This window comes from Budorcas taxicolor, chromosome 11 (assembly GCF_023091745.1).
Source record: "Budorcas taxicolor isolate Tak-1 chromosome 11, Takin1.1, whole genome shotgun sequence".
Lineage (NCBI taxonomy): Eukaryota > Metazoa > Chordata > Mammalia > Artiodactyla > Bovidae > Budorcas > Budorcas taxicolor.
The window spans coordinates 156,765,249-156,837,337 of record NC_068920.1 but is presented as its reverse complement, the minus strand read 5'-3'; the positions used below and the strand labels follow the sequence as shown (position 1 = coordinate 156,837,337).

General features: G+C 45.0%; 1 protein-coding gene across 1 annotated transcript; it reads right to left on the bottom strand.

The window, feature by feature from the left end:
* Positions 1-12,586: 12,586 nt before the first annotated feature.
* ZBTB43 (zinc finger and BTB domain containing 43) lies at positions 12,587-43,017 on the bottom strand. Its single transcript, XM_052649033.1, has 2 exons — positions 42,888-43,017; positions 12,587-18,269 (listed from the first exon to the last, which is right to left on the bottom strand). The coding sequence occupies exon 2, from the start codon at positions 18,244-18,246 to the stop codon at positions 16,699-16,701; it is 1,548 nt and encodes a 515-aa protein (XP_052504993.1). The 5' UTR covers positions 18,247-18,269; positions 42,888-43,017; the 3' UTR covers positions 12,587-16,698.
* Between the last annotated feature and the right edge of the window lie 29,072 nt (positions 43,018-72,089).

Sequence of the window (72,089 nt, the reverse complement as noted above, 5' to 3'; positions counted from 1 at the left end):
TCATTGCCCGAAGAACAGTCTCTGTTCAAAGGGGATGATGCCTTCCTTGTCAGTCAAGACTCAAGAAGATGGGGCTTATCTTAGACCTTTCTTTACTTTGAATGCACTCATGGCCAAACTAGTCAGTGGGTTAGTTTGTCCTGGGTCCTCCTCTGGGGAGAGGATCTCTGCCTGATGAGAATCAAAGCCCCTTTGTTATCTCCCAGCTTGGAAGCCTGGTCCAGCTGACAGTTAGTTTACATCGTAACAATGCCTATTTTTTAACCTGCTCCCCATGTTCACAAGACATTCAGATAAGCGAGTAACCTCTACCCATTCTCCTCTTCCTTTAATAAGCTTCTCATTTCTTTTTCCTTGAGCTCCCTGAGTTTGACCAAATTGGACATGCTCATCTGTTTGGATTCCTTGGCAGAAATTTGGGGCCTGAAGTCTTGTTAGGGGTGGCTCAACTTCTGGTCAAGTGATAAATTAAGAACACAGTTTCTATGGTCAAAACTCACTGAACAAAGACTTCCCTGGTGGTCTCGTGGTTAAGGCTCAAGCTGATCTCTAGTTGGGGAACTAAGATTCCACATGCCTCAAGGCCAAAAAAAAAGAGAAAGCTCACTGCAGAAACCAGGGACATAGAAAGTTAAGAATAAAGATAAATTTATTGGGTGATGAGTAGCTCATTAAGAAAAAAAAAGGCTCACTGAACAAAGTTAAGATGCTTAACCTCTCTGAACTTGTTTCCCCATCTGTGAAATGGAGATAAATGTTCTGATCCAAAAGGGTGGTGGGGAGCGGTACAATGAGATAAAGATTGTAATGCACTTTGCAAAGTGCCTCATGTGTGATAAAGCAAGAGTCAGAAGCTCCTATGTCCACGGTGAAGTCTGTAAGGAAAAAGTCTTATTTTCCTGCTGAGGCTTCTCTATCCTGTCTGGCTACCTGAGAGCTCTCACACGCTGAACCCGGGGCATCTGCTGATTTGCCTGTCAGTCATAAGCAGCTTAACGACAAGGACCTTGTCTGGCTCTCACACAGTTCTTAGAAGTTACCAGCATTTCCTGTTGTCAGGGACTTCCTGTGACTTGAGAGCAAGGACACTGTCTTGTTTCCCACTGTGATCCCTGCGCCTAGCACCAAGCTCAATAAATGTTTTAAAACCAGGAACAAAGGAAGGATCAAAAGAGGTCAGGCTCTAGCTGGCTCCCACGAGGATGAGATGGTTCAGGATGAGGAATACAGATTGGCAGCACCCAGCAATCATCCTCTACCATGCCAGCCCTCTTTGGTCCTCACTTCAGCCTCCTCTCAAAAGTGCTGCTCACTCTTCCTGTCCACAGAGCTGAGAGACAGGCAGAGCTTACCTCTAAGAAGTGAGCAACAGCAAGCTCCAGTGCTAACCGAAGTGTGTAGCTGATGCAGTTCCCTCTCCCAGCGGGAGAATCCATAGTCACGTAAAACCTTTTTCCTTCAGTACATCGACAATCTTGTACCAACAATGTGTTCCAGAAACCCACCCATTAGACAGCCATTCCTTTCAATGAATTGTGCAGAGCGCTTCTTCTTTAAGGGTAACTTCAGCCTCTAGATCCCTCTCCCAGTTAAATGCCCTTAGCAGAAAGGCCCTCTTGAATTCTAAAGCACATTCCAAAGACAGCCTGACTTTAGCCCTCTATCAGGAGACCCAGGAACTGAGAACTGGAGGAAAAAATGTAAACATGGCCCTTTCTTTGCTCAGTTAAATTCAAGCTATACTGTTGGCCCAGGAGTCCCACCATATACCCATCATTTGCTTGTTTCTAGGAGGAGAGGATTCTGAATGACAGTCTAGCTCACAGCTGAAATGGTGTGCTGGAGGGTACGGTCCTTTGTGCAGTTTGAGTTGCAGTTTTGGAGACCATCCCATTTACAGAACAGATGAGTAAAAAAGTGAATATGGGGAACTACGATCATACACAAGTGGATAAAGTTCAGAAACGTAACGCTGAGCCAAAGAAGCTAGTCACAAGAGTGTGACTGATATACGGCCCATTCACATAAAGTTCAAAGACGGGCAGAATTAGTCTACAGTGCTACTAGGCAGGAAGTGGGAAGAGGAATGAGGGAGGTGGGTTTTTTTTTAAAAAAAGCCACATTTATTTGTCTATGTATTTATTTTGGCTGTGCCGGGTCTTAGCTGTGGCACGTGGGATCCTCAGTCTTCATTGCAGCATGTGATCTTTAGTTGCAGCATGTGGGATCTAGCTTCCTGACCAGGAATTGAACCCAGACCTCCTGTACTGGGAGCTTGGAGTGACCCACTGGGCCACCAGGGAAGGGAATGAGGGGAGTTTTCAGCCTCATGTTTTTGATGACATGGGTACATTCATTTTGTGAAAACTCACTGAGTTGTATATTTACGATTTGTGCTTTTTTCTATGCTTGATCATACTCTCGAGTGAAGTTGCTCAGTTGTGTCCGACTCTTTGCGACCCCATGGACTGTAGCCTACCAGACTTCTCAGTCCATGGGATTTTCCAGGCAAGAGTACTGGAGTGGGTTGCTATTTCCTTCTCCAGAGGATCTTCCCGACCCAGGGATTGAACCCACGTCTCCTCCATTGTAGACAGACGCTTTACTCTCTGAGCCACCAGGGAAGCCCTGATCATACTTTAGTTACCAATAAAAAATAAAAAGTGCACATGGCCAGCAGGAAATCCTGAGGTTCAGGACTGCACCACACAATGATAATGCAAAGCCTTGGGGTAAATTTAAGTTTAAACTAACTCACAGATCGGTGAAAAGACTAGCACACCCCGACCAGCTTTCTTGTGAACACTAGGCTCGTTAAACTCTACCAAGAGGAAATTCTCCTTTCCCAGTGAACAGGGGAGAACCCCTCACCCAGGCTGTCTTCCTCCATCACTCTCTGTTAAGTTCTGTGTCATCGTGAGTTCTGATGGAGGCCAGGGGTCAGCAGCTGCTAGAAAGTGTAGCTGTTGTCTGGAAAAGATCTTTAAGACATGTAACACTTTCCCCTGGAGCAGATAAGGATCCTTTGTGGGGAGGGGCTTCCAACCACAGAGTCTGAGGCTGCCCTGCCATCTTGAAGAATTTCCCCCAAGTGCCACTCTGATCACAGGACAAGCTGCCTCTCAGGCATTTTGCAGAACAATAAGCTGACTTTCATCTTGCCCAAGGCAGGGTGATTCTTTGGGGTCTGGACTTTTGAAAGGAGCAGTTTGTGACTCATACAACAAGGAAGAGACTGTGCTTAAAGTCAGATAAGCTAGTCATTTACCTAAATTCAAAAAGAGAATACAGCTGAATTATCATCGGCCTCCATTTGTAAAGAGGGTTGAGAGACCCCCCAAGGAGCAGAAGCAGTTCCTGGGCTGCTTAGTTCCTGTCCTGGGCACTAAGCTGTGATAGCTGCTCACGGGTGCTGGAGGTCAGCAGGGTCCCCTCAGTGAATCGGCACATCACAGGCGCCAAGAAGGGAGCAACTTGAATGTGGCCAAGCCAACCTTCAATTGCCAGTGATTTCTGAGTCAGTTCCTGGCTTGGGGTGGCTGATTGTATAATAAAAAATCTGCCTTGTAAGATGACTGAATTTACAAGAGGACATTCAACCAATATTTGCAGTTTCATACATTCTCATTTGGTATTCGGTATCTACCTCAAGTGAATATTCTGGAGTCTCCAGTCTCTCATCTTGCTACTGACACTCAAGACTTGCTAAAGGCTGTAGGAGGCGGCTCTGACTTCAACTGAACGAACTGGTTGGGTGCCAGGCCCTCTGCTGTCAACACAGACATGTAATGAACAACAAGCAGGTCTCTACAACCTTTTGGGCCTCACAGAGCTTAGCAATGTGCATACAAATGATGTCTGCAGGGGTGACACCTTGTAAGATTTTTGGGGGCTCTAAGGAAGAACAGATGATACTGAGATGGGAAAAATGAAAGCTTCTTAGAGGAGGTGGCATTATATTTATATTTACTTTACTTTTTATTTGTTTGTGTCTGGTCTTAGTTAGTTGCAGCCTGTGGGATCTTTAATTGCAGCATGTAAATTCTTAGTCATGTCATGTGGGATCTAGTTCCCTGACCAGGGATCTAACCCAGACCCCCTGCGTTGGGAGCGCAGGGTCTTAGTCACTGGACCACCAGTGAAGTCCAGGGGGTGGCATCAGAAGTGGGCTTTATTTGGGGCAGGAGTAATGGGCAGGATTCTGTCAAAAGGAGAGGACATGATGGACATTGGTGGCAGAGGGAATCTCAGTAATGCTCGTGGTCATAGGGAAGCTGAGAGCAATTTGAAGGGAATGTGGGATTTGGCCTGAGAGTAAATAGGTAGGAGAAACAGTGAAAACAAACCAGAAAGGGAGACAAAGCCTATGGTCTGGAGAGGATGCACCAACTTTGGTAGAAACTGGGGACCCCCGGGGTGTTTCAGAGCAGTGTGGTGACCTGAGGGAACAGTGAGGTTGACAGATGTTTGTAGGGAGTGGAGTGGGGACAGTGGGCTGGCGCAGTCATCGAGGTAAGAGACAAGGAGGACGATGGTGGGGACAGTCACCTTCCAAACTTTAAACAAATGGGACTTTTTTTTTTTTTTTGCTGCTATACTGCTTGGCTTATAGGATCTTCGTTCCCTGACCAGCCATTGAACCTAGGGCCACGGCAATGAAAGCACTGAGTCCCAACCACTGGACTGCCACAGAAGTCCCTTCAAAGAATTGAACTTAATTGAGTATGTGTGTGGATGGAGTTCTTGAGACTCCCTGCCAACTATCCTTCCCCTCGTGACCTTCATGTAAGGAAGAAGGTGTTGCCCATTCTTGAGGATGTTGGTGGAGCAATTCTTGAATTACATTAAAGGAATTGCCAATTGGAATTTCACTGGCACGCAAGGCAGGAGGGTGCATGCTCAGTGCCAGGGGCCAAAATCCCATGGAAGGAAAGCAAGTGTAGAGGGAGCCTCTGCAATTCTTGTTCTCAGATGGCCCTACCTTGATTAACAACAAACCCCCCAGTACGCTGCTAGGAGTCCAGTCTGCCCCATTTTATCACTGACTTTGAACCTGACCTACCTGGGCTCATGTTGGCTCCTCCCACCAGACACCTGCTCCACACCCAGGAGGCCACACTGGCAAACCTATTATTTGTCACTCAACCCACATAGGGAATGCAGCACAAATACCACGTGCTGGGTCATATCATTCCATTGGGTTCATTTTCCTAACAGCTCTGATCATCACCCATGAAATCAGATCCTCAGCCTAGGATCCTTCATGACCTTGAGTACCGATATGGTGTAACTGCTGCAAGCTTGGGTTCCAGAGTCAGATGACCTAGTTCAGAGATCTGGCTCTGCCACTTATTTAACCTCTCTGAGCCTTGGTTTCCCCTTACCTTTGAAGCCGGGTTGTTGTAAAGATCTAAAGAGATATCGCACGTCGAGAATGTAGCGCAGAGCCTGGCATACAGTAAATGCTGGATGGTTGACATCCATCACCACAGTGAAAACTTGGCCCCCCAAACCTACCTTTCCTGCTGTATTGCCACAGCTCCTTTCTCATTGCCCGCCTCTGCCTTTCTTTTTATTTTCACTCTGGGTAGGTTGGCCTCTTCTTCACTTGTATTCATGGATCTGCATGCCAGAATTCCACCCAACCTTTCAGGCCCTGCTCAGATGCTGATGGCACTAGGAAGGCCTCGTGTGTGTCCCTCGGTATCCTGTTCCTGTGTGGAGTTTGTGGTACTTCTCATTAGTGTTGGAGAGGTACTAGTCTTACCTGCCTCTAGAATGTGAACTCCAGGAGGGCTGCAATAATTTTATGTTTTGTTTATTGCTATATCCCCAGCATCCAGGACAACACATAGTGTTGGTTTATTTTTTTAAGCATGACTCTTCTCACTAGAGTGTGCTTTTTGGGAGCCTGTGATATGATTTATTCTATAGTGTCCGTGTCATCCTTGTGAATTCAGTGTGCTGAACGGTGGCAGACAAACTAGGAGAAAAGGATTCTGTTCAAAAGTGGGGAATGGGAAAATCCTGGGAGGCAGAAATAGGAATCACTGATGAGGAAGATTTGCCCTCTTTACCCTCAGGATGAGAGAGATGAGTTAAAACCCAGAAAACCCAGAGAAGCAGCTGATTTTGAGGGTAGCTATTACAGGAAATGGCTGTAACTTGGGTCTTGTCTTACAGATGTATTAAGGTCAGTGGCTTTGACCACATCCACAGCTAGGTTTGTTTGAGAAGTATTCTCTTGAAGTTGATCGTAAAATCTTATTTACAGGCCTGGATTCATTAAGATTTAACCAATTCTAATGACACAGACTGCAAAGGACCTATCCTGAAATGTCCATTTCCTCATCTCCCAGAGTGTTTTTCACAACCTCTGAAGACAGGGAAATCAGTCCTGAACATTCATTGGAAGGACTGATGCTGAAGCTGAAACTCCAATTCTTTGGCCACCTGATGTAAAGAACTGACTCATTTGAAAAGACCCTGATGCTGGGAAAGATTGGAAGGTGAGAGAGGGGACGACAGAGGATAGGATGGTTGGATGGCATTACCGACTCAATGGACATGAGTTTGGATAAATTCTGGGAGTTGGTGATGGACAGGGAGGCCTGGCATGCTGCAGTCGATGGGTTTGCAAAGAGTCGGACATGACTGACTGACTGAACTGAAGGCAGGGAATCACCATCTGGAGGCTCAGTCTAGGGCCAGAGCTGGTGGTTGATAAATACTTGGTAAATAAATGAGCAAATGAATAAACCAAAGAATAGACCCTGGAAGGATATAAAGCTACTTTTGAGATATCCCACATATTTGCATTAATACTTTTCAATTACACACTTTTCAAAGAATAAATGTAAATACATTTATATACAATAAAATTCATAACAGTGTTTTGCAATTTTGAATTTTTCTTGATAAATGATTGTCATGGTGGGAGGGGGCTCTGCAAATCTTTCTAATATTAAAAAAATGACCTTGGGAATTCCCTGGTGGTCCAGTGGTTAGGATTCTGCGCTTCCACTGCAAGGGTCACAGGTTCCATCCCTGGTTGGGGAACTAAGATCCAGCATGCCACATGGCACAGCCAAAAAAAAGAATAAAGTAAAGGTTAAAATAAAAAAAAAATCCTTCTACATGAAAAGATTGAGAAGATTTGCCCTGAGATGCTTCTGAAACAGTTTCTGGCAGAACTGCTTAGCACCTTTCAGACAGAACTCCTGTGTGAGTCACAAGCTCACTGCCGCCCTTTCTACTTTTAGACGGTCAGAAGAGCCTCATGCCATGTTCTCTCAGAGTCGATTCACACAAAACAAACTGTCTTTATTGCCTATAACCTGCCCAGTTGTCTAGTCCAGATCCTGTGTTTCCCAACTGCAACATCCTACTGCTATTATTAAGAATACTTAAAGCTCAGATTGCTACAATCATGTTTTGAGTGTTGTAGAAAAACAACTTTTGGTCCTTAATCAATTGCCACAAGTTTTAGTATTAGATGAAGCACCAAATAACATGTAACCATCTGTTTTAGACCGTGCCAAAATTCACTGAAAATATGCCCTCTTCTAGAACAAGCTTCTTAGCAGAAGTTAACAACAAAAAATATTCATCACTTTCCTTCACTACAGGGCTGGTGTATTTAATAAGCAGTCTGGCAATTCAGTTTATTCTGCTTCCAAAGCAAGTTGTCAACTGTTTTAAGTTACTCTACTGACATTCTGGTGTGAGCCAGACACTGACTTTTCTCTACCAGAAATCATTTTTTTGCTAAATCCCATTGCCCCCTTCTGCCTGTCTTTACTTAAATAAACAGCATCAAATATTACAGCTCAGTACTTGCTAAGATACAAAACCTTTCACTTAGGAAAGAGGATCTATACTTACCTTAAAATTCTTAGCTAACAGGCAATTTCAGCATCACTTAGATGACATTCAGTTGGAAGAGGGCCTTTGTAAGATCGTTGGGTATGCATACTTCCTAAGAAAGGTGTCTGACAAAGCAAAAAGTTCATGGCCATATCTGGTGGATAAAGATTCAACAGTAGATCGGCAATTATTATAAAATTTTTAAAATTCAGCAGTATTTACTGACTGTGGATCAGGACTGTGCCAGAGGTTAAAGCGTCTGTCCGCCTGCAATGCGGGAGACCTGGGTTCGATACCCTGGAGAAGGAAATGGCAACCCACTCCAGTATTCTTGCCTGGAGAATCCCATGGATGGAGGAGCCTGGAGGGCTACAGTCCATGGGGTCGCAAAGAGTCGGACACGACTGAGCGACTTCACTTTCACTTTCTGTTTCTGAGGACCTCACTGTCTAGCCGGGGACATGGGTTTATGTGAAGAATGGCTGGTATACGTAAAATTCCGAGATAGTAACAAAGGCTACAGCAGCTACCTTTAAAATGAAAACGGAATCACTAAGAGTTGGTGTGAATAATTTTCAGGGGTGCTCAGGGAAGGCATCACAGGAGTTATTTTCACAGAGCCTGGAATGATACAAAGTGTTCCAGGAGGAGGAAAGTCAGGAAGTGGGGTCGGAAAAGAGTGTTCAAGGCAGGGAAAAGCGTCGTCGAAGGACAGAAAAGTCCGAAGAGGAGAGCCAGGGCCCAAGTGGAGATGGGCAGTTAAGACCAGACCAGCAGCCAGCTACTGTGATAGCGGGACCCTGGATGGCAAGCTAAGGGGTTAAGATCCTCTGCGGGGGATTGGGGAGGTGACAGGACTAGATCTGCTTGGGAGGGGGCAGGGCTTGGAGCAGTCAAGTGAGGAGCTGGGGATGCTGGAAGGGAGTGCCTTGCCCCAGAGGCTGATGGAACAGGGTGAGCCTGCTTGGGGCCCACCAACCCAGAGATAAGCAGGTGCTGCTGGTGCCAAGACCTGGTCTCCTGGAGATAAGACACTAGAGCAGTGGTCAGGGGGCTGAGATAAGCCTGTGGCCTTTGGAACCCCTCTCTAGACGATTTACATTCAAAATTTAATATCCAGGGCACCAGCAGGCAGGGCGGGGTTTACTCTGGACACGCTGAGCCCGACAGAACACGGGTAGCTTAGCAGAGCCCAGGACTCGGGCTTTGGAATGCTGGCTCTGTTGGCAGTGTCCTCCTGCTAGACGGTGACGGCATGAGCACCTGCCTTGCACAGTGGGTGTGAGGTGAAGGGTCAGTCCAAGAAAAGTGCTTAGAATGGTGCAGAACACAGTAAGCCCACGTAAATGTCAACTCTATCAAGGAGCAAGCAATTGGGTGATTGTACTATGTGAAAATAAAGCTGCTCTGATGGCAAGAGGGTGGTGGTGGGTGGGTCATGCTCCTTTTCCCTGCCCTTTTCTTGGAGTAGGCCCTGATGCGCCTTTTCTACCAGTTTGAAAATCACTGGACTTTCCACCCCTGGGATTAATTTCTTCATATATTTCCTGAACCTAAGGCATTCAAGCAGGGAGCTACTGGTGCCAGGCCTGGAATTGTCCCTAGATGGAGTCTCTATTTCTCCAAAGAGAGCAGTGTGTGAACCCAGGGGACACCCAGTGAGTCACCCAGCCCCTAAAGGCACTGGAAGGTTAATCTGTCCCAGGTCCTTGCCATCCCGCATTAGAACCCTTGGTCAGTGCCCTACAGGTGGTGAGGGTAACTGCAAATCTCAGAAGCAGACATCCTTCCTAGCTCATGAATAAGGGCCCAGGGAGGGGTTTCCCTGAGGAAGAAAAAAAAAAAAAATCTCCCCTGCAGACTAGGAAGCTGTCATCCTTTCTTGCTACCTAAGGTAGCCTGGGAGAAAATTCTGCCTCACCAGATTCTTCTGAGGAATAAGTGAGCTAATGCAAGTTAGACACTTAGCACATGGTTAAGCGATGAACCTTCTCCTAGGGCTGTTATTTATAGTCTGCAATCCCAATTCTTCTTACACCTATTAAAGTAGGTATGGTGTTCAGTGGATTGAGTTGGTGCTCAGAGTCCCAAAGATATAGAACTGCATTAAAAAAAAAACTTTCCAAGAAAGATTCTCTGTATCTTCATATTGGGAGTAGACAAAAGATACCTCACAGATTATGACACACTCTATAAATGAGGTTAAAAATTAATCCTTTCCAGTCTGGTTCAAAGTCACTGCTGTCATTTTAAAGCCTACAATCTCTACTCGGCCAGACCCTGCAGGAATTCCAGCAGCCGGTACAGATTTGGCGTCCGTCCACCACGAGTGGAGCCCTGTGCAGCTCAGGAGCTTTCCGAGAACCCTAACAAGTGAGATTTTACTGCAGTGTGGCTGACCCCAAGTTAACAAGACAGGGGCAGTTCTAGAGGCAGCCTTCCGCTTCTATCCATAAAAGTTAGCTATTACATCAGACAGACCATTATACTCTGGGGAGTAACAAGTACCTTATTAAGTTATAAATACATTTAATGGCTTTAGTCCTGTTTTCTTATTTTGGAATATGAGGAAGAAAAAAAATAGAACTCACAATTTCTAGACTATAAAAGCCACTTTTTTTTTTTTTAAACATCTACTTACCTACAATATTGCTTATTTTTATAGTGCCCACATACACCCCTGAAGGACAGCTGTGCCTCTCCTGTGATGGCATCAAGCTATTTGCAGCGGGACAAGAAAGTGACAGAAGATTATAAAATCAAATGGTTTGGTTTTGATTCAAACTAGTCAAACCAGTTCAGAAAGACCATGAGACTCTTCTCTCTACCTCTGCTCCTGTTCTGGCTTCTCATTTAAGTGGGGAAAAAAAAATACCATTTGTGCCTATCTTCATTTACCATTCATTCATTCTTTTCTTAAAGAGAACACAAGACAGAGACGGAAGGGAATAGAGCTCTTATCTTTCACGTTCTGTGCAGAGAAAGAACAAATTTAAGATTACTTGCCAAACAGTAAATGACTGTTAAATCGAGTTCAACAAGCTTACCTCATTTCCTGTTGCTGACCTGCGAACTGGTCCATTGACTGTGGGCAAATCCTAGAGCTGAACACCCTCCAGGGCGCCTAGGCGTGGAGACTGTTCTCAAGAAGTGCTCTGGTGGTTTGGTGGGAAGCAGTCCCTGAACTGACTATGAGGAAATCTAAATACACTGCACAGGTGTTACACCCTCCGTCTGGATAACACCCCTCACATCCCACCCCACTTCTGTTCCCAAATACAAATGAGCCACTTCATCCTTTTCCCCTGATAAGAAACGGGGCCTGCCTCTTTACCCTACAGAGGTCTCTGCCCCCGTGGGAGCCGTGTGGGAAAATCTACTTTCTGGGTGGGCTGGACTGGGGGTAACCAGGGTCCTTGGCAGGGTACCCAGGAAGGGCAAGAGTAGAGGTCGGCGGGGTCACCATGCTGCAGGGCCTGAACTGTTTGCCCTTGGTCAGAATAGACAGCCTCACCTCAAAAAAAAAAAGGCTAGAAATGGTTCTTTTGGACTTCTTCCCATATAGAGAATGGCTAAGCTAGCTGAGGCAATCTGTAGCTGGCTTCAAAATCAGCAGTGGGGAGGGCGGGGGAAACCTCACAACAAACAGTGGTAACAGAAGGTTTGTGTGGGAAGATGGTTAAGTTTGGTCTAAAACAAGCAGTGTCTCTGGTAATGAGCTGTTGTTAGGAAATACGTGTGGCCCTCAGTGCCTGCGGCACTTTTAAAGAGCACTGTTGCTGCTGCTTGCGGGTTTTCTTGGGGGTGGGGGTTGGGGAGCAGCGGAGGGGAAAGTGAGGTGAAGCAGAGACCCGACTGAAGGGCAAGGCGGCATCACAGAGACTGGAAAAAACCACCTTTGGAGCGCTGTAGCCACAGGCCACGCTTCTGAATCTCAGCTCTGCCCGGGAAGCTGCGGTGCCACCTCTGGTAACAGACCCCCCTCCTGTGACTCACAGCTGCTCACATGTTGAGGCGAGGCATCACCTGGGTGCGGGCACGGAACGCAGGCGTAACTCAGCTGGGAGACTGAGCGGCGTTTCATAAGGGATTATTTACAAAGGGTGTGGGCAGGCTCCAGGGACTCCTACGGGGATACTCCAGTCTCTGAGGGCCGGCGAAACTGGGAGTCAGGGCCGAGCCTCGGCTTGAGAGCCCAAGAGGAGGGTGTAGTCCCAGATGCTGGAGTTGCCTGATGGGAGCTGCGCAGAGGGGGCCGGCCTGTCCAGCCACGCCTGGCGGAAAGGAGCCGCGGGCAGTGAAGGCCCGGACTTCTCTCCTCCCACCCGCCACGCTCCTCCCAGAGTGTCTCCTGTGGACCGTGACCAGAAGCCGGGACAGGTCCGCAGGGGTGAGCCTCCAAAAAGAAGCCCAGGGTGGGGAGGGGATCTGGAGGAGCCAAGGGAGAATAACCAGGAGACCCAAACACCTGACAGGGCTAGCGGGGCGGGGCGCTAAACGAGATCATAAATGCCCGAAGCGGCAAATGATCAACTCACTACCCATCTGAGCAGGCTAGTTGGCATTTACTTATCAAAAGGCCACAATATAACTTTTATTCTCAGGTGGCAAAGGTCAGAGTGAAAACAAAGACTTGTGGTCAAATATCCAGAGTGAAAAACAAAACTTTTACAAAGTTGACAGATAACATTTATTAAAACATGTCATACAAAAGGGCATGGTCTCTTCTATAAGAAGAAAATATTAAACAGTAACATTCAATTAAGTAAAACCATGCTGTACACTTAAGACAGCAGTATATAAAGACAAAACTATTCAACTTTTGCAACACAGGCATAACATTTCACAAAATATCAATAAGATATGCACCTAATGATACTCTGCTTATTGTCAAATGGTTTTGTGGTCTAAGAGTCACCTGACTTGCATAAATAATTTTCTAGAAGAAACACTGGGAACCTCATAAAAGGAAAGAAGGCAGCAGCAATTGACATTATGACACAGGCTTCAAGCAAAACTAAAAAAAAAAAGTCACATTTGCAAAATGTGTTCCAGCATCTTCCCAGAGGGCACTATCAGTAGAAATTTGAAATAAGAAACATGTACCTTCGAACACATAAGTTAGCAAAGACAAAAATCCAAACAAACACCCTGGTTTCACTGAACAAAGTGAGTCACAGAAAAGCAACCTAAACCACAAAATTAGTGTGGCACAGAAGGGCTGGAGGGGTGGGGGTCTATGTTGCTTGGTTTTCAGCATTCCTAAATTATCCAGAGACCTTATGAAAGCAAACCCCTGAAGTTGGTGTGATGGCATCCTCTCCACCTTCCCCTACCCACCCGGGGTCGGGGGGCGCAGCAAATCCCCCCTCCCCAGGGAAAGCCAGCATTGCTGCTTCTGCTCAGCCCCAACTTCATGTCCACAGCAGCCTCAGGAGGAGGTGTGTGCCTCCGTAGGAAGATGCTACTGAGACTAAGCAGCTTTCCCAGTCAGTCAGCTCAGAGTCAGTTCAGTTCAGCAAATGCCCACTCGAGCCGAGGAGACCCTTTCAGGCAGACTCTTTGAGACCAGCAGCCAAAAGAAGGGACTGGGGGGTAACCTTCAACAGCTGAGGAAAGTTATGGCAGTCTGTTCTCAGCCGGTCAGACCTACTTTATCAGGTGGATTATTGTAATGTGTGGATCTAAAATGAAAGACATAGCATCAGTACGAATATTAAAGACCACTGGTGGTGCCTTCAAGCCCTTTCCCATTGGGACTGGAGAGAAACCACAGTTAAGACTCAAAGTAAGGGACAAACACCTTGGCTGTGGGCCACTGACAAGATCCCTGAAAGACTGTTTGGAAACGTTACCCACTGCTCTCCAAACTCAACGGGAAGGAGAAAGATTTTCTAAAGCTGTACTGAGGGTAAGGACAGAGACTATCTGTCCAACCCAGGGTGGGCAGGAGGAAAAAAAAAAAAAAGTAGTAACACAGTATGATCTCTTAAGCCTAAAAGCAAAGTTTATAAAGATTCACTTTCAATATCCAAACTAAGGCAACCCCCTTGCCCCGCCTCTCTGGACATGGCCAGCATTTCAGATGCCCAATCATCTCACGGGGTCTGGTGGACTGATCAGCAACTCTAACTTTTATAAAAAGCCCACCACCACAGAAAGCTTCAAACGGCAGGTGTGAGGAGCTTACATTTTATATTCTACATTTAGTAGCAGATGCACACGTAAGGATTTCAACAGAAGATCTGCTTCTCTTCATAACACGTGAAGTCCCAGCACAACTGAGAGCTTCTAAAACTACCACCAGAGAGCTGCCCCCAGTCCTGTCCTCCTCCTCCTCATTACGCACGACGGCTGCCGTGCTGATCTCAACATAACTGAAGGACCATGAGATTGTTCCAGAATATTTTTATTTTACCTCTCAAGACTCTTCTTCCCAAGTGTTCCAACACTCATTTGAGTACAATCTTTAATAGAAACCAGCACATCAAACCTTCCAAACAGGCAGAAATGGTCTGCTGATACTATGAGGGTGACTGGCTTTTGGCCGAACAAAATGGCTGCACTGCCTTAGTACTGAAATTAGTAGAAGTGATACAACAATTATTCCTCACATACAATGGCTGGGATCATACCTAAAACCCAATGCTTCTAACATGAGAAAAAGAGAAGCAGCAACTGAGCTTGGCTATAAGTCACCTCTACATTCTCTGTCAGGTACACAGAGAAATGACTGTTAACTGGTGAAGTTTCAACACTAACAGAAGAGGGTATTAACATGGCAAACAACCAAGAGGTAATATCTAGTTTCTAGGTTAAAAAAATCAATATATATTTATAATAAAGTTTTAAATACAAAGTGCTTTTTATATATCGAGAATGATACAGTGTTAATGAATAGATCCCTGTTTTGTAACCTTGATTACAAGCGTTAACTGGTAAGTAAATCTTTCCCCTTTCCATACAACTAAATGCCTTGATGGTAGGAGTTTGAGGACCAGAGGCCATTGCCAGCAAAGTTGCTCATTTCAGAGCAAAGCCCAACTTTTAAAACAAAAACTTCATTCCAAATCCAAGAAAAGTTATTTTTGTTTTCAGGAAAAAAAAAGTTTCCACTAAGAAATAATAAACCATTAAGTTTACGGAAAAGTTGACCTAACAGTAGCACCCTGACCCAACCCTGGTGACAGCTTCAGGTATGTTACAGTTTAAAACATCCTGAACAAGCTTCTTTTTTAATCCCAAACTTCTGACTAATCCTCAGAAAAGGTGTCAGAATAGCTACTTTTCTTGGTTTTTCTTTTTTTTTTTTTTTGGTAGGTATAGCTATACAGAGCTTCTGAGAGCTTCTTGTGGCTCAGAGGGTAAAGCGTCTGCCTGCAATGCAGGAGACCTGGGTTCGATCCCTGGGTCAGGAAGATCTCCTGGAGAAGGAAATGGCAACCCACTCCAGTACTCTTGCCTGGAAAATCCCATGGACAGAGAAGCCTGGTAGACTACAGTCCATGGGATTGCAAAGAGTCAGACACGACTGAGCGACTTTACTATACTTCACTATAGCTATACGGACTTGTAAATGTATGCAGCTTTATCTATTAAATGAGACCAGGAATTTGCAGACAACTTCCTAAAATTAGGAATCTTTCTTTCCCTCTTTTAAAACACATTCCAGCACTCCTAAAGAGCTGGGAGGACCAGCTCAACGTACCCCTCTGTGAGTATCTCTACCAGTGTATTTTCAAAACTCCCCTTTTCTTGAGCAATTGGTTCCCCTCGTCCCCCTAAGTATAACCTGACACTCAAAATTCTGCTACTTGGTGGCTCTCGTTCTGACAGCTGGAGTCTCGCTGTAGCACTCTATAGGCTCCTGAAGTTCACAGGTAACTCTCAGCCGTGGCTTCCAGCTCCTTCCCAGTAACTGGTCATTGACTGACCACTTCAGGAAGCACCATAATCTAAGACAGAGTGAATGGGCTGGAGCAGCCAATGGTACCGTGGTCAGAGTCAAAGCAGGCTAGAAGTCTACTAGCCAGAGCAGATCCCACCGTGTGGATGCTACAATTAAACAAACAGGATTTGGGACAGCAAACCAGTTAGAAATACCTATCTCTGGCACCCTAGAGAATTACAATTAGAAACAACTGTTCAAACTAAATGTTAGTACTAAAATATAAAACTCTGACTTATTAAGAGTCTGAAACACGTTGTGATGGTGGCATCTTACAGAAATTGGAGCTGGTACCATGAGTTACTTTTTTTTCTTACTTAGAATGTCACCCTCTTAATAATCTCCAAAGTTTTGGTTAGAATACTCTTTAGAAAGAACAAAACCAGATAAGAGAGCTCTGTTAATCAACTTAGTATCCTAGGAATCACATTATTTGTAGCTATTACATAAGTAGCATTTCATTCAGTGAAGCAGCTACCAAAACAAACCCACATTACCTAAGTATCTATAGTAAGAGCAAAATAAAATTCCAATATGACCTTGTAATAATGACTGATCAAACACCGCTGCCACCTGAAACGGAACTGGGGGGTTGGAGTCCAATTCCAAGTGCAGGTGTCTCTACCCTCTAGTTCACCAGCTTCATTCCCAAGAGGCCTGAAGGTTCACCTTACCAGGTGTGAGGTGGGCGCACTTATCCCCTTTAGCCACTCCAGGCCGGGAACAGACACATTTGAAGAATTAGATTTTTTAATTGGCCTACTTAGAACTGGTCTTGCAGAAATATCTTCCTTTTTTTTAAGCTTCTCTCATAATAGCAAGTAGCACGCATCATCTGTGCCCAGATTTGCATAATTACCACAGTTTATTTTTGTGCCTGCCACTCAAGTTGTATTCTGCTCAGCCTTTGCAGCTTCGTAGGACTTGGTACAAGCCTCAGTCATATTCTGCTCAGCTTTTGCAGCTTCGTAGGACTTGGTACAAGCCTCAGTCATATTCTGCTCAGCCTTTGCAGCTTCGTAGGACTTGGTACAAGCCTCAGTCATATTCTGCTCAGCCTTTGCAGCTTCGTAGGACTTGGTACAAGAAGTCACATGCCTGTGGAAACTGTCCCTCCACATGAATCTCTTTGCACAGATATTACACTCATATGGCTTTATGCCTGTGTGAATTTTCATGTGACCCACGAGATGATGCTTCATTTTGAATTTCTTACCACAGACCCCACAGCCATAAGGCCGGAGCCCGAGGTGCATGCTCATGTGTCGATCTCTCTGACTCTTGTGAGTGAAACTCTTGCCGCACTGACAAAGATACAGCTTGTCAGTGGCTGAGAATCCTAGGTGGGAAGCTTCCTCTTTAATCCCTGTTACCATCTCAATATTCTCACTGTAGCCCGATGCTAGAGCAGCCTCCTGTTTGTGCCAAATGAGATTCCCATCTGACCGCTCTCCAGAAAACTCTTCCATGGAGGAGCCATAGAAATCCACCTGCTCATCATAATTGCTTTCATCAGCCTGTTCGTCAAACTCTGCCTCCACTTTCTTTTCCCCGATGTGAAAGTCTTCCTCTACCCCCGAGGGCTGGACTGAGTACTCCGTCTGCACCGTGTTGACGGACTCTGTGACCTGGTGCTCATCGTAGGGTGCGTGCACATCCATGCCCTCACACGCCTGCTCAAAGCGCTCGGGCTTCACGTGGATCCAGCGTTTGTGAGCCATTATGCTGGGCTTGCTGTACATGGGCCGGGTGTAGTGGAATTCGGCGCTGTCACTGGCCCCCTCCTCCCCGTCCTGGCTTGCCATCTCCGTGCTCAGCCGGTCATGCTCTGTGGACGAGTTACTGGGAAGGTATTCGTGCTCAGTGAGCTGAGATGACAGCTCGTCTTTGGTGCTCTCCTCTTCGTTCTCTCCATCCCTCAGTTCCTGGGCTTTGGGGAAATCAGTGTGGCCCCCGGAGCCCAGCTCAAAGCTCTCTACCAGGCCATTGTAATTGCTGCTGCTTGGAGACTGATGGTCACTGCCATGATTTAGCTTCTGACAAAGGACTGTAGGGTTTCCTTCTAAAACCTCAGTGCATTTGTCGACCACATGCCACATCTGGAGGAAGCTCGCTGCTGTTAAGTAACTGACAATTTCTGGAGCAGGCATTACTAGACGCCCCGTATAACTTGACAGGAGAATGTTCTCAAACACTCTGGGATTCATCACATCAGGCAAAACAATCCTCCTGCTGTTTTTCAGGAGTACCTGGTCACAAAAGTAGGGGGAACTGGCAGCAAGAACAGCTTTGTGTGCTCGGAAAATGTGGCCTTGGACAACAATGGACACATCACATAACTGTCCCTGCTGGCGCTGCTGGTTCAGTTTCTGCAGAATGGTGCTGGAAAAATCAGGAAATTCTACTCGAAAAGAGTTTGTTCCAGGCTCCATTTCATCACAAATCTTGTTTGGTGCTAAAAGAGAAAGAAAAATTAGTACTAATTCCAGCCCAAAGAGAAATTTACAGATCACTAAGAAAACCAAGGTTGCATAGTTTCAAAAAAACCCCTGGCCTGTGGGGACAACGGGGAGCCCTTCATCCCCCAGAGCAAGGCTTGCAGGTGTTGAGCAAGAACCTCCCACCATTATTTATGGTATTAACTCTTGACAATGCCTGTGTCTGTGAGAAAACAGAATCCAGAGATATTTGTAAACTATATAAATCCCAAGTAAAACAAAATAAATATTTCTAGTCAGAACAAATACAATACCTTTTCCTGACAGAATTTTTAAGAGGCCTCAAATTCAATCCACACGAGGAAGAACTGTGGAAAGAAGGGGAGCTAGTTGCTTAGTCGTCTCCGACTCTACAATCCCATGGACTGTAGCCCACCAGGCTCCTCTGTCCATGGGACTTCCCAGGCAAGAATACTGGAGTGGGTTGCCATTTCCTTCTCCAGGGGATCTTCCCGACCCAGGGATCAGAACCCAGGTCTCCCACACTGCAGGCAGACTCTTGAAGCAGAGGTAAAGTCCCTTAGGCAGAAATGATCTCGGTAACTGCAAGGAACTGAAAGAAGACCACTGTGCTAGAATCCAGGGAGGGGACAAGGGGCCGAAGAGCTGTGATCAGTTCAGTCAGGCCTTTGGTTCCTTAGCACCACAGGGGCTAACTCACTGAGCTCCCAAACAACATGGGTTGCTCTAGCTGCTGTCAGAATTCTAGCCCTTTAAGAGCTTCTGATAATGCGAAACAGAACAAAATGGCAAGGCAAGGTACTCTTTCTCTCTGGTAATCTCCAAATTGTTTTAAAAGCTATAGAACAAAGAGTACAGTAAACACTGTCCCTGTCACTGAGTGAACTCAATCTGAAAACAGTTATAACAAAGAAGAAGGGATTGCTTGTCACATTATCGTAAATATATTTTGTGGGGTGAGTCAAGCATTACAGACAATTCACAAGAGTGATCAATGAGATGAACTCTGCTAGAGATGCTGCTCAGGCTCTGCAATTCCAGAGAAAATTAAAACAAACCAGAAAACCCAACAGATTTATCGGTTTAATTTGTATTTATTTAGCTGCACCAGGTCTCAGTTGCAGTAGGCAGGCTATCCAGATGCAGGCTGCACACTCTCAGCTGCAGCATGTGGGATCTAGTTCCCTCACCAGGGATCAAATTCAGGCCCTCCTCACTGGGAGCCTGGAATCTTAGCCACTGGACCACCAGGGAAGTCTCTCAACAGATTTATTGGTGCTATTTGTCACTTGGGTCTGATACCATATCTAAACACTGCTAAATAGCAGATTTTCTAAGTACCAGAAAAAAGAAGCAGATAACCCAACAAAGGTTGAAAGTTACCTTTCAGAGACAGGGAGAGATACCAAGAGAAGAAACTACCAAAGTTTTTTGAGTAATTACTATATACCAAGGACTATACAGCTGCAACTCCAATACTTTGGCTACCTGATGAGAAGAACTGACTCATTGGAAAAGGCCCTGATGCTGTGAAAGATTGAAGGTGAGAGGAAAAGGGGACGACAGAAGATGAGATGGTTGGATGGCATCACCGACTCGATGGACATGAGTTTGAGCATGTCTGGGAGTTGGTGATGGACAGGGAGGCCTGGCATTCTGCAGTCCATGGGGTTGCAAAGAGCTGGACACGACTGAGCGACTGAACTGAGCTGAGGAACTATACACCTTCTCACCTAATTTACAAATGTAGAGGGCTGTTATCTTAAGTTCACTATTTCCTAAGGCTAAAATTAAAGCTAGTTTTTATTATGTAGGGATTTGAAATCTAGGTTTCTACGACTCCAAAGCCTATGCTATTTTTCCTATCACATCACTGCATCTGCTAAGGAGATGTGAAAATACCAGATTAGTCATTACTAATTTTAAGAGGTAAGGCAGTGTTTCTAGAATTAAGTATTAGTTTATTATTTAGAGCTCTCAGAACATTTCACAGTGGCTTCCCAGGTGGCACAGCGGTAAAAAAATCCGCCTGCCAATGCAGGAGACATGTGTTTGATCCCTGGGTCGGGAAGACCCCCTGGAAAGGGAAATGGCAATCCACTCCACTATTTTTGCCTGGGAAGTCCCACGGACAGAGGACCCTGGTGTGCTGCCGTCTGTGGGGTCGTGAAGAGCCATGACTGAGCAACTGAGCACACACAGAACATTTCATAATGATTAAAAACAACAGCAGAAAGACCAGAAAATAAACTATTTAGCTATTTATAATTTCAAAAGGAAAAGTTAACTACATAAATGCATACAGACTACAGGTGTGTAAACTCTCATCACCACAGAATTTTGGTTTTAGCTATTTGGAAAAAAATCGGGAGGGCATAAAACACAAAAAGCTGTTAAAAAAAAAAATCTCTCCACCATTTATTCCTAGTTCTCCTCCCCCACAAAAGAAACCACGATTTACAAACTCCTGTATATATTTCTAGAAACTTCTCTCTGCAGGCATCAGAATAAGTGATCTATATTCTTTAAAAACTCCAACCCAAATGGGCTCATTACCTACATTCTACTCTGTCCTAGTTCTGTCACTCAATGTATCTGGCAGAATATCTGACATCCTATGAACTGATTATGTCCCCCAAATGCATGCTGAAGCCCTTCCCCAGTGTGATTTTGTTTGCTTTGGGGGATGATTAGGCCACAAGGGCAGAGCCCTCCTGAATGGGATTAGTGCCCTTATGAAGAGACAACAGAGTATTCCCTTGTCCCTTTCAGCTACATGAAGAGACAGTGAAAAGGGAGCTGGCTACGAATTAGTGAGTAGGCCCTCACCAGAAGCCAAACCTGCTGGCACCTTGACCCTGGTCTTCAGCCTCCAGAACTCGGAGAAACAAATTTCTGTTGTTTGTAAGTCACCCAGTCTATGGCACTTTGTTATAGTAGGCTGAATGGACTAAGACGCCAAAATAGCATAAGAGGAGGAAATTCATTATGTCTGGGTTTCCCTGATGGCTCAGACGGTAAATAATCTGCCTGTAATGCAGGAGACCCAGTTCAATCCCTGAGATGGGAAGATCCCTTGGAGAAGGGAATGACTACCCACTCCAATATTCTTGCCTGGAGAATTCCATGGACAGAGGAGCCTGGCTGGCTACAGTCTGTGGGGTCACAGAGAGTGGGACATAGCTAAGCGACTAACACTTTCATTCGATTTAATGGCTATATAGTTTTCTCCTATATGAACTCAATGATAATTTAATCAGCTCTCTTCTTATGGAATTTCAATTGTTTGGGTTTTTGAAATTATGACTGTCTTGGTTTATCTTCGTAAATATCTATAGGGTAATCTCTACCAGTAGAATTCCTGGGTCAATAAAACTAATTTCCAGAAAGGGTGCACCAAGTCACATTCTTACCAACTGTAAATGACAGTGTCTATTCCTCAACTTGATCAAACAACACAAAAAAAGTTTGCAAATTTCTCAAGTGAATAATCCATGATTCACTGTTCTGATCAACATTCAATTAATTATGAACGAGACCGATATTCTACTTACATTTACTGGTCATTTGTTTTTCCTATATATTATCAGTCATACTCTGTGTTCAAATAAATTAAGCAATTCATCTCATTGATTTGTAATTTTTGTAAATTCAGGACACTAACTTTTGAAATTTGTGCAAATTATCCAATCTTTGCTTTTATAGCTCCAGGGTTTTGTGTTAGACACACAAAGGCATTCCTGACTGCAAGATTATAAAGTAAAAAGAATTATTTAGACTTTATTCCTGGCACCATTTTTCTTTCAAAGGCATTTAAGTCTTTAATACATAAAGAATTTATTTTGGCATAAGGAGGTTAGGATCCAGTTTTTCCTTTTCCCTCCAAAATGGTAAGCCTGTTTTTCCTACACTACTTACTGAATAACTCATCTTTTCCTCAAGATTTAAATTATTTGCTGTGAAATTTTATGTGACTGAGATAAGACTTAAAAACAGTTCTACAAAAAAGACACCGTAAGTGATGTTAGAGAAAATGGAGTAGGAAGCTCTAGGTGTCAGTCCCTCTACCAAAACAATCAGTAAACTGTTAAGATGATCAAAATCAACCATTTCAGAACTCTGGAATCCGATCAGACACTCAACAGCAACCACAGTAATGCCTGATCAAAGAAGAGGCTGTTAAACCTTGTTAAGAGAGCGAGTGTCCATGCTTTGTTGCTTCAGCCGTGTCCAACTTTGTGGTCCCATGTATATAGTCCACCAGGCCCCTCTGTCCATGGAACTTTCCAGGCAAGAATTCTGGAGCGAGTTGCCATTTCCTCCTGCTACAATCTGCAACAGTGGCCCAGTTTCCAAGAGTACCTAGCTAAAGCCAGGGTGGAGGAACAGTGCTCTCCCAAGACTGGGGCTTTTGCATCTTGGCCAGTCTGGTTGATCCATGCAGCTTTGTCTTGGGCTGCGTGGTTTCCCCAGTAACGTCCATCATAAGATTTTAAAATACACACACCTCTCCCACTGTTTCCTGGGCCCAAACACTTAAGGAAATCTCTGTCAGGACGCAGCCACCACAGAGCTAAAGCAACAGAAACTTCAGGGACTACATGCAACAAGGAATACAGACTTTGCAAAACAGTTTGGAAAAAATCGCCATATAGACAACAGCAGCCATCAACAAGAAACAAACAAAAAAAATCCCCTAGGAAGGGAAGAATCTGATTTTAAGAGCTATCCCATTTGAATACTAAAAATATCCAGTTCTGAACCAAAAACTACACAGAAATACACAAAATACACAAAGAAAAAGGAAAATAAGGTACATTCACAGGGGAAAAAATATTAGAAACTATCCTTGAGGAATACCAGACATTGTTAAGTGCTAGTTGGATCTGTTAAAGTCAACTGCTGTGGACTTGCTCAAACTGTTAAAGAAAACTATGGACAAAGAGTTCAAGAAAATCAGGAGAACAATGTCAATAAAGAGATCGAAATTATAAAAAGTAATCAAATAGAAATTCTGGAGCAGGAAATTTTAACAGCTGCATTATGGGCTGAATTGCATCCTTCCAATTTCCCTATGTTAAAGCCCTAGCCCTCAGTACTCCAGAATGTGACTATATTTGGATTTAGGGCCTTTAAAAAGGTAAAGTTAAAAGGAGGCTGTTTGGGTGGGACCTAATCCAAGATGACTAGTGTTCTTAAAGAAATGAAATTTGGACAGAGACATCAGGCATGTGTGCAATGTGAACACACAACGAAAAGGGGGCACTTGCAGGCCAAAGAGAAGGGCCTCAGGAGAAACCAAATCTGCCAGCATTTTGCTCTCAGACTTCAAGCCTCTGACACTGTGAAAAAAATAACTTCTCATTGCTTAAGCCACCTGGCCTGTGGTATTTTATTATGGCAGACCAAGGAAACAGATACAAGTTAAAAATTCATAAGAGGAGTTCAAAGGCAGATTTAAGCAGGCAAAAGGAAAAAACTTCATCAAACTCAAATGTAAATCAATTGAAATATCCAGTCTGAGGAGTATTAGGAACAAAGAAAAAGAAACACAATCTGCAGTACTATGGAAAACGAAATATACCAACATGCAAATCAGCCTCAGAAGCAGAAAAAATAGAAATGATATAATTTCCTGAATTTGATAAGACATAAACGGTACACATCCAAGAAGTTTAACAAACTCCAAGTAGATAAAGAGAGCCACATAAGATACATTTTAAGTCAAATAGTGGTGTTGGAAAAAAAACTTTGTGCACAATGTGAGAGCTGCAAGTTAAGTTTTATTTGGGGCAAAATGAGGACTGCAGCCCTGGAGACAGTGTTTCAGATAGCTCTGAGAAACTGCTCTGAGGAGGCAAGAGAGGGAGCTAGGATATATAGGAGGTTTCTAACAAACGACAGGTATTTGGGAAAGTCAAAAGCGTATTGATAATTAAAGAAAACCAAATATGTCAGGCTAAGGAATTTCGCATTTTTCTATGTATGGGAAGACGAAAGAGTCTGGGCTCACTGAAATCATTCCTCTGATATGCGTGCCATCTATCTGGGGCCAGTATCCTGCATTTTCACATCCTGAGTTTCCTCACTGCTCACCAGTTCACCATCCTGGTGGCTGAAACTGCTATTCACTATGACGTCCTTGTTTACTGATATGGCGGGAAATATTCCATTTCTCAGTGGAAAGTAAGCGACAATGGAGAATCGTGAAAGCAGCAAGAAAGAAGCCACTCATCACCTCAAAGGGATCCTCAGGAAGACCTGGACTTCCCTGGTGGCTCAGACAGTAAAGAGTCTGCCTGCAATGCAGGAGACCCGGGTTCCAACCCCGGGGTCAGGAAGATCCCCTGAGAAGGGAATGGCAACCCACTCCAGTGTTCTTGCCTTGCAGAAATGAATGGGCAGAGGAGCCTGGCAGGCTACACCCTATGGGGTCACAGAGTCAGACACACAACTGAGTGACTAACATTTTCACTTTCAGTAAGACTAACAGCTAACTGCTAATCAAACACCATGGTGTTCAGAAGGCAGCACATGACATATTTAAAGTGCTATAAGAAAGATCTGTCAACCAGGAATTTGATGTCTGCAAAACTATCCTTTCAAGAATGAAGGAACCCAACGGCTAAAACCGCACTCTCAACACAAGATCAACACAGAGTTTGATCCTTGGTCAGGAAACTAGATTTTATAGGCTACAACTAAGAGTTCACATACTGCAACTAAGAGTTTGCACACCACTCCTAAGACCCGACATAGCCAAATAAGTAAATATTTTTTTAAAAAGAGAGAAATTAAGACATTCCCAGATAAACAAAAGTGAAGGGTGTTTGCTACTAGTAGGTTTCCTCTATAAATGATAAAGGTGTCCTTCAGGCTGAGATAAAAGAACACTTGATAGTAATTCAAAGCATATGAACGAGTAGGCTACCAGTAAAAGTAATAGCACAGGTAAATATAAGAGCCGATATTATTATGCTTTTGGTTTACAACTTCTCTGTTTTCCTGAATGATTTAAAAGGCAAATGAATAAAACAATAAGTCTACGTTATTGGGCATACAATGTATTAAGACAGGGGTCCCTAACCTCCAGGCAGATCAGAGGTGGCACTGGATTAGAAATAAAGTGTACAATAAATGTAATGCACTTGAATCATCCTGAAACCATCCCCTCCAGCACTGCTCGGTGGAAAAACCATCTTCCATGAAAAAGGTCCCTGGTGCCAAAAAGGTTGGGGACTGCTGTATTAAGATGTAATCAGTGGCAATTACAATATGAAGAGGGAGGGATGAAGATGTATAGGAGTTGAGTTTTCACATATTACCGATCAGTCAGTCAGTTCAGCTGCTCAGTCGTGTCCGACTCTTTGCAAACCCATGGACTGCAGCACGCCAAGCCTCCCTGTCCATCACCAACTCCCGGAGTTTGCTCAAACTCATGTCCATCGAGTTGGTGATGCCATCCAACCAACTTATTCTCTGTCGTCCCCTTCTGTCTTCAATCTTTTCCAGCATCAAGGTCTTTTCCAATGAGTCAGTTCTTCGCATCAGGTGGCCCAAGTACTGGCACTTCAGCATCAGTCCTTCCAATGAATATTCAGGACAGATTTCCTTTAGGATTGACTGGTTTGCAGTCCAAGCCCCTTGCAGTCCAAGGGACTCTTAAGAGTCTTCTGCAATACCACAGTCCAAAAGGATCAATTCTTCAGTGCTCAGCTTTCTTTATGGTCCAACTCTCACATCCATAAATGACTACTGGAAAAACCATAGCTTTAACAAGACGGACCTTTGTCGACAAAGTAATATCTCTGCTTTTTAATATACTACTGATAATAGCTTGTTGTAAGTTTTAAGATGTTAATTGTAAACCTCAAGATAACTACTAATAACTAAAAATATACATAAAAAGAAAAGGGAGTGAAAACAATATATAAAACAAAAATCTCAATTAAAAGGCAATAAGGGGGACTTCAGCAATACGTGAACCGTGAACTCCCTGATGTTCAAGCTGGTTTTAGAAAAGGCAGAGGAACCAGAGATCAAATTGCCAACATCCGCTGGATCATGGAAAAAGCAAGAGAGTTTCAGAAAAATATCTATTTCTGCTTTCTTGACTATGCCAAAGCCTTTGACTGTGTGGATCACAATCAACTGTGGAAAATTCTGAAAGAGATGGGAATACCAGACCACCTGACCTGCCTCTTGAGAAATCTGTATGCAGGTCAGGAAGCAACAGTTAGAACTGGACATGGAACAACAGACTGGTTCCAAATAGGAAAAGGAGTACGTCAAGGCTGTATACTGTCACCCTGCTTATTTAACTTATATGCAGAGTACATCATGAGAAACGCTGGACTGGAAGAAGCACAAGCTGGAATCAAGATTGCTGGGAGAAATATCAATAACCTCAGATATGCAGATGATACCACCCTTATGGCAGAAAGTGAAGAGGAACTAAAAAGCCTCTTGATGAAAGTGAAAGAGGAGAGTGAAAAAGTTGGCTTAAAGCTCAACATTCAGAAAATGAAGATCATGGCATCTGGTCCCATCACTTCATGGGAAATAGATGGGGAAACAGTAGAAACAGCGTCAGACTTTATTTTTCTGGGCTCCAAAATCACTGCAAATGGTGATTGCAGCCATGAAATTAAAAGATGCTTACTCCTTGGAAGAAAAGTTATGACCAACCTAGATAGCATATTCAAAAGCAGAGACATTACTTTGCCGACTAAGGTCCGTCTAGTCAAGGCTATGGTTTTTCCAGTAGTCATGTATGGATGTGAGAGTTGGACTGTGAAGAAGGCTGAGCGCCAAAGAATTGATGCTTTTGAACTGTGGTGTTGGAGAAGACTCTTGAGGGTCCCTTGGACTGCAAGGAGATCCAACCAGTCCATTCTGAAGGAGGTCGACCCTGGGATTTCTTTGGAAGGAATGATGCTAAAGCTGAAGCTCCAGTACTTTGGATGCCTCATGCGAAGAGCTGACTCATTGGAAAAGACTCTGATGCTGGGAGAGATTGGGGGCAGGAGGAGAAGGGGACGACCCAGGATGAGATGGCTGGATGGCATCACAGACTCGATGGACATGAGTCTGAGTGAACTCCGGGAGTTGGTGATGGAGAGGGAGGCCTGGCGTGCTGCGATTCATGGGGTCGCAAAGAGTCGGACACGACTGAGCGACTGAACTGAACTGAACTGAACTGAGGTGGGGTTCAAGATGGTGGAGTAGAAGGACATGCACTCAACTCCTCCTCCGAGAGCACCAAAATCACAACTAGTGTTGAACAACCACTGAACCACTGACAGGAGGATGCTGGAACCTACCAAAAAGATTTACTCCACGTCCAAAGAGAAAGAAGAAGCCGCTGCGAAACCGTAGGAGGGGCATAATCACAATAAAATCTAACTCCATACCTGCTGGGTGGGTGATCCACAAACTGGAGAACAATAATACCAAAGAAGTTCTCCCACTCTCATGAAGGTTCTGAACCCCACTGTCAGGCTTCCCAGCCTGGGGACTCGACAAAGGGACTGGGAATCCCCAGGGAATCTGACCTTGAAGGCCAGCAGGATTTGATTACAAGACTTCCATGGGACTGGGGGAAACAGAGACTCCAGTCTTGAGGGCACAAACAAAACCTTGCGTACACCAAGCCTCAGAGGAAACGAACAGTGACTCCACGAAACTGATCTACAACGATCTGCCAGTGTTGGAGGTCTCCAGTGGAGGTGTGGGTCAGCAGGGGTTCACCACAGGGATGGGGGACTGGCAGCAGCTGTCTGGGAAGGTCTTTGGCGTAAACTCTTTTGCAGGTTGCCATTACCCTGACCACAGAGCCCAGAGCCCAGAGGGCTGGGTCGCCTTAGGCCCAAAAACTACCAGGGAGGGCGCGCAACCCCACCCATCAGCAGATAACTGGATTAAAGCTTTACTGAGCAAGGCCCTGCCCACTGGAGCGAGACCCAGTTTTTCCCACCACCAGTCCCTCCAATTAGGAAGCCTACAAGAACCTCTTACCCTGCTCCATCAGAGGGCAGACAGAAGTAGCAAGAACCACAATCCCACAACTAAAACAAAACCACTTTACAGAAAGTTAATCAGTATGAAAAAGCAGAAAGTTATGTCCCAGATGAAGGGACAAGATAAAATCCCAGAAAAACAAGTAAAAGAAGTGGAGATAGGCAACCTTCCAGAAAAAGAATGCAGAATAATGACAGTGAATATGATTTAGGATCTCGGAAAAAGAAAGGAGGCAAAGGTTGAGAAGATGCAAGAAATGCTTACCAAAAACCTAGAAGGCAATAAGGGGAACAAAAAACACCTAAGATGCACAGAAAATAGCTGGAAATAAACAGTAGAAATAAATCCTTCTTTATTAGTGATTTTTTCAAATTAAGTAGATTAAGCTCTCCAGTTAAAAGGCTTGGAGAATGGGTTAAAAAACACGGTCTATACATTGTTTATAAGAGACTCACTTCAGTTACAAAGGCACAAGGATGTTCAAAGTAAAATAATGGAAAAGGTGATTCATGCAAAGAGAAACCAAAAGAGAGCTAGGGTGACTATATTATTATCAGACAAAATAGATTTTAAGTCAAAAAGGTTACAAAAACAAAGATGGATATTATACACTGACGAAAGTTTCACTTTCAAGAGTGTATGACAAAAACATATACGCACCTAACAAAAGAAATACATATGAAGCAGAAACGAGCAGAATTGAAGAGAGAAGCATGCAGATGCACACTAACAGGTGGAGACTTCCACACATCTAGAAAAACAGGACAAAAGCTCTGTAAGGAAAGAGAGGCCTTCAACAACATTATAAGCCAATTACACTGAGAAGACACACAGAGAACACAAACAGAAAGGAATGCAGTGGATATGCGCTACAACATGGGAGAATACTGAAAACATTGCACTGAAACATGCTGAACGTTAAGGTAAGGCAGAAACAAAGTACAGATGTTGTATAATTCTGCTTTTGTGAAATATCTAGAAGAGACAAATACAGAGAAAGTAGATTGGAGGTTGTCACGGGTTTGGGTGAATAAGGAATGGGGAGTTATTGCTTAATGGACAGAGTTTCTATTTGGGGTGATGAAAATATTTCGGAACTAGAAAGTGGTGCTGACTGTACAATACTGGAATGTAAGTCATGTCATACACAATACTGGAATATAAGTAACCTGAAAATGGTTACAGTAGCAAACTGAATGACATGTATTTTTTACCACATACTAAAAAACAGCTGGAAAAAGGTCATGTAACTTTATTTCTAACTCTGTCAAGATGGTGATAATCTTTGTAATTTAGTAAGTATTTGACCTCTACCCTTAAATCTGAATGATTCTGGCACTTCTACATATTCTCTTTTCTTGTAACATGCAAAGTCTAAATCTCTCCTACAGGTTTCCCTGTTATATAAGCAATATTGGGCTTTCCAGGTAATGCAGTGGTAAAGAACCCACCTACTAATGAAGGATACGCCAAAGACATGGGTTTGATCCCCAGGTAAGGAAGATCCCTTGGAGTACAAAACAGCAACCTGCTCCAGGATTCTTGCTAGACAATTTCATGGAGAGGAGCCTGGAAGGCTACAGTCCATGAGGTCGCAAAGAGTTGGACACGACAGCACAGAAGGAAATAATATTTACAAACTCACAGGCAATTGAGGTCTATATAATAGTAGTTGCCATTTCAATTGTTAAAAGAGTTTCACAGAAGTAATTAACTCACCACAAAAGAACATTTTAAAAAGCCCCACAACATAAAACACTATGTGCAAAGTACTAGGGGGATTTCTAAGACAATGAAGGAATGTCACTGTCCAGAGTTTATCATCTGGTAGGGGGATTAAAAAAAAGCACACACAAAACCCCATGCGTATAATCCTGTTATTCAATGCAAAGCCTGATATAAGCACCATAAGAGGATTACAAATCTTGAGGAATTCAGAGGAGGGAACTGTGGTGTATTCTAAAGTTATACATGGTCACTATAAATTTTGGTGGTCACCAGGCTAAAAGGAAGACTTGCAAGCAGCATATAATTCTTTCCATCTACTACATCCAAACTAAAAAATATAAGAAACAAAAAGATTAGCATGAAAAGCAGGGATCAGAGTTGTCTTTATGCAACAAATTTTAATTAAGGATCTAGTGGAGATGGGGCCAGGCTAAAAGGAGACCCTACCCTGGCAACTCCCCCTGCTACACCAGACAATTCTGGCAGCAGTAATCCTGACAGAGGACCAGCAGGTACCTGTTCATCAGGAAAGGCCACAGTTACAGAGGGCAGACCACAGGAAAGGTCCTGCATTCTGGCAACATTCAGAGATGGCTGCACTGGGTACCAAAGGTTGCACACTGCCTCAGCAGAAAATTTTTAAAGACTTGATATGAAAAGGTGGGGCTCATTAGTAGCCCCAGGAAGGAAGCAAAGACATAGCCCATCCTTTGTCAGCTAGACCAAAGAAACACAAGTTGGCCCCTGGTAAAACAATTTCACCAACACAGAACAAATTGCATGGAGCTCAAGTTTGCCTAACAATGTCTCAACCTAGCCTCCAGCCCCAGTTTTTTTTTTTCACTCAAGTTATAACACTGATGTCAATATCATCAGCCCATCCTCCAGCAAAAGAGCTAACAGTTGATTATAACAGCATTCAGGTATAAAGAACCCCAAAATGATCTATCCAAAAAGGGGGAAACTTTCAGACCTGAACAAAATGTTTCCCAACACTTAATCTGTAAATAGATTCTACAATAACCAAAAAGAAGAAAATAGTAAAGGGTAACAAAGAGTACAGTTTAGATAGCCTTTTTAAACTGATGTTTTCCACAAGCATGAAAACATGATTTCTGTGAATGGAAATTTAAGGAAGATAAAATAGTAGAATGATGCAAAAAGAACAAGATATAAGGAAACTAAAAGAGAGCAGAAATTTAAACAGGCGGTAAGGAGTAGAAAATGGAATCAATAACGTGGAAGCACTCTGAGGAATGTTTATGCAGGAGGATAAAAACAGGATAACAGCAAGGTAGAAGATAACAGGACAGGAGAACAGAGAATATAGTTCCAACATATGGCTAGTTGAGAGTCCTTGAAAGAAAGAACAAAATGAATGGAGCAGGAGGAATAATCAAAGTATCTAAGAGAAGAAAACTTCCAAGTGTGAAACCTTGAGTATTTAGGAGAATCTTGCCTCAACAGTGGGAACAAATTAGCTTTAGACAAAATGCAATTCTGGTTCCATTAAATAAAGTTTAAAAACAAGCCTCAAAAGGATCAAAATATTTCCTAGTAACTTAAATGTGTTCCAGAACAAAGCTTAAGGATATTTATACAACACAAAAAATCCAGAACCCACTAAGGTAAAATTAGTGTATGGCATCCAATTAAAAAAAAAAAAAATCACCTGGCATGCAAAGAAGGAAAATATAATTCATAATAAGGAGAGAGAGAAAAAAAATTGATCAACAGAAACAGACCCAGAAATGACAGACTTCTACAACTGGTAGAAAATTCTACATTTCATATGTCCACAAAAATTAAGCATGGCAGGTACACAGGAAAACTAACAAACACACAGGAACTCCAAAACTGAACTATAAATTAAAAAAGACAAACACTGGCTGGGAATAACAACAGAATTAACAATGAAGAAGAAAAGCTTAGCGACTGAGCAATAACAACAAATAATGTAAAACTAGCAATGCCAAATTCAGAAAATTAGGAATAAGAAATGAAACAAAATGCAATCACACGACAGAAACTTTTTAAAACAGAAGACAATTTTCCCCTAATAAATTTCAATGTCACATTGATTTAAAAAAAAAAAAAAAAGTAACTGTGGAGAAATGACAAAGCACATTCAAATGACTGCCCAAAGCTCCCAGGCCCAGGATATTTTATGGGAAAATTCTTCAAAACTAATTCCTATGTTATATAAACTGTTTCAGAGGAGGAAGAAAGGAGAAAGGGAACAAAGATATAAGAAAACTTGCTATTTTTATAAAACCACAGTATCAAAAATGGACAAAGAAAAAACCTAACTCTCACTTATTAACACAGAAAAGAAAAATTATAAACTACACAGCATTTTGCTTTAATTTCTTGCAGGCTGAGTGTATTATGAGTGTGACACACTGAAGAAACTGAGTTATTGGTACCACCACACCGAGGGCAAGAACTTATTTTCTGGTAAAATTACCACCAGAAGACCCTCTTAAAAGCTTTCTTCCATTCCATAACACCTCTGGCAGCATGGGCATCACTGCCTGTGCCTCCTTCTACAAGTGACAGGGGTAGCGAGAGGTAAATCTGAAAAGAATGACTGGTACTACCCTGCTGAAGGCTGAGTCTGAGCTTTAAATGGGGCACTGGGGGCAGCACTGAAAACTTCGGTGTGACATGCTGTGAAAAATGTTTAGAAAGGATAATTTATGGATGGACTTAAAGCAGGAGAAGCCTAAAGCAAAGGCCAATGATAAGATTTCAGTGAATATGGTCTAGGTTTGAGGCAATGAAAGTAACAGTGAATATGGAAAACAGAACCAATGGGACCTACTGAATCGGTAGGCAGGAAGATAACAAGAGTAGGTCAAAGTACACATAATACTATCAAGAAAGCGAAACATAACTTACAACACGGGAGAAAATATACTCAAATCAGGTAACTTATAAGTAACTTGTATACAGAATACATACGGTGGTGGTAGTGGTATGGTATCTGACTCTTCGCAACCCCCTGGACTGTAGCCCACCAGGCTTCTCTGTCCACAAAAATTTCCAGGCAAGAATACTGGAGTGGGTTGCCACTTCCTACTCCAGAATACATAAAGAACTCTAAAAATTCAATAATAAAAAGACTACCCACTGAAAAATGGGTCAAGGATTTGAACAGACATTTCTCCAAGTAGGACACACAAAAGATGTCCAGTATCATTATTCATTAGGGAAATGCAAATTGAAACTATAATGAGCTATCACTTCTCACCCACTTGGGTGGCTGTGATAAGACAGACACTAACGAGTGTTAGAGAGGATGTGGAAGGATCAGGACCCTTATACACTGCAGTACAGCTGTCTGTTGTCACCCTGTTTGTTTAACCTACATGCTGAGTCCATCATGAGAAATGCCCGGCTGGACGAGTTACAACCCAGAATCAAGACAGGCGGGAGAAACATCAACAACCTCAGATATGTGGATGGCACCACTCTAATGGCAGAAAGCAAAGAGGAACTAAAGAGCCTCTTGATGAGGGTGAAGGAGGAGAGTGAAAGAGGCAAATTAAGACTAAACATTAAAAAAACTAAGGCCATGGCATTCAGCCCCATTACTGCATGGCAAATAGAAGGGGAAAAAGCGAAAGTAGTGACAGATTTCCTCTTCTTGGGCTCCAAGATCACTGCAGACAGTGCTGCAGCCATGAAATCAGATGATTGCTTCTTGGCAGGAAAGCAATGACAAACCTAGACAGTGTATTGAAAAGCAGAGACATTACTCTGTCGACAAAGGTCTGTATAGTCAAGGCCATGGTCTTCCCAGTGGTCACGTATGGTTGTAAGAGCTGGACCGTAAAGGCAGAACACCAAAGAATTGATGCCTTCAAACTGTGGTGCTGGAGAAAACTCCTGAAAGTCCCTTGGAAAGCAAGGAGATCAAACGAGTCAATCTTAAGGGAGATCAACCCTGAATATTCACCAGAAGGACTGATGCTGAAGCTGAAGCTACAGTATTTTGGTCATCTGATGCAAACAGATGACTCATTGGAAAAGTCCCTAATGCTGGGAAAGATTGAGGGCAGAAGTAAAAGAGGGTGTCAGAGGATGAGATGGCTGGACGGCATTACCAATGCAATGAACACGAACTTGAGCAAACTCTGGGAGATGGTGAGGGACAGGGAGGACTGATGTGCTGCAGGCCATGGGGTCGCCAAGAGTCAGACACGACTGGGCGGCTGAACAACAATACTGCTAGTGGGAATGTAAAATGGCTCATCCGCTTTAGAAAACAGTTTTGTAGCTCCTCAAAAAGTTCAACAGGGTTATCATATAACTCAACAACTCTACTCTTTTTATCTACCCAAAATGAAAACATGATGCCCAAAGAAAACATAATGAATGTCTCTAACAGCATTATTCATAATGGCCAAAAACGGGAAATAACCCAAATGTCCTCAACTGATGACTGAATAGAACATGGTACATCTATACAGGAATATTATTCCATTTTATTATATACTACATGTATCATAACATCCTTTTGGCAATAAAAATGAAGTATTGATATATACCAGAAGTCCAAACCTTGAAACATCATGCCAAGTGAAAGAAGTCAGACACAAAAGGCTAAATCTTGTATGATCCCACTGACATGAAATGTCCAGAATAGCGAATTTCAGAGGCAAAAAGTAAGTCAGCAGTTGCAAGAAACTACAGGGCAAGGAAATGAGGAGTGACTGCTAATTGGTTTGTTTAAAAGGGAAGACAAAAATTCTAAAATTAAATTGTGGTGGTGGTGTTCAGTCACTAAGTTGTAACTGACTTTTTGAGACCCCATGGACTATAGCAAGCCAGGCTTTCCTGTCCTTCACTGTCTCCCTGAGTTTGCTCAAACTCATGTCCATTGAGTCGGTGATGCCATCCAACCCTCTCATCCTTTGTTGCCCTCTTCTCCTACTGCCCTCAATCTTTGATGGGTATTTGACTCATTGAATATACTAAAAAAACCTCTTAACTGCATATGAATTATGTCATGATAAAGCAGTTTTTAAAAACAGAGTAATGCAAGATAAACTAGTTGGGCTTCCCAGGTGGTGCTAGTGGTAAAGAACCCACCTGCCAGTGCAGGAGACATAGAGATATGGGTTCAGTTCCTTTGTTGGGAACATCCCCTGGAGGAGGGCATGGCAACCCACTCCAGTATTCTTGCCTGGAGAATCCCATGGACAGAGGGGCCTGGTGGGCTACAGTTCATAGGGTTGAAAAGAGTCTGACACGACTGAAGTGACTTAGCATGCATGCAAGGTAAACTAGTTACCAATTCCACTGGGTAAGCAGGACAATGTCATAAGCAGCAGGAGAGGTAATCGCATGGACCATTTATTTAATGAATGTATTGTAACAGATTCTATGTAAAGCACTTTATGTATTCTCATAAATTAATCCTCATAAAAAATCACTTGATATTTTTTACTCCTATTATAAAGAATAAAAGATAGACAAGAGAGGCTAAACTATGTACCTAAGGTCATATAACCAGTAAGTGATGAAGCTGGAACTTAAATTCAAAACACCAGCTCAGACCCAATAGTCTGAGAGATGAGGCAGTATGGAAGGTAAAGATGAATATTTTCACAAATAACCGAAACAGTCTACAATGTGTAATGCAATCAGAGCAAATTATTCGCCATCTTCAGACTTAATGAAGTACTAGCAATTTTGTGTCATCTTGTATAGATTTTTTTTAAAAAATCCAACAGTTCTAAAACAAACACGCCAATCCTAGCTAACTCCCTCCATCATTCCCTAAGATAATCTGGCTTTAAAAAAAATTTTTTTTGACCATACCCCATGGCATGCGAGGTTTGACCAGGGATCAAACCTGAGGCTCTGCAGTGGAGGCTCAGAGTCTTAACCACTAGACCACTAGGGAAGTTCTAATCTGGCTTTTTAAGAGCAAAGGACAAAGGGTAAATATGAACTAGATGACCTCCAAGACCCTTTCCAACTCTGATGAGTTTAATTGTACATTTATTATTTAGCTGAGGAATTGTATGTCAAGCTTTATATACTGTTTAAATACCAATTCCATATTCTAAAAACACACATGACAACAGTATAATAGGGGAGGTGACCCACCAGTGACTTTTCTTGAAGCCCTCCAGAGATTTCTTAGTCAGAGTGCATGGTAATTTGCATGCTTACTGTAGAGAGCACATTTAAACACTGTAAATGTTACTTTAGTGAATCTCTAGTCTGGCACAAATGTACAAAAATACCAACACCCCATGCCTACTCAAATACTTTAGCCAAATGCTTTACAGTTCACTAAGCAGACTATATAAACTCAGGGCTGGCAACAGCCTTTATACCATGAGCTAAACTGAAGCTCAGAAAGGTTAAAAGATCTGTCCAAGGTCACATATCTCAGAAGTGGTATGTTAGGATTCAAACAGAAATGTAATGCCAAATCTAATATTTTTCTAAGTGAAAAAAAAGTGTCACTTAGGAAAGTTTCTTGGAAGTTAAATTCTCTAACAATACAAAGAATGGCAATGATTGGCCTTAAAATGTGCAATCTCTACTCCTCAGAAGTAAGAGAACCTTCTGGTCTAATGTAAATACAACTACATTATTATTTCAGTAAAAAAGTTTTCAGTAAAAAATTACTGAAAAAGAAACCACTTTAGTAAATAATTTAAAAAATTGTATTTTTAGCAAGTTTATAGCTTACCTAAAGAAAAGTTGTATTCCTGGGATAAAGTTCTTTGTGCCATGACCATCAAAAGACAGTATGAATAAATGACAAAGAGGAACCCATTTCTTAGTTTTGTTTCAAACTAAAATCACAGCGCTTTCTGAAAAGAAAAATCACATTAAAAATGTGGGAGATGCTAGTGCCATTCACTGTGTACCAGTGTCTTGCTAATAAATATTGTATCTGTGGGTGAACGGCAAAGAAAAGTAATCATGACTGATATTTTCTGTTATATCAGCTTTTCTACCTTCTGAGCTACTACCTTTGTACTTTTTAAATAAAGTTTTAATTTTGGAATAAGTTTAGATTTACAGAAAAGTTACAAAAAGTGTTGAGTTTCTGCATGACTGTCACTAGGCTTTCTTTAAACGTTAACACCTTCTATCACCATGGTTCAGTTCAGTTACTCGGTCGTGTCCTACTTTTTGCAACCCCATGGACTGCAGCACGCCAGGCCTCCCTCTCCATCACCAACTCCCGAAGTCTACCCAAACCCATGTCCATTGACTCGGTGATGACATCCAACCATCTCACCCTCTTTCATCTCCTTCTCCTCCCGCCTTCGACCTTTCCCAGCATCAGGGTCTTTTCAAATGAGTCAGTTTTGGACATCAGGTGGCCAAAGTACTGGAGTTTCAGTTTCAGCATCTGATGAATATTCAGGACTGATTTCCTTTAGGACAGACTGGTTTGAGCTCCTTGCAGTCCAATGGACCCTCAAGAATCTTCTCCAACACCACAGTTCAAAAGCATCAATTCTTCAGCACTCAGCTTTATAGTCCAAATCTCACATCCATACACGACTACTGGAAAAACCATAGCTTTGACTAGACAGACTTCTGTTGGCAAAGTAATATCTCTACTTTTTAATAAGCTGTCTAGGTTGGTCATGGAGCAAGGAGCAAGTGTCTTTTAATTTCATGGCTGCAGTCACCATCTGCAGTGATTTTAGAGCCCCCTCAAAATAAAGTCTGTCACTGTTTCTACTGTTTCCCCATCTATTTCCCACGAAGTAATGGGACCAGATGCCATGATCTTCGTTTTCTGAATGTCGAGCTTTAAGTCAACTTTTTCACTCTCCTCTTTTACTTTCATCAAGAGGCTCTTCAGTTCTTCACTTTCTGCCATAAGAGTGGTGTCATCTGTACATCTGAGGTTACTGATATTTCTTCTGGCAATCTTGATTCCAGCTCGTGCTTCCTCCAGCCCAGCATTTCGTATGATGTACTCTGCGTATAAGTTAAATAAGCAGGGTGACAATATACAGCCTTGACATACTCTTTTCCCAATTTGGAACCAGTCTATTGTTCCACGTCCAGTTCTAACTGTTGCTTCTTAACCTGCACACAGATTTCTCAGGCGGCAGCTCAGGTGATTTGGTATTCCCATCTCTCGAAGAATTTTCCAGTTTGCTGTGATCCACACAAAGGATTTGGCATTGTCAATAAAGCAGAAGTAGGTGTTTTTCTGGTATTCTCACTATTCAATACCTATGTAATTTTGCAGAATTAAACTACCCTGTACAAAAGTATTTTTTGGCCTCTAGACCATTATCAATCAAATATACCTATATTTTCTAACTGGAACACATTCCTCATCCGCCCCCCATCCCCACCCCTCTGCAACCCGATAGCTCAGTAGGTAAAGAATCTGCCTGCAATGCAGGAGACCCAGGTTCAGTCCTGGTCAGGAAAATCCCCCGGAGAAGGAAATGGCCACCCATTCCAGTATTCTTGCCTGAGAAATCCCACAGACAGAGGAACCTGGCAGGCTCCAGTCCAAAGGGTCACAGAGTCAGAAACAACTGAGCAACTGAGCACACTCAGCCAGAGCACTTGGTAAAACCTATTCTAGGATTTTTAAAGAACAAGCTACCTGCTTTATGAAGTTTGATTCTTGCCACAGCTGAATGTTTTAATTAAAACTCCAGGGCAAATGATCCAGTGTGGAAAATTCTTTGCCTTTCAAAAGAGAAGTTATTGTTCTAACCACTAACTCTCCACTTATCAGTCACCCTGCTATCGTTGTTGTTGTTCAGTCGTTCAGCTCAGTTGTGTCTCTTTTTGAACCCTTGGACTGCAGCACACTAGGATTCCCGGTCCTTCACCATCTCCTGGAGTTTGCTCAAACTCATGTCCATTGAGTTGATGATGCCATCCACCATCTCACCCTGCCATTAACATTACAATAAAGCCAAGGAAATGTTTTTTAACTGCACTCTCATATTCACTAGAATTCAGGATAAGAAGCTGAACCAAGAAAGCAGAAGAAATAGCACTTGCTGTTTTGTATGTTCTACAACATACACAACAAAAGGTTTTTTTCCCCTCATATGTTACAAATGAGACAAAAATCTCTTTGTATTTTAATTGCAAACATGAATAAGGTAAAATGGAAAAGTTCCTGAAAATAATATAGAGCTACAATTGATTATAAGAGGCACATTTTCAAATTTCTGAAATCAAGATGTGATGGCCAGGTGGAAGTTCTAACAGTTGTCTCTGCCTTAAACAGTACTAGAGCTTTCCTGAGAGCCTCACCCAATGTTTCTGACGACACACAGGACAAACTGTGGAAAAGCACAGGTGTAACTCTGAACTGAAAGTATTCAGAAGAGTAGGAATAGTAAGGAGGTTAATGAACATTTTAATCAGTTTGTTTCACTTTTCTTCTTTTTACAAATGTACTAGAATATAACTTTAAAATTAAGTTTAAACATGTAAAAAAGCATATGTAATAGCTTAATTGGACTTCCCAGGTGGTGTAGTTGGTAAAGAATCTGCCTGCCAACGCAGGAGACTCAGGAATCAGAGGTTTGATCCCTGGGTGAGGAAGATCCCCTGGAGGAGGAAAAGGCTACCCACTCCAGTATTCTTGCCTGGGAAATCCCAAGGACTGAAGAGCCTGGCAGGTTACAGTCCATGGAGTCAGTGAGACACTACTGAAGTGACTTAGCATGCACACAGCAGCAGCTTAATTGCCAGAGCTTTCTCTTCCTTTGGCGGTACATAAAATACCCGATGATATCAACGGATTCAATATGGCAGTAATTCGGCGACTGCATCTTATAAGAAAGCTTGATAAACTAGCTTAGAAACTGACAACCTAGATAAAAAAACATAAAACAAAGGCCTCTCCCACCAGAAAACACATAATAACACATAATTTCTCATTATTATAATAAAAGGACTATTTTTCTTCAAGTGAAGAGTAAAACCATCCTCTAGTTTCCTGCTTATGCAGCAGATTCCTGCACTGAGTCCAGTGAATACAGAGGGAGAGTCAGGGTGCTAAAAGTAGAAATTTTTAACTAAATTCTTTTAACCAAACTCCTTTTCTAAGGACCTTGGCTGTGGAGAGCAGGCATTAAGAAACGTCAGTTCAACTAAATGTTTCTAAAAGCTACAGAATGGAATTTTAAAAATCACATTTTCAAAGAGCTTGTTAGTTTCAGGAATCTGCATTCAACAACTTTTTTGGTACTGTGGTAAAATATACTTAACATAAAATTTACCACTGTAACCATTTAAAGTTTACAATTAGTGGCATTAAGTACATTCATGCAGTTGTGCAACCATCACCATTATCTGTTTGCAGAACTTTTTCTTCATCCCAAACTAAAACCCTGTATCCAGTAAATAATTTTCCATCCTCTCCTCCCCCTTGATGTTGAGCAGGGCCCTGTGGGGCTCCAGGACACTGAGGTCTTTTTGTCCTCCATTTCTCATAGGCAAGACTCCAGCCTCCACAACTTCTTAGTTCCAAAGGGCAGAACAGTTGCTAATTAAGGGAGGAGCAGCCAAGAAATCACCTGAGGTAAGATTAAAGGGACCAGAGAGGCTCATCAAGATTAGGAGAATGAACCCAAGACCCTGCTTGTGTGTTTGTGCTCAGTGACCCTGCAGAATAGATCCCACTAGGCTCCTCTGTCCATTGGATTTTCCAGGCAAGAATACTTGAGAGAGTTGCTATTTATACCCCAAGGGAATCTTCCCAACCCAGGGACTGAACCCAAGTCTCTTGAGTCTCCTGCATTGGCAGGTGGATTTTTTACCACTGTGCCACCTGGGAAGCCCACCTAAGACCCTGCACACACCCTAATCTTGTCAGCAACCCCGCCCTTTTGAAACTTTGCATAAGAATGCAAGACTGTTACTGCCTTAATCCTATCACACATCCCAGTTCAGTTCAGTCGCTCAGTCGTGTCCGACTCTTTGCGACCCCATGAATCGCAGCATGCCAGGCCTCCCTGTCCATCACCAACTCCCGGAGTTCACTCAGACTCATGTCCATCGAGTCAGTGATGCCATCCAGCCATCTCATCCTCTGTCGTCCCCTTCTCCTCCTGCCCCCAATCCCTCCCAGCATCAAAGCCAACTCTTCGCATGAGGCGGCCGAAGTACTGCAGTTTCAGCTTTAGCACCATTCCTTCCAAAGAAATCCCAGGGTTGATCTTCAGAATGGACTGGTTGGATCTCCTTGCAGTCCAAGGGACTCTCAAGAGTCTTCTCCAACACCACAGTTCAAAAGCATCAATTCTTCGGTGCTCAGCCTTCTTCACAGTCCAACTCTCACATCCATACATGACTACTGGAAAAATCACACACCCCAGTCTGACTATATAACCTCTCTCTATTCACCTGGGAGTGGGGCACAGCTCTTGAGGCGCTAGCCTACTCTGTTCCCCGTTTGCCTGGCAAAGCAGTAAAGCCACTCTTTCCTTCTGTTCCATGACTCTGTATTTCTGTTGGGCACTGGTGCACAGAGAGCCAAGATTTTGCCAACACCCTCAGCCCCTGGCAAAACTATACTCCACTTTCTGTCTCCATGATTTTGCCTATTCTAGATACCTCATTTAAGTGGACTCATTCAATATTTGTTCTTTTGGGTCCAGCTTACTTCTCCACTGAATACTTTTGTAGAGCAAAGAATGAACCCCAAGCGACTAGGTTTCTCACAATTTAACTGTACATAGTGACATAATCTTCAAACTAAGCACACAGCTCTCCCAGAAATCCTGCTACTGCCCCACGAGCCCCAACGGGCAGAGGATCTCTGACAAACCCTTCCTCAGCCTGTACACAGGCTTGGTTAAGCAGTGGTAATTCAGAGAGCAGGCTCCTTAGAACCCTGGAAGGCACGTGAATGGAGCAAAGGGAAGTAAGACTCGGCAGTTCTGAAAAACCATGGGTAAGAAAAAGTAAGGATTCATCAAGCTAATTTAGCTTGCAGATGGCCTTCTCCCTGTCCTCCAGAAGCTCCTACACCCTGACCGTTTCGGCGACACCTGTCAGAGCTGAGGTCAGACTGCAGTCTAGCCTCTGATCATGTCACCAGTGTAGGAAGCTTCACAGGGTCATGAGTCACCTGCCATGGCTGAGAGGTCCGGGCAGGCCGCCCCGCCCAGGGAAACCCTCTGAGGAGAGGCAGAAACAAGAGAGAAAGACACACGACTGGCAGAGAAACACAGAATGAGTAAAGAGCTGGACCGACAGGCAGGCCGTGAATCAGAGTAAAGACTAAGAAGGAAACACAGGGTCAAGGGACACAGAAGGTGGAAACAGAAATGAAGACAGGACCCAGATACTCGGAGATGGGCTCGAGAGAAACACAAAGCTGACAGAGGCCGAGTTAATAGGCATAAAGTGCAGGCGATGACAGGTGACAGACAGCAAGAGAGGTGAAACGCAGAGGTAAAGAGACCAAGATCAGCGAAGTCCCAAGCGCAGTCTTTCTCCTGGCTTTGACTCAAACGAGAGGTCGCCAAGCCGCGCCCACTCCGCGCCCCTGAAAGGCCGGAGGGGCGGTCTGACGGGGGAAGAGGGGGTGGCGGGATCTCTAAGCGCTCTGGCCCGCCGAGGTCCGTCACCGGAGGGTGACCTTGGACGAGACTCTGCCTCGGGGGCCTCGGTGTCGCTGCACGAGCTCCGGGCTGGCCAGAGACCGCAGAAGTCGGACCCGGAGCGCCGGGACTCCAAAGGTCCCGCGTGCGGCTTCGGCATCCCGGTCGGCGTAATGGGCCTGACGGTGTCAGCGGTGAGCGCGCCGGAACCTGGAGAGAACCCCTCAAACCTCTCCGGTTTCCATTCCTGCCCCCTTGCTACGCGTTGTCCTGACTCTGCCATACCTGCCAAGGGCTCGGCGCTCACATAGCCCGCCGGTGGGATACTTTCCGCCGCAGCCGGCGCCGGGCCCGCTCAAGCCGTAGCTGCCGCGACCGCCTCAGCCTGCGCCTCCCGCCTCCGGAAACGCTTACCGGTTCCCCCCCCTTAAACTGCCAGTGCTTCCGGGGGTGGGTCTGAGAGAAAGCGATGTGCGCATGCGGAACTCGCATTCGGGGCGGGGCGTCAGGAGCGTGCTCCGAGAGAACCCGCGGCTGCGCAGTACAACCCGGAGCAGGTCAGTCTCCTGTAGGTACTCTAGGGTCAAAGCTGACCTTTGCGGAGAGGAGTGCTAAATAATCCAAGTCTATGCCCCAACCAGTAACGCTGAATAAGCTGAAGTTGAACCGTTCTATGAAGACCTACAAGATCTTTTAGAACTAACACCCAAAAAAGATGTCCTTTTCATTATAGGAGACTGGAATGCAAAAGTAGGAAGTCAAGAAACACCTGGAGTAACAGGCAAATTTGGCCTTGGAATGCGGAATGAAGCAGGGCAGAGACTAATAAGAGTTTTGCCAAGAAAATGCACTGGTCATAGCAAACACCCTTTTCCAACAACACAAGAGAAGACTCTACACATGGACATCACCAGATGGTCAACACCAAAATCAGATTGATTATATTCTTTGCAGCCAAAGATGGAGAAGCTCTATACAGTCAACAAAAACAAGACCAGGAGCTGACTGTGGCTCAGATCATGAACTCCTTACTGCCAAATTCAGACTTAAATTGAAGAAAGTAGGGAAATCCGCTAGACCATTCAGGTATGACCTAAATCAAATCCCTTATGATTATACAGTGGAAGTGAGAAATAGACTTAAGGGCCTAGATCTGTTAGATAGAGTGCCTGATGAACTATGGACAGAGGTTCGTGACATTGTACAGGAGACAGGGATCGAGACGATCCCCATGGAAAAGAAATGCAAAAAAGCAAAATGGCTGTCTGGGGAGGCCTTACAAATAGCTGTGAAAAGAAGAGAGGCGAAAAGCAAAGGAGAAAAGGAAAGATATAAGCATCTGAATGCAGAGTTCCAGAGAATAGCAAGAAGAGATAAGAAAGCCTTCTTCAGCGATCAATGCAAAGAAATAGAGGAAAACAACAGACTGGGAAAGACTAGAGATCTCTTCAAGGAAATTAGAGACACCAAGGGAACATTTCATGCAAAGATGGGCTCAATAAAGGGCAAAAATGGTATGGACCTAACAGAAGCAGAAGATATTAAGAAGAGGTGGCAAGAATACACAGGAGAGCTATACAAAAAAGATCTTCACAACCAAGATAATCACGATGGTGTGATCATTCACCTAGAGCCAGACATCCTGGAATGTGAAGTCAAGTGGGCCTTAGAAAGCATCACTACGAACAAAGCTAGTGGAGGTGATGGAGTTCCAGTTGAGCTATTTCAAATCCTGAAAGATGATGCTGTGAAAGTGCTGCACTCAATATGCCAGCAAATTTGGAAAACTCAGCAGCGGCCACAGGACTGGAAAAGGTCAGTTCTCATTCCAATCCCAAAGAAAGGCAATGCCAAAGAATGCTCAAACTACTGCACAATTGCACTCATCTCACATGCTAGTAAAGTAATGCTCAAAGTTCTCCAAGCCAGGCTTCAGCAATACGTGAACTGTGAACTTCCAGGTGTTCAAGCTGGTTTTAGAAAAGGCAGAGGAACCAGAGATCAAATTGCCAACATCCGCTAGATCATGGAAAAAGCAAGAGAGTTCCAGAAAAACATCTATTTCTGCTTTCTTGACTATGCCAAAGCCTTTGACTGTGTGGATCACAATCAACTGTGGAAAATTCTGAAAGAGATGGGAATACCAGACCACCTGACCTGCCTCTTGAGAAATCTGTATGCAGGTCAGGAAGCAACAGTTAGAACTGGACATGGAACAACAGACTAGTTCCAAATAGGAAAAGGAGTATGTCAAGGCTGTGTATTGTCTCCCTGCTTATTTAACTTCTATGCAGAGCACATCATGAGAAACGCTGGGCTGGAAGAATCACAAGCTGGAATCAAGCTTGCCAGGAGAAATATCAATCACCTCAGATATGCAGATGACACCACCCTTATGGCAGAAAGTGAAGAGGAACTAAAAAGCCTCTTGATGAAAGTGAAAGAGGAGAGTGAAAAAGTTGGCTTAAAGCTCAACATTCAGAAAATGAAGGTCATGGCATCTGGTCTTATCACTTCATGGGAAATAGATGGGGAAACAGTGGAAACAGTGTCAGACTTTATTTTTTTGGGCTCCAAAATCACTGCAGATGGTGATTGCAGCCATGAGATTAAAAGACGCTTACTCCTTGGAAGAAAAGTTATGACCAACCTAGATAGCATATTCAAAAGCAGAGACATTACTTTGCCAACAATGGTCCATCTAGTCAAGGCTATGGTTTTTCCTGTGGTCATGTATGGATGTGAGAGTTGGACTGTGAAGAAAGCTGAGCATTGAAGAATTGATGCTTTTGAACTGTGGTGTTGGAGAAGACTCTTGAGAGTCCCTTGGACTGCAAGGAGATCCAACCAGTCCATTCTGAAGGAGATCAGCCCTGGGATTTCTTTGGAGGGAATGATGCTGAAGCTGAAACCGCAGTACTTTGGCCACCTCATGTGAAGAGTTAACTCATTGGAAAAGACTCTGATGCTGGAAGGGATTGGGGGCAGGAGGAAAAGGAGATGACAGAGGATGAGATGGCTGGATGGCATCACTGACTTGATGGATGTGAGTCTGAGTGAACTCCGGCAGTTGGTGATGGACAGGGAGGCCTGGCATGCTGCGATTCATGGGGTCGCAAAGAGTTGGACACAACTGAGAGACTGAACTGAACTGAAAGTGAAAGTGAAAGTGAAGTTGCTCAGTTATGTTCGACTCTTTGCGACCCCATGGACTGTAGCCTACCAGGCTCCTCTCTCCATGGGATTTTCCAAGCAATAGTACTGGAATGGATTGCCATTTCCTTTTCCAGGGGATCTTCCCGACCCAGGGATTGAACCCAGGTCTCCCGCATTGTAGACAGACTCTTTACTGTCTAAGCCACCAGCGAACTGAACTGAACTGAGTGCTAAATAAACATTTTGACCTATCTCAGCTTGTCTAATAGAGATTATGTCAAATCCTTTACTGGCTACACAGGGCCTTTAGCTTGTAGTGGATGCTCAGTAAGAGTTCAGTGAAGGGACCAATGCCCTCTCAAGCATTGTGCTGGGTTCCTCTAGGAAAAGCCTCACCCCAATTGAATGACTCATAACTGGTCCAGACTATTCGTGATAAACTCATTCTTATTAGCCAATAGTTGGACTAGGCATAGGCATGTAACCAATTTCTGGCCCATAATACTTTTAGAAGCCATTGACTGGGGCTTCTGAAAAAGTTTCTGTTTATTCTGTCCTTGTTTTCAAAGTCCACCAAGACATCTAGTTGAATATGCTCAAGTGTTTTGCAGGTTTTATTTTCTTCCTGTCTCTAAGTTTGAAAATTCAGTTACTGGCATGTGCCTGTGATATGACAAACGCTAACGAAGCAGAAAGATTGAGAGAGCCTAGTTCTCAGATGAGGTTAAGCTAAGTCTCAGGTTTGGACTGTGTATCCTTGGATGTTTGTTGTGTGAGCTTTACGACTAGTAAGTGGCACAACTTCAGTTAAGCCCTGCAGTCTGGCTCCAGACCCAAGCTCTCGGCTCTGCAGGACTGCTTTGTCTTGGGGTTTATTTCTGGCAGTGTTATAGACTGCTCAGTTGCTCAGGCGTGTCCAGCGCTCCAACCCCATGGACTGTAGCCTCCCAGGCTCCTGGGTCCATGGAATTTTCCAGGCAAGAATACTGGAGTGGGTTGCCATTTCCTACTCCAGGTGATCTTCCTGACCAAGGGATCAAACCCAAGTCTCTTGCATCTCCTGCATTGGCAGGCAGATTCTTTACCACTGCGCCACCTGGGAACTCTGTTAATAGACTACATATCTCCAAGTATAACAGCAACAAAACAGATAGAATTGCTAGGAGAAATATCAAAAATATGAATTCACAATCAAAAAAACAAAACCCATGGGCAGAGAAGACAATCAGCAGCGTCAGATACATTTCAAGTGTCTAGCTCTTTGGAAGGGTTAAATTACTAATGAGGTACAGCTGGAGAGAAATTCATGAGCTGAAAAATAGATTTGAAGAAAATAATCCAAAAGCCATCCCAGAGAGATAAGGAAATGAAAAAGAGTGAGGTCTGCTGGTGCTGCTAAGTCGCATCAGTTGTGTCTGACTCTCTTTTATGTTAGAAGATAATAAAGTGAATATGAACAAAGTAGTTGTCAAATATTGATGGCTGAGAATTTTCCAGAATTGATGAAAGAGAAGCAGCCCCAGGAAATACAAGGAATCCCAACTAGGATTGGGGAAAAGAAAACCTAGATCTGGTTAAACTGCAGAACACCAAAGCATGAGATGATTTTAAAACCAGATAAAGAAAGTCAGATTATCTACCATAGAATGATAGTGATACCAACTCCTGGCTACTCAACAGCAATAATGGGAGGAATGATAATAATAATAGCATGAAATAATATCATTAATGGAATAATAGCCTTAACAAGATGAGAGAAAATAATCTTATACCTAGAATTGTATACTTAGCAAATAATCTTTCAACAAATGAAAACATAATACTTTTCAGATCAACAAAAACTAAGAGTTACTACCAATAGAACTTAACTGAAGCATCTCTTAGAAGAAATAAGAAGAAGCATCTCTAAGAAGAAATCTCTTATTTCAGGAAGAAATAAAATGATCCCAAGAGGAAAAACTGAGGAACAGTAAGGATTAGTAAACAGATAAAATGGCAAACATAGGTAAATATAAACAAACATTAGGGATAAACAAACAAAGAACAGCTTATAATTTGTAGGATCAAAAAATGTAAAACCAAAATAATGGAATGATAGTATAAAAGGATTACTGAACTGAATGCATTATAAAATTGTGCATTAGTTAACTGTTGCATAACATAGAGCCTCAAAACCTCAGAGGGATACAGCTTTATTTGTTTCTGGTTCATATGTCTAGTGTCTGCTTGGGGTTGTTTAGAAAGCTTTGCTCAGCTTGGCTGGGCTTGCCAACATGTCTAGAGTCAGCTGATCTAGGGTAGTTTTGGCTGGGAGCCCTGACTCTGTTCCATGTGTCTCTTACTCACCAGCCAGACAATGGGGATAAATTCTCATGGCAATGGTAGGTATACAAAAGAGAGCAATGGAAATGTATGAGCACATTTTCTAAGACTTTAAAAAATATTTTATTGGCTAAAGCAGGTCACATGACTGAGTCCAAGGCTATAGCTATAGTAGTAGTAGTAGCGAAAGTTGCTTAGTCATGTCCAACTCTTTGGGACCCCATGGACTATACAGTCCATGGAATTCTCCAGGCCAGAATACTGGAGTGGCTAGCTTTTCCCTTCTCCAGGGGATCTTCCCAACCCAGGGATTGAAGCCAAGTCTCCAGCATTGCAGGCAGATTTTTTTACCAGCTGAGCCACCAGGGAAGCCCAAGAATACTGGAGTGGGTAGCCTATCCCTTCTCCAGTGGATCTGCCCAACCCAGGAATAGAACTGAGGTCTTCTGCATTGCAGGTGGATTCTTTACCAACTGAGCTATTCAGTTCAGTTGCTCAGTCGTGTCCAACTCTTTGCGACCCCATGAACCACAGCACGCCAGGCCTCCCTGTCCATCACCAATTCCCAGAGTCTACCCAAGTCTACTCCCATTGAGTCGGTGATGCCATCCAACTGTCTCATCCTCTGTCATCCTCTTCTCCTCCTGCCCTCAATCTTTCCCAGCATCAGGGTCTTTTCCAATAAGTCAGCTCTTTGCATCAGGTAGCCAAAGTATTGGAGTTTCAGCTTCAACATCAGTCCTTCCAATAAACACCCAGGACTGATCTCCTTTAGGATGAACTGGTTGGATCTCCTTGCAGTCCAAGGGACTCTCAAGAGTCTTCTCCAACACTACAGTTCAAAAGCATCAGTTCTTTGGCACTCAGCTTTCTTTATACTCCAACTCCCGCATCCATACATGACCACCCGAAAAACCATAGCCTTGACTAGACAGACCTTTGTTGGCAAAGTAATGTCTCTGCTTTTTAATATGCTATCTATGTTGGTCATAACTTTCCTTCCAAGGAGTAAGCATCTTTTAATTTCATGGCTGCAGTCACCATCTCCAGTGATTTTGGAGGCCCCCCAAATAAAGTCAGCCACTGTTTCCACTGTTTCCCCATCTATTTGCCATGAAATGATGGGACTGGATGCCATGATCTTAGTTTTCTGAATACTGAGCTATTAGGGAAGCCCAAGGCTATAGTAGAAGGGAGCTATAAAGGATTATGGCAAAGAGTATGCATAAGAAAGCAAAGAATTGGAGCCATTAATTGTATCAACCAGTTAGAGTGAACCGATTCCACTGTCTATAAAAGTATTGGTTAGCGTTAGACTTCTAATGAAATACGAATGTTAAAATTTCAAGGCTTACTATTTAAAGAATAAAAACCAGAGGAAGAAGAAGAATATTTTTAAAAAGAAGGAAAGTACTTTCCTGGTGGTCCAGTGGTTAAGAATCCACAGGCCCACGCAGGAGACACAGGTGCAACCCCTGATATGGGGAAGATTCCACGTGCAACTAAATCCGTGCACCGCAACTACTGAAACCCATGGGCTCTAGAGCCTGTACTCTGCAACAGGAGAAGCCACTGCAATGGGAAGCCCTGGCTCACTGCAACTGGAGAAAGTCAGCACACAGCAATGAAGACTCAGTGCAGCCAAAAGTAAATAAACAAAATTTTAAAAGGAGAAAGGGCCTTCCCTAGTGGCCCAGTGGCTCTCAATGCAGGGGGTTTGGGTTTGATCCCTGAGCAGGTAACTAGATCCCACATGCCCTGTGTGCTGCAATGGAAGACCCTGCATGCCTCAACGGAGACCTGGCACAGCCAAATAAAAAATACTTAAAAAAATTATGTTGAAAAAAGATTAAAAAAAAAGAAGGAAAGGGGGAGAAAGGAAGGAAACAAAGGCAGGAATGAAAGAACATAAACAGTGGAAAAATACAAAGCACAAAATAAGGTGGAAAAATAAATTTAAATAGTTCAGTAATCACAATAAGGCTCCACTGGTGGCTTAGTGGGTAAAGAATCCACTTGTAATGCAGGAGACACAGGAGATGCTAGTTTGATCCCTGAGCTGGGAAGATCCCCTGGAGGAGGAAAGACAACCCACTCCAGTATTGCCTAGAAAATTCCGTGGACAGAGGAGTCTAGCAGGCAACAGTCCAAAGAATCGGATGTAACTAAGTGACTAAGCACAGCACAGCATATATATTTTAAAACCTAAACCATCTAGTTAAAAGATAGATTGTAACACCAACTTTTGAAAAAATTTAGCTATAAGAATTGATGCGTTTGAACTGTGGTGTTGGAGAAGACTCTTGAGAGTCCCTTGGACTGCAAGGAGATCCAACCAGTCCATTCTGAAGGAGATCAACCCTGGGATTTCTTTGGAAGGAATGATGCTAAAACTGAAACTCCAGTACTTTGGCCACCTCATGAGAAGAGTTGACTCACTGGAAAACACTCTGATGCTGGGAGAGATTGGGGGCAGGAGGAGAAGGGGACGACCCAGGATCAGATGGCTGGATGGCATCACGGACTCGATGGACGTGAGTCTGAGTGAACTCCGGAAGATGGTGATGAACAGGGGGGCCTGGCGTGCGGCGATTCATGGGGTCACAAAAGAGTCGGACATGACTGAGCAACTGAACTGAACTGAATGCACAAAGACAAATTCTAAAGTCAAAGAATGGTAAGAGATTCCATGCTGGGTCTCTTTTAGCTGTATCAACATTGGGCAAGGTAGACTTTGAGGCAAAAGCATTGCTAGAAGTAGTGTGGTGAATTTTATCATCGTCCTTAATAATTTGCAACTCCTGTAAAAGGCCTGTACTTCCCAACCTGTGGACTTCAGGCTTGGTCACTGACACATGAATAGAAGTGATGAACCATCTATTCTTTCCCTCTGCCACAGGCAGGTCACATCCAAGGTGGGGCTGCTCCTTCCACTGGGTCCTTGAATGAAAATAAGTTAGAATGAAGAGTGGGTAGTGCCACAATGACCCCTGTGTGCATGCTCAGTCATGTCCGACTTTTGCCACCCCATGGATTGCATGCAGCCCACCAGGCTCCTCTGTCTGTGGAATTTTCCAGGCAGGAATACTGGAGTGGATTGCCATTTCCTTCTCCAGGGGATCTTCCTGACCCAGGGATTGAACCCACGTCTCTTGCACCTCCTGCATTGGCAGGCAGATTCTTTACCATGGTACCACCTGGGAAACCCCACAAATGACCCAAAGGATGTATAACATGAGTGAGAAATTAATCATCATCTTTATAAGCCACCAAGATTTTGAAGTTAGGTGTGGTCATGTGGCTTACTTTGACTAATGTAATATGAAATATGTCAGTTCCAAGTGGATACTTTATGAATGAGTACATGATTCATGCCTAACTTAGCAAAAGATGACTAATAAATATAGGCTACTTTATAATGAGAAAGGTTCAACTCACCAGAAGTACATGATAATTCTAAATTGTAACCATATGATATCGTGGCCTCAAATAATGATATAGAGTAAAAATTGGTAGAAATCCATAGATTCACCATCAGAGTGGAGATTGTGGAATTCATGAGTGTTGCCACAAAATATTTTCTTTCTTTCTCCTGGAGAGGATAGGCCTGCCCCTGAACGTGGATGTGGCCTTGTGGCTTTCTTTGGCCCATGAAAAAGGAATTGAAATGACCTGTGTCACGTTCAGGTGAAAGCTTGGAGAGTCAGTGTGTAGTTCGCCTCCTCACTTTCTCTCTGCCATGGAGACCAGCAATGTTCCAGAAAGTGCCTGCTCCATCAACAAGAGTCCTAGAGTGAAAATGGCAGGTGGGAGATCCCTAAGCTGACCAGAGATAAAAACCCAGGGTTGGGACTGCATGTTTTGGTTTTTTGGTGGCCAGGGCATGTGGAATCTTAGCTCCCTGACCAGGGATGGAACCTGCACCCCTTGCAGTGAAAGGCAAAGTCTTAACTACTGGGCTTCCAGGGAAGTCCCTCAGTCCGCCATGACTACAAAACAATTCACCCCAAAATTCAGTGGCTTAAAACAACACTGATTTATTTTTTCACTTATGTGTCTACAGGTCAGTGAAGTTGGACTCAGCTGAGCAGCTGTGCTTCAGGCTGTGGGTCCACGTGAGCCTGGCTCCTCACGGCAGGTTGGGCTCAGGTCTGCCCATGTGTTTCCATTTTGGGATCCAGCTGAAGGGATGGTAACTACCCAGGGGAAACTCTTCTCATGGAATGCAGAGATGTTAAGAGATGAAGCCTCACTGTGCAAGCGTTTTTTGTCATTTCTGTTAACATCACACTGGCCATAACAAGTCATACGGCTGAGCCCACAGGCAAGGGGTAAGAAAGTGGACTCCACTTCTAGTGAGGGGGATATGCAAAGTCCCATGGGAAAAGGACACAGGGGACGGTGAGGAATTCGGGCCAATATCTCAGTATATCATCATGACTCTGATATTGGAATGAGAAGAATTCAGGGGGGGCCATCTATTAATAGGAAAGCGTAGATAAAGGGGAAGGATGAAAAGAACAGAGAGGTATGCAAGTTGGTGAGAGTCCAGGGATCTTTATGGTGTGGCCAGTGAGAAATCTCTGGCGCAGAAAGCAAGAATGTTCATTTATGATAAAAGATATTTCATATGTGAATTTAAGCTGGTTTTTTTTTTCTTTTGGCTTGAGTGCTTGTGATGTTAACCTCCCCTCTGTCATCCTAGACTTTCAGTAAAGGCTGTTAGACCCACAAAAAGCCCTGCAATAGTGGTGTGTGTGTTTGTGTGTGTGTGTGTGTGTGTGTGTGTGTGTGTGTGTGTACATCAAAGGAAGGGTCAAGTTCCTTTGGAGACAATGACAGAAATAGAACAAATTCAACATAAGCTGGCACTTAGATCCAGGAGTAACAAGGACAGGTGCTCCCAGGGTACCTGCAGACATCTTGGAAACACACTGAAGTCTCCAAAGGAGAAGATGTGGTGGTTTTAGCTGATCATCTTTTTTTTTTTTTGGCCGCACTGCATGTAATGCAGGATCTTAGTTCCCTGACCAGGGATTGAACCCGTGTCTCCTGCAGTGGAAGCACAGAGTCTTAACCCCTGGACCACCAGGGAAGTCCCATGATCATCTTTTTCTTTTAGACCCAGGAGTCTTGCTGAAATCTGGGTTATCACTGGGGGAGGATCAGTATCCGGTTCAAGGGAAGTTGAAGGGCACCTGCAGTGCTCTTCACACCCATCCTTCAGGCACATACTCTGTAGGAGGTGCTGTGCTGAGCGCTTCACATTCATGACCCTGTTTAACCTCTGCAACGCCGTGCAGCCGGCGATGCTATTGTCTCCACTCTACACACGAGGGATCGGGAGCGCTGGCAGACGAGCAAGCCAGGTGTTCTCATCTGGGAGTGGGAGCCCCCAAAAGTTCTGCCCTTAGATGCTGAAGCAAGGGCCTAGAGGTGGGAATGTGGGGGCTGAGAGGGGATCCCTGGCACTGGTCGGTTGGGGGCACATTCTCCTTTGATGACTCCTCGTGAGGCTCAGGCTCTGATCACTGATGCTTCAGTTGCCTGATGAACAGACTGGCCCCAGCCCTCCCTCCGCTCCCTCTAATATCTTTTCATCATGTTCTTAACAGTTACCATGTCTGTGGGTGTCCAATAGAAACACTGAAATAGTAGGCACTTTTGGAGAATGTGCGCCCCCAGCTAAGCTGCTAGGCTCGGAGAAGTGAAGTGCCTTGCCCAGGTATACAGCTGGTGTGAGACGGGATAGGGTATGGAAACTTGGCCGGACGTACCTCCCCTTTCAAATTCATGAGCTCTGAATTAGTCAGCTTGGGCTGTCATAACAAAGTGCCACAGACTGGTGACTGAAACAACAAAGACTGATCTTCCCACAGTTCTGGAGGCTGGAAGTCCAAGGTCAAGGTGTCACCAGGTTTGGTTTTACCTGAGGCCGCTCTGCTCACCTTTGCCAAGGGCCACCTTCTGGCTGTGTTCTCATGGGCAAGAGAACTGGTGTTTCTGTATAGCCTAATATCTTCTTCATATAAGGATGTTATATGAAAAGCCTACTCTCAGGGTCTCAATTAGCCTTATCACCCCTCTAAAGCCCTGTTCTGCAAATATAGTCACATCCTGAGGTCCTGAGGGCTATGGCTTCAACATGTGAATTTGTCAGGGACACAATTCAGGTCATCTAGCCACTGACTCAAGGTAGTGCTACCTTGCCTCCAAAACCGATAGACTTGCAGAATGTACACCCACTCTCCACCGTGGTATAAACCTGACCACTGAGACATGAAGAGGAAAAGGGGCTGGCCAGGTTCACACTGGTAGGCTGGAGCAGAGCTGAGACTTGACCCAGATATCTGAGTCCCCCAGAGGTCCCAGTATCCATGCCCCCACTTCCCACCAACAGGAAGCTGACTTTTCTTGGGGACTTCACCACCCTGCCCCATTCTCATCCAATGGTTAGAGAGAATTCAGTTTCAGATGAGCCTTGATTTGATTAAGCCAATCAGCTTATCTCATTTTCCTGCCACCATGATGTGTGCAAGGACAAGCCTGTGACCTTATTTGGACATCCCTGGACTTGTGGGAGAGCTCCCAGAAGAGACTCTCTTTTGTGGGGTGGTGTGGGAGGAGATGAGGTCGAGAACTATTGTAGCTGTTTTATTGCAAGGAGAGGAAGACTTGCAATTGCAGGGGCCCCTGTGTGGGGGCTGAAGATGAACTTGACAGCCAGAAGGACTTACAAGAGAGTCAGAGATGGATCAGTTTCTCAATGAGAGTCTGCTTCTAGCCTTAACCCACCAGGCTCCTGTGAACTTAGACTTTCTCTTTATTCTTTGTCAGCTGGAGGCTTTACTTTTATTTTGATTTGCATTTTTTAAATAACTGAGATAGTCTTAATGGACACATAATCTGGAGGGAGTTCCTGGGGGTGTAGCTAGGGGTGCCATTCATCTTTTCTTCCCTCCAGGATTCTGTGTCCACATGTATCAGTAGGAGTTCCAAGTCACAAAGAGCAGGGACTTCTCTGGTCCAGTGGCTGGGACTCCGAGCTCCCAATGCAGGGGGCTCAGGTTTGATCCCTGGTCAGTGAACTAGATCCCACATGCTGCAACTAAGAGCCTAGATGTTGCAACTAAAGATCCTGCGTGCCACAACGAAGCCCTGGCACAGCCAAATTAAAAACAAAAAAGACTCAAGGAACAGAAATGGAGCCGGGCTGATTTTGGCAGTAAAGGAATTCACCAGAAAGGTATGGGTGGCTTACACAGTCCCTAGGAGGCTGGAAAAGCAGGCTTGGTGACTACACAGCTGTGCCCACAATCAGGTCACAGAACTAGAGTGGCCAGGACGCTGCTGCCACCCCCAGGGCCACCACCATGACCACTGCTGACCGATGCCCCAGGCTGCGCTGTTGCTGCCCTCACGGCCTTGGAAGCTGGTCTTACTGCAACAGCTGCTGCCACCTCCCTGAGCCATGAGACCAACTCAGAGCCTGGTCCTGTGGCTGCTTCCTAGCTGCAAAGGAGGCCGGGAAAATGACACCCAGCCTTAAAGCCTTCTGGAGTGCGGGTAAAGAATCTGCCGGCAACGCAGGACCCACAGGAGATACAGCTTCAACCCCCGGGTCAGGAAGATCCCCTGGAGGAGGGAATGGCAACCCACCCCAGTATTCTTGCCTGGAAAATCCCCTGGACAGAAGAGCCTGTCCGAAGTGTCCAAAGGGCGTCAAAGAGTTAGATATGACCGAGTGACCGAGCACACAGGGTGGAAAATGAATTCTGCTTCCTTCCAAGCCTCGTAAAATGGGAAATTCCTCAAAAACAGGATGGGAGTCCTTGCTGGGCAGTCAGAAAAATAGGGCAAATGTTCACGAGATCAAATGGGGACAATAGCTTCAGCAATGTTAGTGGAAATCTGAGTTAGAGAATGTAGCTGGAACCTGGGGCTTCTGACTTCTCCCTCCCCAAAGGGATTGAGTTTCTCTCCTAGTTGTGGGGGAGCCTTTAGACCAGGCAGCCCTTTCCCGAGGGCAGTGATGCTTCGTCTTGCTGAGTTACTGCCTGCAACAGGAGAAGAAACAAGGATGAGCTGTTCTTGAGGGCAGGTCCAGAGGGAGGGCTGTGTCTGAACTTGACCTGAGCCCCACCTCACCGCATGCAGAGGAGGATGGGAAGGGTCTTGTTTCTACTGCTGTTTCCTCTTTGGGGAATGGATGGGAATCTCCTTCCCCAAGAGGAGACAAAGTCGAAAGAGGGTGTGGTGGGATGGGTGTAGGGGGCAGGGGTGGAGATAACTTTCCCAGGGCCGGCGATGCACAGGCAGACGCTTAGGGGACTACGAAGACGATGCAGACAAGAGAAGTGGACCAAGCATTGGCACGTTAAATATATACGAATATATGTTCTTTTTTAAAAAAGTTACTTCATCTGTGGCTGTGCTGGGTCTTAGCCGCTTTACACGGGCTTTCGCTGGTTGCGGTGAGCGGGGCTACTCTTCATTGTGGTGTGCCTGCTTCTCATTGTAGTGGCTTCTCAGGTTGTGGAGCACAGGCTCTAGGTGTGCGGGCTTTAGAAGTTGTGGTGCTCAGGCTTCTCTGCTCCAAGCCATGTGGAATCTTCCTGGCCGAGACTGAACCCTTGTCCCTTGCATTGGCAGGCAGGTTCTTTTTTTTTTTGGCAGGCAGGTTCTTATCCACTGCACCACCAGGGAAGTACTTAACTTCTACACAGATATCTACACCCTCTTTCTGTTTTGCCACTTTTGATGGACACATGGCATGCTGGCTCTCTTCTATCTGGTCCTTCTCCAGGTCCTCTCTTTGGCCACCATGCTCCCCAATTCTGTGTCCTGGAATCTGAGCGATATGGGGAGCCTGGGAGGATCCCTCTGTCTTCTGGCTTCCAGTTGGTGTGGCCCATGGGGGTCACCAGAGGAGACTGGAGGCATGAGGAGAGGAACTTGGAAAAGTCTTTTCCAGGCTCTGTCCACATGGAGTCACCCTGGGCTGACTGCCTCCCTTGACCCAGACTCAGCTTCATCAGCAGCGCTTTCTCTCCAGGCCCCCTCCCTGCATCCCTTCAGACTCAGGATGGTAACACTCCCCAGTGTTTATGGCATTGGGGGTTGTATCATTCTTTGTTGCTTTTCCTAAACTCTATCCATACCTTTGTAAATAATCCCACTACTAAACTCTCCTCACCTCCCCAGCTTTGAGCATGTTGTCTATTTCCTGCTGGTACCTCAAAAGATGGAATCAAGGAATGTTTCTCTACCGAAGAACAAAGCAAAAGAGCACCTCACATGCAACAGCAAACTGGATTTGAGTTAACTCTCAAACTCCTGACTGAGGGAGACGGTAAGGAATGGTAGGGATTGTGACGAACTGGAAAGCACATGACCTCCCCCACTCCAGCCTGTCGTTGCCATGACAGAGACAGTTCAGCGTTGTCAATTCTTCCCACTTTTTAAAAGTAGCAAAACTTCCAGGTGTAAAGTGAGATCTCTTGATTTTTCCAATGTTTGCTTGACTATTTAGAAATCATGCTGTGAGGCAGATGGTCAATAGGCCGAACTTGGCCCTTGAAGCACCAGTTTGCAGTCTGTACTCTCAGCATATAGCATCCTGCAGAGTCCCAAACCTTACTTGATCAGAAGAGCCTGCGGGGAGGAGCGTTGTGCCGACCATCAGGAAACCCTCAGGGCCCTGGAGGTGGGAGGGAAGCCTGGCTGTGCTATGTCCTCCAAAAAGGCCTAGCGGTGGCACCCATGAGCGTCTAAGTTCTGCAGCTTACAGCCTTGAGTGTCTCCCTGGCTCATCGCGTCTAATATGGGTGTCAGTGGAAAGTAAATTAAATCTGCTAGGCTGTAATCTGCAAATGAAACATTTTGTGGCAGTAACTAAACAGGGCATTATGTTTTAATCGGGTTTTTAAAATGTTGTTTTAAAAATCATTTTATTGTGCAGAAGCTGGTACCCTAAGAGCTATAATTCCTTAACTAACCATATGATAATGTAATACCCTCTAGTCTAGACGTTCTTACCAGCCAGGGTGTCTGTCTCAACGCTCTTAAACCTATATATTTTCAGAGTAGAAGCATTCCACCACCTTCCAGTCACTCAAATGGAGAGCCCTGGCAGCAGCTTCTCCATCGGGATTGCCTTTCAACCTGGCTTTGAGAGAGAAACAGAATGATTCATCCTTCCCTCATTTTATCTATCATCTATCTATTTTTTTTAAACAGCAAACGGTTATATATTGCTGTCTTAGCGCTTTGCAAACATCAGTCTGATGCATTCTCCTACCAACTCCTTGAAGAAAGTGCTGTTCTTATCTTGATTTTTACAGATGAGCAAGTTGAGGCACAGACAGGTGGAGTAACTGAGAGAGGTCACCCAGCTGGTGAGTGATGAAGGCGGAGCCTGGCTCCTGAGTCCATGCTCTGAACTACCCAGCTGCGCTACCTCTTCTTTCCAGCCTGCTCTCAAAGCCCCCAGGTCATTCATCTTTCTGCTTTCTCCTCTTACCTCTGTCTCATCACCTAGACATTCAGTTGTTCTTTTTAAAGTTATTTATTTTTAATTGGAGGATAATTGCTTTGCAATGTCGGTTTGGTTTCTGCCATACATCAAGATATATTAGCCATGGGTGTACATATGTCCCCTCCCTTTCGAACCTCCCTCCCACCTCCCACGCTCTTCCACCCCTCTAGGTTGTGACAGAGCCCCAGGTTGAGGTCCCCGAGTCATCCAACGACTTTCCATTGGCTACCGATTTTACACGAGGGAGTGTGTGTGCTTCCATGCTACTCTCTCCATTCATCTCACACTCTCCTTCCTCCCCCACCCTTGTCCACAAGTCTGTTTCCTAATCTACATCTCCAGTGCTGCCCTGCAAATATGTTCATCGGTGCCATCTTTCTAGATTCCATATATAGATGTATTAATATACAATATTTGTTTTCTCTTTCAGACTTCACTCTGTGTAATAGGCTCTAGGTTCATCCACCTCATTAGAATTGACTCAAATGCATTCCTTTCTATGGCTGAGTAGTGTTCCATTGTATATATGTACCACAGCTTCTTTATCCATCTGTCTGTCGATGGACATCTAGGTTGCTTCTTATTATGTTGTTTTAAGGATACTGAGAGTCTGCTGTGTGTCAGGTCCTGTGCTAAGTGTTGGAGACCCCACAATGAGTTGTCCCATTATGGCCCCTGCCAAGTGAGGGGCACAGTGTAAAAAGGGGCACAGCCTGGCAGCCAAGTATCCCCTGGGATAAAGGAAGTGCACCCAGTCCCGCAACAGCCAATGAACACCATTGTCAGGATTAGAAAATGATGCTCCTTGCTCTAGTCACTGTACTGCCACCTGTGGGAGGACAGTCATATAAAGATGAGCATCTGGGACTTCCCTGGTGCTCTGGTGGCTAAGACTCTGCCAGCTCTCCCAAAGCTGGGGGCCTGGGTTTGATCCCTGGTCGGGGAACTATATCCCACAGGCTGCAACTAAAGATGCTGCATGCTGCAAATAAGACCCAGCACCACCAAATAAAGAAATAAATAATAAAGACACGGATCTAGGATGACTGTGAACGCGATCTGTGCTCTTGGAGTTGTGCACGACCTTCACAGCGGCATGTGGTGGGCCAGAGGTTGGGGGAAGTGCACACTTTTGTTCTGGAGGAACTGCCAGAAAGACTTCCTGTTGGAGGCTGAGATTCAAAGATGGAGAAGGAATAAGTGGGTGAAGAGCGGAGACCATGCTCCAGGCGGAGGGAAGAGCATGTGAGAAGAGCTCTTGTGGGTGGCTTGGTGCTGTGTCCACCTAGCGAGGTTAGAACACATTTCCCAGAATGCCTTTCCCCGCGTGCTCTGGGATGGGGTGGGCTTCAGGGGAACTTTGGGTGAGGTTAGGAAGACAGAGATGAAGCAGTAGCCTTGGTGAGTCAGGAGCTGTTGCAGCTCACATATGTAGACCTGGGGCAACAGACTTAGAAAGGCTGATTGCCCGGCTCCTATGTGCTGTGCTGTGCTTTGTTGCTCAGTCGTGTCCTGCAACCCCTGGACTATAGCCCACCAGGTTCCTCTGTCTATGGGGATTCTCCAGGTAAGAATACTGGAGTGTTTTGCCATGCCCTCCCAAGCCAGGGATCGAACCCAGGTCTCCCGTGTTGAGCTCGGATTGTTTACCTTTGAACCCCTGGGGAAGCTTGCCCAGCTCCTACAGTCAAGGTCAAATCTCTAAGTTGAATCCCTTAAAATAAAATCATTCCTAGAATCTCTGCTTCTCTGAGCAAAGTGATCAATGGAAGGACTAGTAAGAGATAGGGCTGGAAGGGTAGGCAGGCATTAGTTAGATGGTGAAAAGTCTTGGGGTCATTGAGGTGTTTGCTTTATTAAAAAATTGAGGTAGGTAATTCTCTGGCAGTCCAGTGGTTAGGACTTGGTGCTTTCAAGGCCAGGGAGGGAACCAAGCTCCCATAAGACATTTGATGTAGTCAAAAAATAGCTTGACATCCTTTTTTTTTTGAGAATTAGCTGACCATAAGTATATACATTTATTTCTGGGTTCTGAATTCTATTCCACCGAGCCATATGTCTGTTTGTATGCCAGTAACTGAAGGGTTTTAGACAGGAATGACACACTTATTGTGTATTTTAAGACTGAAGAGGGAGAGCCCTTCGAGGTCTCTACTTACTGCAGTTGTCCACATGAGAGATGTTTAAGGGATGACTGTGGAGATTTAGAGGAAGGGGCAGGTTCAAGGGCTATTTAGAAGGAAGAATGAACAGTGGGCTCTGGAACTGCCCTACTGGGGTCAAATCCCTGTCCTGCCATGTGTGCATCATGTAAACTTGAACAAAGGTCTTGATTCCCCAGCCTCAGTTTCCTTACATATAAAATGGGGATATTGACACTGGCCTCAGAGCAGTGTTGCAGGGGCACGAGAGTGCCCATAAAACCCTCAGTGCCCGATGCTGAAAACATGCTCAAGACAGATCAGGGGAGGACGGGCAGGGGTTGAAGTACTGGAACCTCCGTGGTTCCCCAAAAGACTTCCAGTTCCTAGATCCAGCTCCTCCTGAAGCCTGCACACATTTGTATGGTTGCAGATGGTGGAATTAGAGGTCCTATTTCATTTTTCTCCCCTGTGGAGATCCAGTTATCTCAGAACTCACTTACTGAAAACTCTCTCCTTTCCCCACTGCTGTGCAGGGCTACCTTGTCATTTATCATGTGCCCACGTGTAGAAAGATCTGTTTCTGGGCCTACCTTCTTCTGCACTGGTTTTTGTATCTATCCTTGTGCTAAAACCATGCCGTCCTGATTAATTGATAAAATAATTAAGTAAAATTAGTAATGGTATAGTAATAATAATTTGACAAATCATAATTATTAATAAAAGCTTTCTCTTAAATCCTGACTCCTGATGCCTGCTGTTCTTGAGTGTCCTAGCTATACTTGGTCAGAGTGGTATTCAGAAGACCCAGGTCAAATCTTGTCGGTCTGTAGCCTCGACTCCTTCAGTGGCTTCTTAAAAGGAACTGAGGCCAAGGATTGAGCCAGGTGTCAGGAAGGAACGGGAACAGGGCCTGAGGCACTGCTGGAACCCAGACAGCGTTCCTTCTCCAGACCCAAGCAGCTTGACTCTCTCCAGCTTGGGCTCTCTTTCATGTCTTTATTATAGAGATCAACGTCCCCCTCTGGCTAATTTCTGTGAGATTTGCTGATTATCTAGAACCTCGACAAGAAAAGGGCCGCCAGAAGCCAACCCTGCAAGCAGGACTCCCTCCTTGAGAGGGATGTGTGTGTTGGGGGGAGGGATTGGCTTCTTAAACATCAATTGTTTTATCCCAGGACACAGTCCATTACTTAGAATAAATAAAACCATGCTTCATTGGCCCTAAGCCTGCACTCCCCCTGTATCCATACCTTTTGCCACGTAACTCAAGGTCCTTCCCACTTACTCCCCATCCTTCCTTGGTCTTTGCTCTGTGAAACATGGGTGAAAGAGGCCTTGTGCTTTTGCCTGACCCTCTTGTGCTCAGCAGCCTGCTGGCCCAAGGAGAATGAGAGACACGTGGAATGACCACAGAGGCCCCTGCAGCCTCAAGCAGAGCAGTCCAGGGGACCCCAGACTCGCTCAGCCAAACCCAGCCAACCTGTGGAGGTGTGCGTGATTATGAACAACTGCTGTTAAAGCCACAGGATTTTAGGATGGTCTATTAAGGAGTAGTGACAAACTGGTACAGTATCTTCGATGGACTGGATATGGGAGGATGTCACCATAGGGGTTGCAGGCTCAATCTGCGGCATGGGAAAGTTCATCACCAGCCTGGGGCTGCAAGAGAAGTTAATGATCTGGGCTCTGTGATGCCTTGATCTCCAAAGAGCCATTTATACAAAACTGTTTCCTTCTACCAACCATCAGGGGTTTCCCAGGTGGCGCTACTGGTAAAGAACCTGCCTGCCAGTGCAGGAGACATAAGAGACATGGGTTCCATCCTGGGTTGGGAAGATCCCCTGGAGGAGGGCATGGCAACCCAATTCAGTATTCTTGCTGGAGAATCCTATGGACAGAGGAGCCTGGTAGGCTATACTCCATAGTGTCGCAAAGAGTCGGACACGACTGAAGCGACTTAGCACACACGCACACATCAACTGTCAGGACCAAAATACTGCACTATGAGTGCAGGTGGGTGAGGGCACACAAACACAGCATTAATTCAAGTATTAAATGAGGTTATAGCCCTTGAAAAAGAGGTAAAGTATTAACAGCTAATGATTATGCTATGTTTACGAGATGTCAAATCATGGGCTAAGGATCTCAGCCCAGAATCCTGTGCCCAACAGAACACTTTCCATGGGTACCCATGGTAACTCGGATTCAACATGGGCTGAATGTGGGGGCTTCTTTTTATTCTTCCTTCCAGGCTTCTTTCACTGCGTAGATTTGGAGGAGATGGGGTTGACCCCACTCGGAACTCTAGGAATAGGCCCTGATGGATTTCAACCCTGTCTGCACATTACAATCACCTAGGGGAACTCTTCAAATGCCCTGGCCTAGGCTTTAGCCCAAGGGACTCAAATGTGCAATTGGGTTTAAAAACCTGGTTTAACCCACTCAAGAAGTCATTTCTCCTTGGCCTTAATTAATTCAAGTAGCCACGTCTGAAGTAATAAAGCTTCCCCAGGCCACAGCCATTAGTACAGAAATAGGCATAAAGCCCACTTTAGACCAGTGTGAGACATGAGGATAAGTTACTGGCACTTTAGGGAAAGAGTATTTCTAGTCCCCCAAGGGAGCCGCAGCTGGCCCTTTCTCACCTTCTCAGCTGGGTCGGTGCAAATGTGGGACTGGAGCTCCTGCAGCCATTCTGTCAGCATGAGGGGAGCAGCCGCCAGGGGACACTGACACTGCGGAAGGCAAAACCAGAAGAAAAAAAGAAATAGGGTACTCAGTGACATCATTGGTCTCTAAACAAAACAAACCCTCACAGCTCACTTTATCTCTGGACTTTCCAGCAATTTAAGCCAATTTAAGTTGGGCTTTCTATGACCTGCAACGCAAAGAATCACAGCTGATTTATCTCCCCACGCATCAACCTGTGCCTTATCTCAGTGAATGCTACTTGCTTATGTCCAGTTTTGTGGAAACGTGTAGATCAGCAAACATTTTTCTTTTTTTACAACTCCCTATCTGATATGTTCTCAAGGCCTCTGGGCTTATCCACGCATCTCCTCCTGTCTCCTCTGCCCTGGTTTGGGGCACACCTTCCCCCATTCCCCATGACACATCTTCCTCCAGCTCCACCTGACTAGCGCAATGGCCTCCCAGCTGATCTTCCTGCCTCCAGCCTCTGCGCTGCAAGCATCGCAGGATAGTCACCCAGTCACGTCTGACTCTGCTGCGACCCCACGGACTGCGGCATGCCGGGCTTCTCTGTATTTCACCATCTCCCAGAGCTTGCTCAAACTCATGTCCATTGAGTCAATGATGCCATCCAACCATTTCCTCCTCTGTCATCCCCTTCTCCTCCTGTCTTCACATCTTTCCAGCATCAGGGGTTTTTCCAATGAGTCAGTTCTTCACATCAGGTGGCCAAAGGATTGGGGTTTCAGCTTCAGCGTCAGACTTTCCAGTGAATATACGGGACTAATTTCCTTTAGGATTGACTGGTTGGATCTCCTTGCAGTTCAAGGGACTCTCAAGAGTCTTCTCCAACACCACAGTTCGAAAGCATCAATTCTTCAGTGCTCAGCCTTCTTTATAGTCCAACTCTCACATCCATATATGACTATAGGAAAAACCATAGCTTTGACTCTGTGGACCTTTGCAGGAAAAGTAATGTCTCTCCCTTTTAATATGCTGTCTAGGTTTGTCATAGCTTTGTAAAAAACATGAATCTTCTCACTTCCCCTCTTGCCTCTCATTTCTCAATGGTGTTCCAGGCTCTGAGGAGGAAGACCCATCCTCCTGCTATAACTTACTCTCAGGCTCTCCTTATTCTCACTCCTCTCCAGTGATGCCAGCTTTCTTTCCATTTCTTTTTCCTTTTTTTCCTTGCCTCTCCATGTGGCACGTGGGATCTTAGTTCCCCAACCAGGGACTGAAGCTGTGCCCCCTGCAATGGAATCATGGAGTTTTAACCACTGGATGCCCAGGGAAATCCCTCTTTCTATTTTTAATTTCTGAAAAGTGCCAAGAATCTTCTTGCCTTATGACACTTTCACCTGTTCTCCCCTCTGCCTGGAGTGCTTGTAAACTTAAAAAAATATTCACATCTTAAAAGTTGAGAGTTATGTTTTATTCAGCAGGAATTTTTAGAACTTCAAGCCTAGGAGGCAGCATCTCAAGTAACTCTGAGAGAACTGCTGCAACGAGGTTGGGGGCAGGGGAGCCAAGTTATATAGAAGTTTTGCAACAAAGGGCAGGTGGTCTGAACATCAAAAGATTCAGTTCAGTTTGGTTCGGTTCAGTCGCTCCATTGTGTACAACTCTGCGACTCCGTGGACTGCAGCACGCCAGGCTTCCCTGTCCATCACCAACTCCCAAAGCTTGCTCAAACTCATGTCCATCGAGCCGGTGATGCCATCCAACCATCTCATCCTCTATCTTCCCCTTCTCCTCCACCTTCAATCTTTCCCAGCATCAGGGTCTTTTCCAATGAGTCCATTCTTCACATCACATGGCCAAAGTATTGGAGTTTCAGCTTCAGCATCAGTCCTTCCAATGAATATTCAGGACTGATTTCCTTTAGGATGGACTGGTTGGATCTCCTTGCAGTCCAACGGACTCTCAAGAGTCTTCTCCAACACCACAGTTCAAAAGCATCAGTTCTTTGGTGCTCAGCTTTCTTTATAGTCCAACTCTCACATCCATACATGACTACTGGAAAAACCATAGCTTTGACTAGATAGATGGGCCTTTGTTGGCAAAGTAATGTCTCTGATTTTTAATGTACTGTCTAGGTTGGTCATAGCTTTTCTTCCAAGGATTAATAATCAAAAGATTATTGTGAATTAAAGGAAACTAGATATCTCAAGTTAAGGAACTTAGTGTTTTTCTATGCATGGAAAGATGCAGGAGTCTGGGCTCTCTGAAATCATTCTTTTGATATGCACCTCAGCTGTCTGAGGCCAGTATCCCGTGTTTTCACATCCCGAATTTCCTCAGGACTCATCATAGGGAGTGGCTGCAGTTTGGTGGTTGCTGGATGGCAGGTGTTCTTTCCTTCTGGAGTTCCCTCAGGGCTCACCAGCTCACCATCCTGGTGGCTGCAATTGCTGATGACTGTGACATCTCTGTTTACTGAAGGTGAAAAGTGTTAGTTGCTCAATTGTGTCCAACTCTTTGTGACCGCATGGACTGTAACCCACCATGCTCCTCTGTCCATATGATTTTTCAAACAAGAATACTGGAGTGGGTAGCCAGTCCCTTCCCTAGGGGATTTTCCTGACCCAGGGATCAAACCGGGGTCTCCTGCATTGCAGGTAGATTCTTAATCATCTGAGTCACCAGGGAAGCGATTGATGTGGCAGGAAATAATCCATTTCTCAGCTCCTCCTTGTCACTTCCCTTTCTGCCTAGCTGTGTGCGTGCTAAGGTGCTTCAGTCATGTTTGACTCCTTGTGACCTTATGGACTGTAGCCCTCCAGGCTCCTCTGCCTCTTCACTTTCTCCTGAGTTACTCCTGTCCATTTTTCAGGTCTCAGTGTAGACGTCCCTTCCTCAAGAAACCTTCTCTGATGCTCTATACCTGCATTTGGTGCCAGGTATTTATTTGGTGCCTACTATTTGGTAGGCCTTGTGCTATGATGAACAAAGCTCATCTGCTCCCTGCCTGCTCAGAATTTTCATTCCAGTTGGAACAACTTTTAAAAGTTAATGAGCAAATAAAAAAGTTGTTGCAAGTGCCAAGACGTTCGATAAAGAAAATACAAAAGACTGGGTTAGAAAATAACTGGGCAATTGGGCAGGTGTTCTTTAGAGAGGGTGGTCAGGAAAGGCCTGGGGTGTTCCATGACACAGAGAACTTTTAATTCAGAGAGAAGAAGTGACGGGAACAGCATTCCAGGTGGAGTGAACAGCATCTGCGAAAGAACTGAGCTCAGGAAGAATCTGGCATGTTTGAGGAAGCGCACATGACTGCTGTAGAGTGAGCGGAGGGTGGAGAGAGGGGCATGAAATGAGGCTAGTGAGAACACCACATCAGGGCATTTCTGAATCTGGCAAGGAGCTGAGATTTTTTAATTCAGTGCTTATTTTGGCCATGCTGGGTCTCTGTTGCTGCATGCGGGCTTTCTCTAGCTGTGGTGAGTGGGTCTACTCTCTAGGTGTGCTGCTTGGGCTGCTCGGTGTGGGGGGCTTCTCTTGTTGTGGCTTGTGGGCTCTAGAGCATGCAGGCTTCAGTAGTTGTGGCCCACGGGCTTAGTTCCCCCTCAACGTGTGGATCTTCCTGGACCAGGGCCGCACTCATGTCTCCTGCATTGGCGGGCAGATTCCTAACCACTGGACCACCAGGGAAGCCCTAGATTTTATATTAAAGGCAATGGGAGCCATCAGAGTTTTTGAGCAAGGGATGGGTGTGATTCGGTTCCCGTGCTAAGATCCCACTGGCTGTTTGTGAAGCATAGTTGGTAGAGGGCGAGGCTGGAGCTGCTAAAATCCTCCTGCGAAGGTCCTGGGGAGAAGTCTTTGTCCAGGGAAGAGGTGAGAATGGCTTGGAAGGTAAGAACGACGATGGGGAAAAGAAGAAAGCTCATGGTATGTTTTAGAGGTGGAAAGGGTCAGGCCTTGCAGAAATATTGACGATGGGGGTGGGTGCAGGGGAGTAACCTGGCTTTGGGGTCTTCTGTCCGCTGAGTGTTTTCATCTGTCAAATGGGCATGCATAGTGAGATAACTAATGTAAATTGTGGAGGCCTGTGCTCACTACGTGCTGATTTCCATGCATATCCTGGTTATCAAGCTGGGTTGGGTCCCCAGAGATCCAAGTCTGAGTCTTATTTAGCTCTTGACCTCAGAGAATGACCGAGTGAAAAATTCACAAAACTAAATTGTGTTTAAAAATTGTTCCCTGTAGCATCAGCCCTGATTTTCAGGGATCCCCTGTTTTCAACCCAGCCCAGAGCTCCCGCGAGGTCTCCAGGTGGCATCCAGGGTGCTGCAGTTCAGCACATGGTCAGCAGATGGCGCTAGAGGCTAAGGGACGGGTCCCCCTCCCTCGGAGCCTCCCTGCAGCCCTCCCTTGGCTATTCCTTCTCCTTCCCCATTTTCAGAGCCAACTCCAGCTCCCTGGGCTGCCCTTGCATCAGACTTGAGGGGCTTGAGGCTAGACCCTCTGCAGGCTCCTGGAAATGCAGGCCTATTTAGGAGAAGTAGAAAGAAAGCCTGAGACCCAGCTGGGAGTCTTGAATGGGCCCTACCCTCTCTGGAAGACCTCCCGACCTCCACTGCGTGCCCTCCCAGGAAATCACTTTATAAATAGGGCAGTGTGGGTCCCGAATGACAGCGAGGTTTTCCTCAGAAGAGCCACTTCATCTGTGAACAAGGGAGCTATGAGACCTCTTAGAGCAGCCCCATGACCTCTGTGTCCATCCTGTGTAAAATATGAAATAAGAGTTTTAATTACCAAGTTTGGAAGCCAGCCGATGTGTTTAATATTTAATGTCTCCAATGCTTCTGCCCCAGGCTTGCCGGCATGGACAGAATTGGGGTTTCCCTTGGGTTGGCTCTGGATGTGCTTGGAGACCGGCCAGGCTGCTGCCTACCCCAACACTTGGAAGCCTCCTGTCGCCTAGCCGGGGCCCAGGCCTGCCCTGGGCCTCCCACTCCCTGAGGAACTCCTGCCAAGATGGCCCAGCAGGCCTGTCCCCACTGAATCCAGGACCTGGAGTCCCATGGAGGCATCTAATGCCAGCCTCAGCCCAAGGTCCTGGCAGAGGACAAGAATCAGTGAAGTTTCCTCCGAAGAGGGAAACAAACAGAGACAGACAGACCTGAGTTTGAATTCTGCTCTCCAAAAAAGTAGCTCAGCCTCTCTGGGTATATAAAATTACAAATTTTATAATTTGTAAAGTGGAGAGCGTATTTCGTGCATTGTGGGTTGCTCTGGACAACAGATGGCCGTCTGAGGCTTAGCGCGTGCCTGGAAGCCAGCCCAGCACTTCGCATGTCCTGTACCTTTGGCATCTGCGGTAGTCCTGTGACGTAAGTTGGGGCTGGAACCCAGGACATTCTGACTCCAGAGGAATGGGTGAGGTCTCCTAGATGCCACATATTCTGTTACCTCCAAAATCCTCTAAGCAAACACACTGCAGAGACTTGGAGGAATTTGAGCTTGAAGGGAACATGGCCACCTCGTCCCAGACCCTAGCTTATCCTAGGCTGCATGGCCCTTTATACCTCAGGGACCACCAAGAGCATTGCTAATGGGGGCTCAGAGCAGCAGCCCTAACAAAACCACCCACGCCACTGTTGTTTGCCCTGAATGTCTACTTCTGAGAAAGAAGGGGTGGGCAGGCAAGCTGCATTTGTTGGGCTGATTTGACACTCTTGGAATGGATGGAGTTTTCAGGGCCATCTTGGGGCTGGCCACACACTTTGGTACATCTTTAGGCTCGTGCGTCTTTGCTTGTTCTGCTGGTTCCTTGTGCGTGGATGATGACAAGTGACGGGGTTTGAGGACATCCAGCAGCTGGAGCCACTTATCTTCAAAGGTAACAGAATACGTGGCATCTAGGAGACCTCATCCATTCCTTCTCCAGCACATGAAGGAGGGACAGACAGGTTGGACAAAGAGAGGTGGGTGACAATGAGCTCCAATTAATTTTATTTTTTTGGCCAATCTTCATGGCATGCAGGATTCTAGTTCCACAATCAGGGATTGAATGTGAGCACCCTGCAGTGGAAGCACAGAGTCCCAACCACTGGACAGCCGGGGAAGTCCTGAGCTCCACTTTACAACCGTCTGATGGGCAGGTGTTGGTGGAGACGTGGAGACCTAGGAATCCTTGTCCTAGTGGAAGGGTGAGCTATGGGGCCAGTGCGGAAGGCATATATCCCAGCAATTCCACTTCTGATCACGTCCTCCAGAGCATCTCTCACACAGGCAGACAAAGAGACTTCCCCAGTGATATTCCTCTAAGTATTTGCTGGTAATAGCCAAGGGCTGGAAACACCCAAGATGTCTATACAAAAAGAAGTAGATAAATCACAGGCAGCATATGCAAATGACGAACACCAGGCAGGGTTCAATGGAATGAATTAGAATGATGTGTATTAACATGGGCAGGTCATAAAAAGGTAATGCCAAACAAGGTGTCTGGCAGGTACGGCTTATATATGCTGCAATATATATTCTCAAGGCTAACACACTCACAGACAACAACATAAGAATATTTGCCCGTGGGGAGAGGAGCGAGGGAAGGCAGGGAGTTCAAGAAAGAGGATGGAAGAGACAAAAGCAAAGCAAACAAAGATACAAGAGGACCTGTGCGTGACTGGTAATCACTGAGTTGAATTGACAGTTGTGAGCAATTGAATGCTGTGCCTTTGTGGTCCAAAGCAAAGAAAGCAAAGAATCAAAGAAAAAGGAGTCAAGGACTTCTATGTTTTGTTTTTTTTTTTCCAAATGAGGCCAACAAGCATGTCATATGTGCATGCTCAATCTCTCAGTTGTGTCCAACTTTTTGCAACCCTATGGACTGTAGCCCAGGCTCGTCTGTCCATGGGATTCCCAGGCAAGAATACTGGAGTGGGTTGCCATTCCCTTCTCCAGGGGATCTTCCAGACCCAGGGATCTTCTCCATTGGCAGGCAGGTTCTTCACCACTGAGCCACCTGGGAAGCTTCAACAAGCTTTTCATCCAACCTTATAACAGAATTGGTCACTGGGCTCTTGCTGGGTACCAGGCCGGTTCTCCATGTGTTATGTGGTTATCTCACTCTATCCTCAGAGTCTCCCACTGAGATATTGCCAATGACCATTTTGCAACAGGGCTCCCAGAGGTGTAGGGAGTCGCCCCAAACAATCTGCTTCCCGTGTAAACCCCGCCTCTGCCATCCCACCTCCCAACCCGGACTGTAATCCAGACCCTTTATGGGGTTTGAATACTTCAGGATGACCTGAAGGTGGCGCTGTTGCAGTTGAGGCAAGATAAGTGAAGCCTGTGAGATGGCGATGATACAGGGCCCTCCTGGGTTTGCAGGAGGTCCTGTTCACCAGCCCTGGAGACAGTACAGCGCAGGGAAGAAGGCAGGGGCACTGATGGCAGAGGAGGGGCAGAATGTCATCTTGGACTGGAAACCTACCTTCCCTCCTTCATCCCTTCCCATTTGGAGGAGCCAGACTGCACAGCCTCCAGGAGACTGTTTTGCAAAGATCCAGGCTCTGTGGAGAGGATTCGGGGTCAAGGATTCCAGGACTGTGCAGATAATCCTCGTTCAGCCTGCTAAAGGAACAGTCCTCCTGCTCACCCACCCATGGGACACCTGCCTCCACTGGGGGAGGGTGTCTGCAAGGATGCTGCTGCTGCTGCTAAATCGCTTCAGTCGTGTCCGACTCTGTGCGACCCCATAGACGGCAGCCCACCAGGCTCCCCCGTCCCTGGGATTCTCCAGGTAAGAACAGATGCTAACTCCCTGCGTTTCCCAGGGCTCACTTGAATACAGGATGAACACACAGCCGTGGAGCAGAAGACGAGACACGCGGCGTGTGCTTGAGGTGGGAGCCTGCCAGCCAGGGAAGTCTGAGCTTGGATGGAACTGTCCACCACAGCTGCAGCTGAAATCACTGGGGAGCTGAGAGCATGGGATGCAGGATGCTGGGGGCTCCCCGAAACGCGCCCTCCACACTGCAGTGCTCCCTCCTCGTCAGGATCAGGAACTGATTTCAGCTCTTCCCCTCTGAAGCCCAAGCCTCTCTCCTGAGCTTCAGCTCTGCAAACACAGCTGATCCCCTAACATCTGACCTCCCGGATGCCTCACATGTACCTCAAACTCAGAGAAGCCAAAACTGAACTTGTCACCTTTATGCCAGACTGTTTTTCCCACTAGTTGTCCATCCCACCATCCACCCAGGGACAGCTTAAGACTTATCTCCGACTTTTCCGTGGCTTCCCCTCTCCCCATTTCTTGTGTGAGTGCTAAGTCACTTCAGTCATCACTGACTCTTGGCGGCCCTAGGGACTGTAGCCTGCCAGGCTCCTCTGTCCATGGGATTCTCCAGGCAAGAATGTTGGAGTTGGTTGCCATGCCCCACTCCAAGAGATATTCCTAACCCAGGGATCAAACCCGCATCTCCTGTGGCTCCTGCAGTGAGGGTAGATTCTTTACCGCTGAACCACTGGGGAAGCCTTCTCCACATCTCATTGGTCACCAAATCTTGTGGACTCCATCACCTGCCTCGTCTCCCGCTTCACCCACCCGCTCTCTCCCTTCCTTCCTTTTTTCCTATCAAATTAAGCAGGTTAAAAAGAAAAAGACTGAAGACTACACAGTCCATAAGA

What these genes read in the sequence shown, in the direction of transcription:
- ZBTB43 (XM_052649033.1), bottom strand. Translation starts at nt 18,246, where the DNA reads ATGGAGCCTGGAACAAACTCTTTTCGAGTAGAATTTCCTGATTTTTCC.